Genomic DNA, 72,089 nt, shown 5'->3' on the forward strand with positions numbered 1-72,089 from the left:
ATCTGGTCCAAAGAGTACAGGTTTAAAACCTTTAGAGAGATTTGATACATAGGGTAAAGAGCACACATTCTGTCCATATGTTAACTATGATAACCATAACAACACCAAAATAAAAGTAGTAAAATTTATAATTTTGTTTTATTTTTTAATGAATGTAGGATGAAAAACCTGGGTGAGAGCGAAAGAGGAGAGAGAAAAGAACAGCAGGCACAAAACAACAACAACAAGCAGGAAGAACATTGGGCAGGTCAACTGGATTCTGGAGATGTACAGCTCCAGGTCGAGGATACCTGCAGAAAAGTACAGAGAGAGGGAGACAGAGGAGGAAACACACCTACAGGAGAGAGAAGACACAAAGTTAATGACATGCAATGGTTGTTTGTTTGTTTGTTGAGGTGTGTGTCCGAGGAGGGTTGGTGGGGGTAGTGTGGATTCTTTCAGGGGATTACACTATGACACTGCACGGCTGCAACTCATAGTTTTCATCATCCTGGAGAAGAACCCCCTGATCCTCTTCAGTATCGCCCTCCGAGTTTTGACTGTTACAAAACACGGGCTTCCTCCACTGCTGCCGGAGATGAACTCATTTGGTTTATCAGGAGCAGAGTCTGATGAAGCAGCATCATGTGTCCAAGTCAATCCTTCTTCATCAGCTGTGGCTGGTGGTCCATCATCAATAGCAGAATCCATGGCAGGTGATGGGGAATCTGTGGTATCTGTGCTAGCGGTGGATTCTCTGCCATGTGAAACTTCACTGGAGGTTACGAAGCAGCTGATTTCATCTGTTGGGTCCTGCGATGGGCACGCTTTCATGTTCTCATAAGATAATGTCACATAAGGGTCTGATTCAGGCTCTTTGGAAAGGTGTCTCATGGTAATGAAGCGGTGCCCCAGAGCCTCAGTGGGTGTGAGTCTCTTGATAGAGTCCACAGCCAGCATCCGTTTGAGGAGGCTCAAAAAGGCCCTCGTGTCCTGACTCTCTGTGTCGGTTTTCGGCTCTGGGTGGTTCTGTGTCATGTCATCCACACAAGTGTATTTGTTGCTAATGGCCATGCTTTGCTGGGCCTTTCGGCCTGTTGCAAGCAAGTATTCGGTCTGTGTGTTCAGCCTCCATCCCTGGTCTTTGTTCTTGTTGAAAAACTTATTCGTGTGGATCCCGTCATCCAGTAGGAGGTCACTGGGCTGGCCCCGAATCTGCACAATGTTTCGAATGACTTCATATTCACACCTGAGGGGAAACAAGTGTCGGTTCAGGTAGAAAAACGCCATTACACAGCCAAGAGACCACATATCTGCAGCTTCGTCTATTGGGAGGCCCAAGATGACCTCTGGAGCCCTGTAGGCAAGGGCCTGAATAACGGTGCCACGCTTTAGTGTGGAAACTGGACGTGTCAAACCGAAATCGATCAGTTTGACCCTGTAGGGCTGCAAATAATGATTAACCAACATTATGTTGTCTGGTTTGATGTCGCCATGCACCACATCTATGCTTTTGAGAGCTTTAAGAGCCACCAGAACCTGATGTGTGATCACTCGAATCTCAGACACACACAGGGGTGTACCTTTCCTCTCTTTCATAAAGTCGTGCAGACTCTGCTGCAGCTTTTCCACAACTATACACACATGACCTTTGTGCATGAAGGATTCAAAAAATGTCACCAAGTTGCTCTTGTTCAGGTCAAGAATGCTGACTTCTTGTAAAGCACGTACCTCTTTTTTACCGGCGCAGGTGAACTCTTTCCTCACAATCTTAACTGCTACGTTTTCCATGGTGTCAAGTCTTAGACACCGGGCCACTTGTCCAAAGGTGCCCTCTCCCATCAAGTTCCGCACCAGGTATTTACATGATTTCCCTGACAGGACTTCATTTTCATGTATCTGGAGATCGTCTTTATCAGTGTCTGACGACAAAGACGACAAAGACGACATTTTCAAAAGTCCAAACTTTTCCAAAATTCGAGTAGGGATTAATGTGTGAACTTCTGTCTGTCTGATCTAGTGACTGGCTGTAAGCACCAGGCTTAGAATACAAGTGACGTCATCAGTGGTTTAGATTGTTTATTGACAATTTTAAAGATCAAAGACAATTTTAAAAACAAACATTTTTGTTTGGTTTCTATGGTAACAAAAGACATGATTCTCATATGAGCATTCCAGATTACTGCTAGACATCCTGCATGTTCAATGTATTACCTACTGTAGACTTATGAACACAGATGTTAGCCAGTTCTAGTGATGCCTTCAAATCTTTGGCTGTTACCCAGGATTGCTTCTTTACCTCATAAAACAGGCGTCAGTTTGATTGGCCGCCCACTTCTTGGTAGAGTAGCTACAGTCCCAAAGTGTCTCCATTTGTAGATTTTTTTCCTGACTGGTGAATTTCTAAAGTTTTTGACATCACTAATCCTTTATAGCTTTATGTAAATCAACAATTCATGATGCTGAAAGCTCCTTTTGGCGAGGCATGCCTCACATAAGCATATTCTTCCTGTGGTGAGAGGTGACTGAGATGCGTTTAGTGTTAGACTTGTATTTATTATAGAACCATACAAAGTGAATATTAGTATTAAACTTGCTCCTCTGCTGCTATGTCCCCATACATGTTTTAAAGCCTGATGAAAGACTTGATTTATTTAAAAACATTTTATTAAAATGACATGATGCACAAATAGGACAGGTCTCACAGGTGGTATATGTTTTAGGCAAAACATCATAAATCATCATCACTGACATTATTGTTATTGTGCACAAAACAAAAAGTTGACATCACAACACACACACACAACAATCAAACAAAAAAAGTTCAAGCATAATGTACAAATTTCATACACACACTAAAATACTGCATTATAATTCCGAATATCAAAAAGCAATTGTTCTGAATCACAAAACACAATGAAGAACTGTTCAATTCAGATATAATGTAATGAATAAAGTTAAAGTCAGAGTAGTTCAATAACATAAAGGAAATTATACACTTTGACATAGCTTAACCATTCGACTTTAATACTGATGTGACATTTGTAGTGCAATTAGAATTTTACATCTTTAAGTGTTATTTAATTTACATTTCAAATATAGTTTTGTGAAAAACAACTAGATTTTATATGCACATACCTTTTGTTTTTAAAAAAATATTACTTAGTGTACATACAATGTGTTACACAAAGTGTAAGTAACCTTATGGAAGTTGAGCAGTACTGTTGGCAGATGTAAAATTAGGAATCTCACCATGTGAATAATAGAACAACAACAATAATAGTAAATTTGTCTGGAGACGAGCACCATTGAAATTCTTTTATACGGCACATCTGCTCTGAACTTTGCACACACAGCTGTTTTGTCTTTGGTCACGATGATCTCGCGGTAAACAGCCAAAATACAGAGATTGCGTTACAGAATAACCCAGTAGGAATGTGTGCATGCAACTACATCACTGGCCAATGCAACACCTTTATGGGCCGGTAAAATATATGAAATTAAACCAAATGTTCAGTTTAAGGGCCATAACAGCTAGTGTCAACGTAGCTTTCAGTGAGAGCTACGACTTGTGCAGATCAGTGGAACAGAGACGATCAAATCTCTTTCTAATACCACGTCCATCCACCACGGTGAAACAGATCAGTACGATTCATGTCAGCAGAGCAACAGAGATCAGATCTCGCTCTCGTACGTGTGCATGTATGTCTTGAGTGAGAGGATCTCAGGGTAACTTCGGTTGGTTCTGCGGTACAGGTCCAGGCCTGTGAGGATCTCCACATCTCTGACCCGAGCTGTGTGCATCTTCATCAGGTCCTCCACCCAGCGGGACTCCTCCTCTGAGCTCTGCAGGGAAGTAGTGAGGAGGACACAGTTATTAGCATCTGGGAGTCTTCCTCTCACTGGAGGCTGTGGTTCAGGACCTATTGTTCTATTGTTAATTTGTTGTTCATATCATTGTCATGGTTACCAATTTAGAAGAATTTGATATTTATAGAGAATTTTATAAGAATTTCTTAATGAAAATTAACAAAGCATATTAAAAAAATCTACCTTACTTATCAAACCTCACTGATACATGTACTATTAGCATTTTGTAGTTACCTATATAATATAAGGGCTAACTCCTTTAACTAGTTATGTGCCAGTTAGCTGGCAGCATACTAACTGTCACCTTCCATAATCTACATCAGCCTGTAGGAAAATGCGATGGTGCATTTAAAGACCTAATGTTGCTTACATTGCAGGTCTCGTCATTGTTGGGTCTGTGTGGGAGGATGAATGCAGCGCTGCTGAGGGGTCCGCTGCATGAGTCTGCAGCCTGCGTGAAGTCTAAACAGCTGGTCAGGACCACATAGTAGTGTGTGGGAATGGGTGCTGTCCCGCTAACATTCCTGCAATAAAGACCAAATACAAGACTCAACTTCCATTTCAGGGCCCAACAGCATTAATGTGATTTCATCAGTTTGCAAGCATAATGAATCTTCTCACTCTTTTATCTTCTCTGCTGAGTCCTTTACACCATTGTAGTCAGAGTCAAATATGGGTCCAGTGAGAATATTGACTCCATTTCGCTCAGTGGCATATTTCTTCACCAGTGTCCTCTGGAAGTAGCTCCAGATTCCTGAGACAGATGCAAATAGAGAGATGTGGGGATGGGAGGAGATAAACGAGAAAAAGTGCAAGGGATACACCACATGACAGAATCAGAAGCAAATAGTCTTGATCATAAAACTCAGTAAAAATCTAAAGTAAGGTTTAAAGAAACTTTAAAGACTCCACTCACATGCCTCAGAAACACTGACTGACTTACTTTTGAAAGCAGGATACATGGGCACAGTGTTGGTGATGAGGATGGCATCATATTTTTTGTCTGTGGTCAATGATAATTCTGTCAGTAAAGAAGAGAAAAAGAGAATTTCAGATGCAGGATGGTTCTTGTACCTAAGCAATGAATCTATTCAGGATTGAAATTAATAGCACCTTAAAATAAGATCTCAAATGAATAGGGTGCCTGGTTGTATACGTACGTGGTGGGTACAGGAAGGCGAAGCTGATCTGTTTGTCTGCTCTGTAGTTGGTACAAGACTGGCTATAGGCTAGAGGGACTCTGGTATCAGGTCTCACACAGTTGGACAGAGCTTCAGGCAGAGAAGATACTTCCACCTGGAGACCACACACACACACACACACACACACACACAAACACAAACAGAAGATATAAAGGCAAGGCAGAGGTGATGTTGGTGGTGAAATATCTGTATAAAATACAATAACAATATCAGATATTAAAACAGTAAAGTAATGAAACAGAAAAACAGAAACAAAAAATATTAGACACAAAAATAACTTGAATGTAGTACTCAAGTCATATTTACACTTACTGCTACGTAATGATTTAATTTAAGATTCAAGATTCAAAAAACGTTATAAAGAGGGAAGTTTTATTTGAAAGATGACAAGATTAGTGTGGGTTCCTTTAAGTGCGCTTCTGGAACCACAGTAACCAAGAGGAAGTACGTGAGGCTGTATGTTGCTCATCTATTAACAATATAGTAGAATATGAATCTGTTTCTTACTGGTGTATTATACTATATGTGATGATACTAACAGTTTACAGTACCGTCAAGTAAGAGTGTCCTTAAACTGAGGAACATTTGTTGATTTCTCATTGACAATTTAACAAGTACAATAACACTGACAGTGACCTCCAACAGGTGAAAGAGCTCAGGAGGTACATCACCTGTCTGCTGACGGTGTATGATGTCCAGAGAGGCATAGACAGAACCTCGCTGTAGCCACTGATGTAGTCACTGTGGTGAAGGATGGTGTATTTGGTACGGAAAAGCACAGCAGGGCGACCATAAGGCAGGTTCCTGCTGTCTGAGAGGGGAGAAGAGAGGAGAGGACAGTGCACTTTACACTTACCACATTAATAACACTTCATCAAACACAAACATAGAAGAGATGGATGTCAATCTGTCCAGTCTCTTTGTTATCAAACAACTGACTGGGTTTACTGTGTATTATAATGGATGGAAGAAATATCCAACTAAAATGTAAATTTGTTTAAACCACACTAACTCCAGAGGTGACTGTGTAAATACTGTGTATTAACTGGACACACTCCTGTAGCACCAATGAAAGACTGACCATCGATAGCTTGCCTCAGTCGTTGGTTTAGCTCCTCCACTTTGTTCTGTAAGAGACAGAGCCACAGTGACTCCAGGTTATAGCCTCGTACAAGGGTCACTTTCAAAGCTCTCTGGCCCCTACTTTTTACACGCAACTGCAAAAAGACCGGAGATTGAAACAATCTCTTGCCAGAGATCTAAACAGGAATCAAAAACACAGCAGAGATCAAGTGAAACAGTGCAGAGGAGGGCTGGGTCCACTTCACGTCAATCCATCCACTTCACGGGCTTTAGAAGATGAATCCAAAACTTTAGATCAGAAATGAATGAATGGAAGTGGAGGTGAAGTGAGTCCAGCTCTGCAGCAGAAAGCAAAGAGGCAACCAGCTCATATCAGACTCAGCAAAGCAGCCACATCAGTGGAGCAACGCTTACAATCACTGCATGTCCATAATATTGATATACAGTTGATGTACAGTCACTTTGGAAAATATTCACATCTACTGACTATTTGCACATTTTACTGCTGTGCAAATAAAATATGAAAATGAACAAATTGAAAATGTTCCCATCAATCTAAACCTAACAGCAATGTGAAAAAAATTTGCAAATGTACTGACATCATTTAGAAAGACGCACACCTGTATATAAAAGGTCTTATTATTCTTAATTCCTATTATTCTTATTCTTAATATTGGTGCGAGGGTTCACTTTTCAGTGTGACCCTGATCCTAAGCATGTATTTGAGTAAATTCTGAGGGATCCAACCAAAGCCCAGACTTAAACCCGCAAAAACACCTGTGGAGAGATCTGAAGGGGACCGCTCACGGGCACTTCACATCTAATGTGATGGAGCTTGTGAGGATCTGTCAGGAAGAATTAGATAAACAACTGTCTCCATCCAGGTGTGAAAAGTCTGTCGAGACTTAACGAGGAAGATCTGTGCTGTAATTACTGTCAAAGAGGCATCTGTAAGGCAACAGTGCTAACCACTACACCATGCCACTAATTTCATATTAAATTCACAGTCACAGTAAAATGTGCACAAACACGATTGTGAATATTTCCCTGAAGCCACTGTATCATCCACACAATGATTCATTTTACAAATGTGTTAAATCAAATGATAAGTTTAACTGCACTGCAAAATCAGGGAAAAGTTAATAAGTTCATAATAAAAAGACAACAGCAGTAAACGTTAATTCTATTGCTCACATTTACATAAAGCATGATCTAACAAAAGCTGCTGCAGGAGACTGTACAGAGCAGCAGTGACTGCAGCAGGTTGACGGCTCATAAATCAAGTTTCTCATGTTACAGTTGAACTCTCTCAATCTAAAAAGCCAAATCCACTGAGCAGAGAGATGATCTTCTCCCTCACATCTGGAATGTAATAATAATACTAATAATTATTAATCCCCTTGGGGAGATTCTTTGTGGACAGGCTGCCCCCTTGAGGCGCAAAGGGTTCCAGGTTTACTGTAACTTGTGGCCAGGAAGAGTCTAATTTGAACTGGGACCATCAATCATCATCTAACTCTTACTGGACTGTGATTACACAGGTGCAACCCCATAAGCCATAACACATTTATGATTAACATATACCACACTAAAGAGTTGGCTGGTCCATCATTTCAAGCATCTCTAGTAGGCTACTGTTCCATGTTAACAGTCATGTTTTGGTCACGTTATGTTTATTATAGTTTTCAATGAGATGTGTTTTTCACTGTTTGCTGCTAAAACTAAAAATACTAAAAACTCCTGTTTTTTAGATTTGCTGAGCACAAGAAATGTCTCTAGCCAGACTAACTAGGTAAGGTGTGGTTTAATGACTGCAACTTAGCTCTTTTGCCACCGGGGTAAAATAGGCACTAATTTTAAAGGCTAATTTGAAAAGACTCAGCAGTTCATTTGATCAGTATATGAATGGAGCCAACGGTCAGTTTATGAAAAAACTGTAGTTGTTAAAATGCACAAGCAGGGCTACAGAATTTTTAATGGCATGGCCACAAGGGGGCACTCACTAAAAGAAGGTGACACATTTGGTAGATGAAAAATAAAATGTATAAGAAAGATACAAAAAAAACAAAAAACAAATATGAATACAATTAAGGTAAAGATGAATCCCTCTTGTGAGTCTTGTAATTGCTACAAAATACTTAAATACAGAATATATATAGATTAAAATATAATACACCTTAAATGTATACAAAAATATAACTTATTTTATTGATTTATTATTAAATCAATGTATCTAACCTTCAAATGCTGACAGTTGTACATTCAGTTTTAATCTTAAAACTGAATCATCCCAGGCTGCCACACACCTGTTACTTAGTAAGTTAGTGAGTTATTCCCACATTTGAATGTGTTAGCATGGAGAACCATGGCAGATGATTCTGGTGTCATAATTGTTATCAGTAATGTAATTTAAAAGACAGACCAATCTCCTAACAACAGCATTTCTTTCAGCAGTCCACGGGACGCTGGTCCCAGGTCTGCCACTGCTGACCTTTTCATCACAGCTGCAGCCCAGGTCATCTGTTCCTGCAGGACCAAGACCAGAGGCTGTTGGCCTGGAAACCTCCTCTGGCATAGTGGGTCGGTAGGGGGGGCTTCTCAGTAGGTGGTTCAGACTGCCGTGAGTTCCGTTATTAGGGGCAGGTTTCAACCCCAGCAGATCTGAGAGTGAGAGAATTCACACACGAAAAACATTCCTTTAATAATCGGATTCATTTACACAAAAACACACATGCAGACACACTAGAGAACCCAACATATGCCTTACCACACATGATGTTATAAAGCTCAATGTTTTCAAAGACTGGAACTTTGGTCTTGAATTTAAACGTAGGTCCATACCCCAAGAAAATAGTCTGGAGATTAAAACACAAAAACTATTCAATATTACAATTGCTGCAAAATAAAGCCTGAAGTCTTCTCTGTGCAGACAGTCAGGAGTACCTGCATGCTGTTGATCTTGTTGTCATATCCATGGTCACCAGAGAAACCACAGTGCCTCTTGCCTTCAGGAACTTTCCTGGAATAAATAAATCACTTATCAGTATGTTGGTTGATGTAATTCAGTGACATTAGATTTGTTTAAATGCTTCATGTTTGGCAGATAAAGTACTTTATTGATATAAAGCAAATGTGTGGGGAAAAAAGTATCTTCATCTCAATCCAAGACAGAGGTTTTGGTCTTCCAAGCCATTTAACACACCATTAAGATCTGCATTGATCTGCTATAACTCTGTGAGTCACTATTGATGACCTGTTTTTTGTTTTTCTACACCTACTCCATCTTCTACTACAGAAAGGTTCAGTCCTAGCTGTGCTAACACGTCATCTTTTGTCTTTACTACTTCAGTGTGTGTCATCAAACCTCTCCAGATGTTTCAAAAAGGACACACCACTGTTCATATTTCTGTACAATTTCCTACCCACTGTGCTCCAAAAATGCCTGACCATCCTCACAGCACAGAAAACGCCAAAGTAAAGCTCAGAGTTTGCACAGTGATCGAACTACCAAACTCTCAAAGCCTCACTTCTAATATTCTAAACAAAGTCAAAGCACTTTAAAAAACATTCTCTAATTTAAACTTACATCAAATGAAACTAAAGCACTTCCTCTCATGGCACTTTGCTTTGAATGTCTTCTCCCTGATTAGGTATCTAACTGTGGATAAATGTCTGCAAATCTGCAAATGGTTAGATGTAAATTTAATTACAAATATGTTTCAGTTTCCTTAAAAACATATATTATACATGTTCTCATAGTTGAAAATGTGTCTATCACAGTATAGTGTCTTCTAGAGTTTCATTGAATATGCCAGAGGTACAATTTGTGATGAGAGTGACAAATCAAACTAAATAACCACTTTATTTTTATAAATCTCAAATATCTACATGGTTTTTAAAGACCAGATAGTGTTTCCCATCAGAACTGTATGTAGTCAGTATTCACCTACTTCAGCCCTCAGACCAGGACAACCACTCCTTGATACAACTCTAGCCGCAGTCCTCTAATTGAAACACACAGTTTCTGTTATTAAGTGACCATTAAAACAGTACTGCCAGTTATACTGTATAATATGTGTGTGCGTGGGGGGGGGGGTGGTCCATGTCTAGGGAGTGAAGCCACAAGCATGTAGAAAATGTAAAATGTAAATGACTAGATGATGGGAAATGAGAAAAACTCAGCGTTACATTAGGAGTGAACTGTTAGCTGGTTTGAGATTTTACATAGACATAGACTGGTTTATATACAGTGTGTGTGTGTGTGTGTGTGTGTGAGAGAGAGAGACTCGCCCATGAATCACCAACCAAAACATGCAGCTCCTGACCAGATGACCTCATGGTTTACTTTGTCACTGTGAGATCCATCGTTTGTCAGACTTCATTTTAACACGTGGTTCATATTTCAGCAGCTGCACTTTTCACAGAAAGGTGTTTTTCTTTTAAGCTCAGCAGGTATAAAAAAGTCAGCTCATCTTCAAACCATTTAGATGTGATAATGATGCTGTGACAGCACTGGGTGTGCTCAATACCACACAGCTACAAATGAAGACATTGGTGATGAACTCCTCCTTGAAGATCATCGCTTTGAACCCGACAACCAGCTGGGGGTTTCTGAGTTGTCCCCATTTTTACATGGGTTTTGGGTGTTCTACACCAATGAAGGCTGGGATCGACCTAAGTCACTGATCTAAAACTCAATCTAAAAGTTAATAAAGGAGACAGTGAATCTCTCGTTAGATTAGTTGTTTGATTGATAGATGATTTGGTTTAACAGCCTCCAACAGCAGCACACTGGTTTAAAATCAGTAGAAATACAGCGTATTTTGCGTATTTTGTCATCGTCAGGCAAGACAAACATTAAAAATATGTTGTCCATGTTACAAAGTAATCTACGAGAACTGTGTGCTTGCATGTAAGTAGCTGGGTGATGTGTCACTTTGCATTGCCTTTCAAACACCTTTCCTGTCTACTACACAGTCCGTTTCCCGGCATCACTAATGCACAATTTAAACTGAAGCCCTGAGTTGCCCTGGAGGTGGATCTGTGGTGGATTTGTCACTAAGCTGACAACTAAAGTTGTCATTGTTCTGTTGGTACAAATGTACACATGAAGGGATCACTGTGTGTGACACACGATCCTTTTTATAGTTTATAGTCATAGTTTATAGTTTACCAGACATAGTCTATATTTAGGGCTAACGCCTGCAGGAAAATATAAAAAAACTATTTTCCTGCAGTTTTTATGCCACGTTCAGTGAGACTGGGAAAAATTCCACACAATCTGATCAAGAGCTCAGTTCAACTATTCTCATGACAACTTGTAGAATCTTTTTAGCAATGGATTCTCTCACATGTACCTTCACTGGAGGTTAGAGCTGTGTACCACTGTGTCCTTATGCATCTTTCTGTACAGCACCACAATAAACATTTTCATGTGCAGTCTGATGGACTCACTAAGCTCCGAGCTGACTTCAGTCACTAATGTGTTGACTCATCAAATGCTCTTTAACAAAGAAAGCTTTCAGTTGAAGCTGAACCTGTGCTGGCCAAAGGCAAAGCCACATTCCCAAATCACTGCAGAGGAGCTGCAGGATGGTGCTGCTGACACATCAGTTTGCTGTCTAGCATTGATACACAAGCAGGTTTTAGTTTTAATCCATGTAGCAGTACATGGAAGAGTCTTCAGGAGGAAGCCTGAAGCATGCAAAGCAACAGCTGGATGTGCCAAAGGTGAGAACTGAGGGGAAAATTAAGCAATTCGGTCGCAATGACCAGATGGTGATTGGACTGTTGGGTGAAAAATAGGTGCAGCCTTTTATGTTACAGTTTAGTTTAGCTTCTAAACAGTGAAGTCTTTTTTACTGTAGATCAGTACCAGAGTCCTGCACCTGCATGTCAGGTACCTACAGGTAACTAAAGAATATGTAACGGATAAAAATAATATTTATATCAAATCACCTGTGCGAGCATGGTTAAAAAAATGACTAAATGCAGGTCGGTGGATGGTGAAAGCAGAAGTGAAAGACATCTTTCTTTAACTAGCTCAAATACATGATGTGGAATTATCATTCTATAAGTGACAGCATATGAAATTGATCCTTGTCATTTTGCATTACATAAGCAACTGAAGCTGTGTGAGTGTTTGGCACAGGCAAGACATCCTATATCGCCTACAGTCTACAACCTGGATGACTTTTACAATGAGCGTCTACACTCATCAGCCATAACAACAACAACACAGTACATCACAGCCTGCTGGAAATGAGGCTGCATAGCCTCAGAGTGCTCAGTGTGTCTATGCTGACCTCTATCCAGCACAACATTTAAACCACCAGCTGAAGGAGGTGTATGTGTTTAACCAGGCTACGGTTTCTGGTACGATCACAGGTCTTATGTAAGTCACCGGTCTTACAGAAATGACATAAATGGGTTGGGTGCAGATTTCATTAGAGAAAAGTGCAGGTAATGGGTCGGCTCTGGTACCAAGCTTTGCAGGCGCAGGCTTGTAAAACTGGACCCGTGCAAGATTTTGATGCGCACTTCCTGTTGCGCTGATACCTGGCAACGTGCCACTTCCTCTCCACCAGCAGATGAATGTCTTCAATGCGTCGATTGTTGGCATAGTGCAGTCTCTTTGGCAGGTGCTGCTTCAAGTATGGCTTAAAGTGCTGTTCTGCTTTCTTACACTGAAAAGAAAGAACAGTAGCATTTGCACATTAGTCAGCATCATGTTTAACCTTAATACGAACACTACAAATCCTCCTGTTTTTTAATTTGACAAACTTCTCCATCAGTATTTATAAAGTTCACACTTTCTCACATTGTCCATGCAAGCCTCACACTTACTGTTAAGTTTGCAACTACAGCCTTAGGGTCATCTGCAAAAAGAACATTGGTCAGAAAGCTGCTGCCAAACATTTGAATTGCACAAAACAACAAGTGTTGTGTACTTTTTAAGACAAGCACTTTAAACTATCAACCATTATTCACACATTACATACTTTGATTTACAGGATCACTTTAGCTATGCTATACTACTACACTATGTACAGGTATCTGCTATACCATAATATACTATATCATACTACTGTTGTCAGCTGCCCCCAGCAGCTCTACCTACTAAATACTGCTCCAAGGTAGTTGGACCCCCCAATTCTTTTTTGCAAGTCCTTCTGTTAGACTAGGTACAGTTTTGTGCATTGCTGTCTCCCACTGGTGTGTTGCTGCCATTGCCTGCTTTCTTCCTACTTGATTGTTTTATGTTAGCTTCATTTAAAAATACTTAGTAGCTTGCATTTTGCTACTGTGCATATACAGACAGATTTGTTGTTATTTATCTGAGCATATCTGAGGATTTATAGCAGAAATGATGTATTAGACTATATGTAGGCAACTCTAGTCCTAGACAGCTGCAGCCCCGCTTGTTTCCCATCCATCCCTCTACTGACAGCTTCTGATTGGCTGAACACGCCTGAACCAGGTATTCAAGAGTGGGAAGGACAGAGATAGTTGGAAAACAAGCAGGTTTGTCCACCCCTGTAATGAATATGTTAAATTTACACTCATGTTCCTATTAAACTGACAATTGAGAATCAGTTCAACCACCTATTTAACAAGAACAAAACAAGTTTAAGTTGTAACACCCTCCTTTGGTCTCACACAGCACACCTATAACAAACATTGTTCATTCCTGTCCACAAATCACTGGTTGAGGGTCTGCTCAGAATACTGTGAAGCTGTCTGAATGTGCATGTGGGCAAAAGCTCAGAACACTCATGAAAAACTTATGCAAAACCAAACAGCAAAAGATGCATTAAGAAAAACACACACGCTGTACTAAACTGTAAATGGGTAATGTTTTCTTAAAACCAAAGCAGACGAAATGCCTTAAAATAAAAGAAACATCTCCTGGACTCTCTCACATTTAGGGTTGTTGGGGTATCTGGAACGTATTCTGCCCAAGGACCCAGGTATGAGAATGATGTCATCAACGTTGGTCATGTAGGTACTGAGGAATTCAGTGCGATCACAGTGGGCCTCTTCCATACCTGCGAACACACAAGAAGACCTCATTTCTACTATGCTGATTTAGTGGATCTGCTCTGTGTTGGTGTGAACCATGCACGTAACTGCTCCTCTTACCTCTCATGTAAAGCTTTATAGTGTGTGTGTGTGTGTGCTGGTGTGTGTGTGTCTGTACCATGATCCCCCACCAGGATGATGTTGACACAGCGATGTAGCTTCATCTGTTTGAGTCCGTCCATCAGTTGGCCAACGATCCTGTCAATCATCCTCAGAGGGTTGTTCAACTGAAATGCACAAAAGGAGCCACCATCCAGTGAGTGTGTGTTTTAACGACACAATACACACAGAGGTTTTTTTCCACTTTTGTGTGCTCCTTATGTTTAGTGCCTTAAACGTTTGCATTTACAGTGTAACTTCACACATGCACATACTTACTTCTGTGCTCATGGGCCCCATTCTGTGTCCAAGGGTGTCGGGCTGCTCAGAGTGCATGGCGTAAACATAAGGTCTGAAATAATGGAGACATGTTTGTTAGTGTAGTGGTATTTGTAGCAGTAATTAAGTATGGTGGTGATTATGTCAAATCTACTGCAGCAAATAAACAAATTATCAAATGTTACATGGTCTCAAGCAGGTAAAAAAGTGCAATATGATAAATACTAGGATGTTCTGTGCTAATAAAAGGATATGACTGGAAGCCCGTACAAGGAGTGGTAGTTCATTTCATAGTGAAGAGGTGGGAATAACAGCAGCAGTGTAACAGGAGTAACAGTAAGTGACAGTAGAATCACTTAAGTGATGCACACAAAAACATGTAAAACTGACTTCACCTCTCTCCGTCAGGGAGGTGGAGCCACTGCAGCATGGTCAGTATCCTCCTCTCTAATGGGATGGCACTGGAAAACATACAAACGTGTTCTATGTCAGGAAGAGTTGGTTAAGATCCGAAGGAAACCACAGCTAACTGTGACAAACAAGACAAAGACGGATGCTGGTCCCCCGCTGATCCCTCTGAACCGTTAAATCATTAAACTCCTTTAACTGCTCCTTTAACCCTCATAAAGCCTCATAAACTTGAGGGTTTACTGTTTAGTCAAAGGCTGCCTGTATGCTGCCAGTGTAGTGATGAGGCCACCAACCACGCTGCTGGCTGTCGTACAGTCCACAGCTGTCAACCATCAAGCCCGGGACGAGGCCCTGAACGGGGCTCGATGTATGAGGCAGTGGGGGGTGGCACAGAGTAAGAAGGTGTGGTTTCACTGTGGTAACCTCTCTCTCCACGGCTGCTCTGCTTCTGTACTTTTGTCTAAGTTTACACTTTCAACTGCTCTTTCCCTCTTCTATGTGTTTCATATACGCTTCCTTTCTCCCCCCTTCTTTCTATGGTCCCTTGTTCTCTGCTTGTGCTTTTTGGGGGCTCCGAGAAAGCTGAGCCCTACACATGCTTTTAACCACAGCAACAACCCCAGGTCCCCCCATTACCATGCCAATTCCCACATTGGTACTAGAACAGTGAACTATGTAAAGTGTTGTGTGAGAAGTCCATGCAGACGTCCACTCTCCGCGCCTCCACATCGTGCACGCGCTCCCATCTCTTTGTTTTCTCACACACCTGTGTCAGTGCCAAGTGCAAGAAAACACTGCGATCTCAACCCTGGCCCCCGCGGTCCTGTGGAGTGGCACATCTGCAACCCCGCTTCACAGAGGAATCCTGCGTAGTGTAAATGGGCCCATTTGCACAAATTACTGTAAAAACAGGCCGACGGTATCCCTCTGCTGAGACGTGCCTCATGCTCCATCAAAGCCTGCCCTGTGCTGATAAATGTGGGCTCCTTTGTGTTTGGCAAGCTATAAGACATGAACTGGCATGTTCTGATGGCTGGGAGAACTTCCACCACCGAACTATTTACTCAGAGCGTCTGCAGTTTTGAAGGCACATTAACACCAGGAATATTTATTTAAACTGTAAAGAGTTTGCCCTGTGTTTGGGCAGGTGAGAACAAAGTCAAATAAGCTCCTGCATCAGATCTCAGTCCGTGTCAATGTAAAATAAATGACAGCTCAATTCCATTTAGCTTCTCTAGTTTCAGGCTCCTGGTATTGTTCATGTTTCTTATTTTCAAGTCCACAATTGCATGTCATTAACTTTGTGTCTTCTCTCTCCTGTAGTTGTGTTTCCTCCTCTCTGTCTCCCTCTCTCTGTACTTTTCTGCAGGTATCCTCGGCCTGGAGCTGTACATCTCCAGAATCCAGTTGATCTGCCCAATGTTCTTGCTGCTCGTTGTTGTTGTTGTGCCTGCTGTTCTTTTCTCTCTTCTCTTTCCACTCACCCCAACTGGAGGCAGATGGCCGCCCACTATGAGCCTGGTTGTGCCTAAAGTTTGCTCAAATGGGATTGTTGGGTTTTCTATGTAATTTTATCTACAATTATACTGTAAGGTCTTAAATCTGACACAGTAAAGTGCCTTCAGATGACTTCTGTTGCGATTTGGTGCTATACAAATAAAACTGAATTGGACTGGTTGTTCATTTTCTGATGCATTCATGTGAACATATCTCAAGAACACTTTCAAATATGGCACAAATGTCCACTTGGATTCATGGATGAACTGTTTGCATGTGTCTGTGTGTGTTTGTGTGTGGGGTGGTGTGTGTGTCTTACACAGGCCAGAAGAAGGTGGCAGCTTTCACTCCCTGTTTGAGTGCTGTGATCCAGATCTAGGAGTGAAACAGTACAATCTCATTATTATATCAGACTAGGTTCTTAATGTCTTCCCATAGCTGTAAGTGACCCCAGCCCAGCTTTTACTAATCCCATATTACAGTCTGTAAATAATCTGTAATTCTCCTCACTGTACTCGCTAATGAGAGAAGAAGAGAAGAGAAGAGAAGAGAAGAGAAGAGAAGAGAAGAGAGAAGAGAGAGGAGAGGAGAGGAGAGGAGAGGAGAGGAGAGGAGAGGAGAGGAGAGGAGAGGAGAGGAGAGGAGAGGAGAGGAGAGGAGAGGAGAGGAGAGGAGAGGAGAGAGGAGAGGAGAGAAGAGAAGAGAAGAGAAGAGAAGAGAGGAGAGGAGAGGAGAGAAGAGAAGAGAAGAGAAGAGAAGAGAAGAGAAGAGAAGAGGAGAGGAGAGGAGACTTACCGGCTGTCCTCCCCACCAGCGATGATTGAGTTTCTCTCTGCTTCTCAAAGTGAAGGTGGCATCAAACACTGGGTCGTACATGGAGTTTCCAACGATCCCGTGAGATTCTGGGTAGAGACCCTGAGAAAGAGTGAATAATCATATTATTGCTTATAAGCCAATGATTTTACTAGTGTGGTCTTCTCTTGTGTACCGACAAATGTTGCTCAACAGCATTTTAACAACGTAACTGGAGTAAGACGGCTAAACATGACGACATCATACCGTAGCCAGTGAGTAGAGGTTGGGAAAGGTTTTGGATGGATAAACAGGTCTCATGTACGGAGCATGGGTTCCACATGTTCCTGAGAAGTAGAACAGAACAGAACAAACAGCTATAAGAGCCCCTAGCACCCACTGCATCAGCTGGTGACGCATCACCTCCACACCGACTCTCAGCTCAAACCAATCAACGTCATAATCTCCTTCAAGGCCTTACTGAGTTTCTCAATGTTGGGTATGATGGTGTTTCCTCTCTTCATGTAAGACGCTCGAAATCCATCCACCGACAGCATGATGAGAGGTGGACGCACAAACCTGCACCATCACAAATCAGAGGAGGAGAGAAGTGCTGCTAATCAGGGTCAAGAGGAAACACAATGCACCACCCTGCTAACATTTATTCAAAGAAGAAGGTCTGTTGGTCTCGGTATCATTTGATCCTGCTCTACTGCTCAGTTGAAAACATACCCCGCTGGACATTCAGGGTTCTTGATCTCCTCACACTCGTCTTGCAGCCATGAAGTGTCTCCTGTAAGAATACATCCACATGTTAATACTTCTAGTGGTGACAGAATGGCTGTCCAGGGTGAGCTCTGCCTTTCACTCTGGATAATCAGATGAGATAATAGATGTGTGAATATTAAAGCCTTTAACCTTTACACAGCGTCTTGTAGTTCGTACAACAGTCTCCTCTGGCCAGACAGTCATCAGAACAGTGGCAGGCGTGCTGCTCATTTCGAGCCTCACCGCACCGATCCTTGCTGCACTCATATCCCCCCTCTGGGACGAACACGGGAAGACGTTCAGTTCAAGGAATGAAAGATATTTATGTGAGTGAGGAAACGGCCACTGTTGTCAGGGACACAACACACATGCACAACTAATGTGAAGCACTAGTGCTGAAGCTGATGGGCAGGTTTGGCTGTGCATTGAGAATCCAGGAGCCCTGAATGAGAGTTGTAGCTCACAGTAGGACCTGACACTGTCAGAGTAAAGACCCGAGAACAACCACATAAACAGTATATCATCAATTTCTGGCACAGGGGAGAAAACAGCGGTAGCGCAGTGGGAAGCCAAAACCACCCGGCTGAGGGAGGGATTGTAAAGTCAGACCACCAGCACTGAGAGTAGCAACGAGGAAATGCTGACACACCAGCACAGTCACAGAGACACATACACAAGGGGGAAGGCTAGGAAGTGGCTTCAACAACAAGTACATTACTTATTATGTTGCTAGTGATTAGAATATGAAATGTGACTGTCATAGCCTCTCTGACCTACACCTCACCTTCAACAGTCCCTCTGAATTAAAACACACCACAAATCTGGGACACGTCTGTTTGTCTGATCACATCGGCTTTAGTCAGATCTCTAGTCAAACACTTCAGGTCAGTTTAAATGATCATTTAATTTCTTCAATTCTACATGTTACAGTTTGATGTCTAAGGTCTAGTTTTATCTGCGTGTTCTGGAATATAAGTACAAAGACAGAGAAGACGATCATCAACTACCTGTCCTGAGGCAGAGCTGGTCGAAGTCAGAGCAGCAGCTGTTGTACGTCTTACACAAGTTGTCACAGCGACAGTTCGGTGGTTCCAGCTCGTCCAGCTCGAAACACCGGTTCTTGCAGGAGCCAGAGGTCGGGACATACTGAGGCACAGAGCGAGCTGAGGACACGAGGAAAACAGGTTTTTGGTCAGGTTGTTGTTGTGTTTGAATCATATTTTGCATTCTGGAAATTGGGTTGTTATATTGTATGATGCTCACTCAACACATAAATAAAACAGTAGAGATCAGAGAGGAGCTACAATCCTAGAACTGTGCTCAGATGTTTCTTTAGGTCACTGGGTGCAATAAGAAAATCATTTCAGTTATTGTGCTCAGTGAAGAGCTGCACTGTTGTTGAAATGAAAACCTCACCGTGAGTCATAAATACAGTGGAATGAAACACATGTGGCTGGAAAACTAACAAATAACGACTACAAGGTGACTTAATATTTACTACTACTAATAATAATAATACCTGGAGCTGTGTTACACTACTACTGCACTTTTTGACCTTACTATGAGAACACTTCACTTCACATTTCATGATGTATCTATGTAGAAAACTGGGTAACTACTTTTTAGAGAAAGTGAGGTGAGGTTCCAAAGTTACCAGTGAGCACTGCATTGCAAACAGATTCGTATGGCTCTGAATTTGTGGTGAGCCTGCAGCAGAGTGAAGCAAACCTCCACCTTCCTATGCTGACAGGATTTGAGGATGTGGAACAGAAAATGAGCTCTAACGCTAAATTAATATTGACTCAAGGTAGAGCAACACAAACACGCTCCCTCACCTCAGAAAAAGAAGAAAACAAAAACAAAACAAACAAAAAAAAACACATGCAGACTCCAAACAGACCTCGCAGGGTCACAGTGATCCGTTGTCCGACCCCCGTCCACCACCTCACACACACACACACACACACACACACACACACAGTCGCCATACACACCACACACTCTCTGCTCGCTCATTTCATATGCACTGGCAGACGTCTCATCTAGAAAATAACCCAGCAAATAAACAGAGCCGGAGACATTCCTGCTGCTCTGGAAACTCGCCTCTCGCACATTGTTCAAAGATTTATTTTCAAACCCCAAAGTTGTTTCCTGCGTGTGTGCTGGACTTGCAGCGTAGCTTTAGGCATGTCCCACCTACACTTGGCCAAGATACATTAACACGTGTCCAAAACTCACTTCACACTGCTTGTGCTTAACCACTCTGGCACCTCGATTAAAGAGTGCGACTGTTTGCTGAACATGCGTGTTGTTAGTGTGCGGAGAACAGTACTGTACTACTGTACGTACTGTAAACGTAGTGCTCCCTAAAAACCATGTGCACTGCAGAGTTAGACTGAACCACGGACAGGAAGAAACTGTTTTTTAAATTGCTGATTCATCAGTGTGATTTCTCCATATTATTATTTAGTGTTTAGCTTTAGATGTAGCTCTACTACAAAAGGGGAAGCTGTGGATCAAGTGATGTAAAGTCAGCGATTCAATCCCCAGTCTATCTTCCCACAGACAAGACACTGAACCCCTCATCTGTAAAAATACATTTCTAGTGGGATCAACGCAGTACGTCTTAATAGAGGAAACGAAGGGTCAGGATTGAAACCACATTCTCCTTATGTTTTCACCCTTCTGTGTTAAATGCTAGAAGGTTACAGTGTGTTAGGGGAACATGTAGTCCTGCAGCTCATGACCTGATAGGACTTGTCCACATGTCCTCCTCCTTGACGAGAGGAGGAGGAGTGAAAAGGCTCCTAGGTAAACCTCTGACAGCTGACTCAGTGATTCTTTGTTCTGAGATGAGCTCAGGGCTCTGTGTCAGCTACAGAACAGCCGCTCTGAGGCTGGGACGGGTTCTGGTTCCCAGTTCAAGGACCAGTGTACTCACTTTCTGTCTTGGCTGCTGTCCCGTCCTCTCTTGAGCGTCTGGGTCGATCGTAGACAAACGCAAAACACAGATGAGAGCCACACAGGACTGACAGGATCCAAACGAACTGGGAACAGATAAGACCAGGAACAACAGATCAGAGAGTAGACATGGCACCAGTGGACCTGCTGCGTCCTTTCGGCACTTGTTTTTACTCTTATACAACTCAAAGATTAAAGGTCTTCTAACACATCATGTGTAACACAGGTTAGGCTCCCCGCTTCTTCTCGATGAGCTGTCAGGACTGGCGCGGTGCTAAGTTCAAAGCGAACGGGGACCACCCGCATCCGCGCAACAATCGCCTTTGATAGTTTGAAACATTCGCCACTTGGAAATGGAAGAGCAGCATTTCACAAGTGGTCTGCAAATGCTTAACAGCAGGAAGGATACTGAGGGGGGGGGGGGGGGGGGGGGGGGGGGGGAGAAGCTAAGAAGAACAGGAAAACGTCCTTTCGACCACAAACACACTGTCTAACTGTCTAACTGTGCCGACTAATGCGTCACAGCGCACGGTTTTACGCACGGCGGTGGCTGCAGCTAAAACCTGTAGACGTGGACTCTTACCGTACCAGAGTCTGCAGCAACATGGTCCTCTGTCGGTCTGAGTGCTGGAGACGGACTGATGCTAAGTTTGAAATGGAAGGACCACCGAAGAGGAGGACCATTGTCGGGAGCAGGGAAGTGAGGGGAGCGAGGGGGGAGGGTTACTGGAACCAGCGGACCAGATTCTCATTGGCATGGCGCTGGAGGAGGGTTTATGATGAGACTGTCTGCATCGGCAGCAGAACTCAGCCACCTCTCCTGGCATCCAGAAATATAGTTATAGTCAGTGCAGTTTCACTTCCCCTTCCTAAATGTCAATGAATGAATGAATAATATCCTTTGGGTAAATATTAATAATGCTTTTATTCCTTCTGTTAACGTTCTTGTTTGTGCTGCTGTCACTGACATGTCCAGCCCTCAGTAACCACATGTCCGTCTTTGGGACCTTGGCTGTGGTCCATTCTGCAGACACGTCTGAAAGTGCTGCACTGACTGATTTGATTCCAGATCTGCGTTTCTCTAAAGCCGTCACTCACTGACATCATCATCACTGGTTTCTCTTCTAATGTGCATTTCCAGGTTTTTACTGCAGCCTCCTTTAACCTCCTCTTCAGCAGGTCGCTTGCATGTTCAACTGTTCTATTCTGGAGTATAATGAGGGGTATGCATCTCTTGTACTCACTAAGTCTTGTTTAAACGGTGGATGGTGAGAGTCCTGCTCTGTGGAAGCTGTTGGTGATGTCACTGGCTGTTGCTGCTCTGTACACCAGTGGTTTCTCTTTTCTTAGAACGTCATTATATCGACTATGATTCATATTTGTTTTCCCCTCTCTTCTCACATAAACAGATCTCTGGTTGTCATGTTGATTTATCTCTTTCAACTAGACTATTAAAGGTCTTTTTCACTGTCAGTCACAGGTTCACAAACTAAAGTTTGGGTCACCTGACGCACAAGCTGCTGTCGTCTGTGTTGTTTATCAGTCTCCTTTTCTTTTAAATGATAGAGTAGAAGGAATTAGCCTCGTTATTTCTACACATTGGGACTGTAGGACTAGAAGTTTCATGATGAGAGCTGAATGTTCATCACATATAGGTCCATCTAGTGGAAGTAACCAGGCCTGAATCAATACATTTGTCTTATGCACAGATATGTAAAAAATGAATTGATTCCCTTTATTTTAAAAACAAGACATCTTTAACAAAGATCACAGTGTAGAAAGTATAAGGCACACGTTGATAAGTTACAGTGCCCACGTAGATTGTCTCGGTTTCCTCTACTGTGACTAATGGCTTTCACTATGTTATTTTTCTCATTGATAGACTTTGTATCTCGTGAGCCATCAGATTTGAAGCAGTTTAGATAGTGGATGAAATATCAACATGGAAAAACAACCACCCTCACAAGGACTGAGTGGGAAACTAAGCAGTGGCATTAAACTTTTATTGTCTTATTGAAAAAGCATTGTTAATTATGACAAGTGAAAAGTATTTTAAAAACACACTAGTTCTACTTTTAGATTCTGTTGCTCAGTACAGCTTCATCTGTTTGTAAAGGAGGAAATGTTACGACAGCAGAGGCCTGATCCACACAGAATCAATAATGATGCCAACTCACTGAATGTCGGGATTGAGCTGTGGGGATGAGGTGTACCAGAGAGGTGTCTCAGCAGGGAACAGAGTGTGAGGTGGGCTGAGACTGTGTTTGGCTGTTTGAGGAGAGTGGTGTGTGTGGTTGCATGCCCCAGACGGCCTGGAAAGTGTGTTAATAGTCCACAAACTCCTGAGGCTCTCTGTGTGTGTGTGTGTGTGTGTGTGTGTGTGGACCTGAGGACACCTCTGGGGGTTACAACACTTGAACAGCAAACTTTCTGATAACATTCTGTCTTTATACTTCTACTAACTAATGAATATTTAGATCACCTGTGTTGATACACTACATGTTCTTCCAGTGGGTGTCCCTGTACTCACAGGAATCCAAGCCTGCTATTCTAAGATTGATGAATCCAGTTAACCCTGACTGAAGCACAAGCAGACATCTAGTCCGACAGAGATGGTGAGCGGAGGGATCTGCCGCTGGCCGGGCTGTTGCTGTAGGCATGAGAGTTGTCTCTCTCTCTGTCCTTTTCCTTGTCCTTGCTCTCGTGTTTGTGCTTGTGCTTGTGTTTGTGCTTGTGCTTGTGCTTCTTCTTCTTCTTGTGCTCGTGGTGGTGGTGGTGATGGTGGTGGCTGTGCTCGCCGCCGTGCTTGGAGGAGGATGACATGATCTCTTTGGGGAAAGGTGGGACTGGCGTGGCGGGCATGGAGAGTATGGACTGTTCCACCGATGGCGGCTCCTTACCTGAAGAGAGGAGGAGGATGAGTTTGTCCTGTCAAGGCTTTATTGGAAATATGATGAACATGCGTTGTGTGTGTGTGTGTTTACCTGGTGTAGAGGGTCTCTCTAACAGATTGAGGTGATGGTGAATGAAGGCCTGACTATCATGAACAGTCTCCATATCGATATCTTCATCTTCCATTGTGTTAAACTATGACAGATCAGAACTGCATATTAATACAATACTGACACACACTGACTGCTACACATGGGAACATGGAAAAGACAATGTTACAACACTTTTATGTCACTGTGAGTCTGTGGAGCAGAGATTTGATGGTAGCAGAACATAATAGATGACAGTAAAACTAAATTTCATAAATAATTTGCTAAATTTTCAAACCAGAGCAGAGTTGATGGAAACACAAAGTTCAAGTCCTTTACCCTGATCTTGTAGCGCCCTGCTCCTCTTCCATCATCATCTGGCGGCTGAAGGACCTGTCCTGGCTCTGGAGGGGAGCCCAGAAGAGTCTCAGCCTTCCTCTTCAGGCCCTGAGGGGGCTGGCCCACCCCACACACCCCTAATGATATAGGATCTGGCTCTTCATCCACCTGGCAGACACAAATAAAGTGTGTTTGCTATTTAAAAGACATCTTTAAAAAATATTTAACTTGTTTTTATCGTTATGGTTGTACTTTAGACTTTGCATATATGAATAGTATTAAACGTCCCGCTGCCTTCTCTATGTTAAAATATATTCTCTCCAGAAAGAAGTTGAATACCGTTTGTGTACATGTACTCACCAAATCATAGGAAGCAAGTTAGGAGTTGTTGAAGTTGCCCTTTAATGATTTAACATAAATGAAACTATGAGTGAATCTACAGGACATTCAGAAACCAAGGGCCTTTATTTCTGAGCAGAATAAAGTAGAGTTTTAACATTTTACTCTGTATAATACTGTAATTAGTTGTTAGACAGATCAAATCTGCCAAAATGGAGCCTATTACAGAGATTGTGGGCACTATAGTGATGCAATGGGAATGAGGTAGAGCTAAATAGTGTTGGCTCTACAATACTGCAGCTCACATAATTACATAGGTCCAAGCTAGGATAACAGTTTTATGTTGTGGTAGATATCTGTGTGCCATCTGAAAATTATAACATAGCACTACTAAATCAGTGATTCAAACAGCGGGAAATGAAGACCACCAAGCAGCTTGTAGATTACGCCACCACTGGTAGAGAAAGCAGTGAAACTTGAGTTGTTGTATTACGGTCTCTAGCAGAAACTACACAATTTACAGCCAAACTATTAATAAAACCTGAGAAGTTCAAATGTGTCAATAGCAGCTAACATGCGTTTTCCATTAATACTTAACCAACTGTCCTGACATCACTTACAGTCGTGTAGCTCATGCCAACACCGTGGATGCCAATACTGGCAGGCGTGTCCATGACAGTGCCAACCCCCATCTCAGGCTTGATTGTTGGGTTGAGCACGGCTTTCTTCTCCTTCAGGTTCAGCACAAGGCCCAGTTCTGGCAGTGGCAGGCAGGAGGGCCGAGTGAGACCGAACAGTGTGTAGTACAGGTTCATTGCATCGCAGCGTAGCCGCCAGTCGTGGGAGGTACCTGAGAAAAAAAAAAGGTGAGAAGGAGACAACAAATGAAATAGTGATGGAACAGTACCGGCACCCCCAGAAGGCTCAATACTGCACTGTCCTAGTTTTTGTTTCTAATGTGGATATGCCAGAAAGGAAACCTGCTGGAGCTGGAGCATAAATTTCCAGAGGCAGCATTAATCCTGAGCAGAGTTAGGCACTACATATTTCACTGGACATCCCCACAGAGACAATTACGAGCACAACTAAATACCAGATAATCAGCTCTCAGTTACAAGGGTGCAAATGAATCATCATATGAGTCGCTTGAGCAGCAGTGTGTTTAGAGTTGGAATAAATAAAACACGAAATATTGCAGAAGCTGACGACGCAGAGGCCAAGGTGTCTGGCACTGAGGGGGTGGGGGGGTTGGAGAAATGAGTCTAACAGCAGCACTCTAGGTTGTATTCTCACAGCACTGACCTTCAGCCAGGGAACCACCATCCTGTGCGAGCGTAGTGTTTAACACACGGGGGGCTGTGGGTTATGGAGGAGAGGCAAAAAACGATGTACCAAACAGTATTTAAAGTTCCCACACTGGTCAGTATGTATTTAAATTGGCACGATCAAGCTGTCCAACAGCCACCCACACTGACTGACGGACAAACAACAGTTCACTAGAAATAATAATCAGCAATATTTTTCTGTGTGTAGGTCAATAAATTCAACAGTGCACTAACTGCATAATGGTCTGCAGAAATATGGAATTGTGAGTGTATCCTTATGTCTGGGGTTTGAGTTGGTGTGTATTTGGATTGGCACACTGGAGGTTATGGCCTGGTTAGTTAGCTCAAACACACAGAAACCAATGGAAGAGAAAGAAACAGTGAAACCTGAGGACACAATAGAAGGTAGAACTATGTGAGTGTATGGTGGAAGCACTGCACCAAGAAGTAGCCCTTAACCTTTTTTAGTTCATGGCCAGAAGGAACAATCTTATAATTAAAGAAAAAGAGGGAGCCAAATATTTAATGTAAGAAACACAGTCAGCCATTGAGGTCTCATAGCACCTAGTAAGAAAATGTTTGACACGCATAATATTAAAGAATGAGGACAATGTCACCACCAAACTGCTAAATCGATAACATGGTGTCTAATTTGGTCACAGTCACGTTGACTTTTGACCACCATTTGGTCGCAAAAATCTCATTAGTTCATCCTTGAGTTCAGTCAGTGATGAGGTTCTTTATCAAAGGAAGACACCAGATGTGTTCTGGTTGCACCTTCTCAAATGTGTGGATTTTCTGTTTCAGTCTGTTTAATAGCAGTACAAATGCTTTTTCTTGGTTTTCTGGACATCAGTATGTTCTATATTTTATAGAATAAGAAATTGACAGCTTAATCCATTCATTAGCTGCAGCCCTATTAGAGATTCAACAAGTTCTGTAGAGCATGTTTTGTGCAATAGAACAGAACATACTGCCCCACTCTATCACACGTACACAACAATAGTTGTACACTCACACTATGTGAACATGTGCACAAGTAATGAAGTGCAAATGGAAATAAAGCAAAACTACCTTACTACTAACAGTTCCACTAAGAAACAGGGGAAGTATGCAGCGATATCTTGATGCTCAAATGTTTTACTCCTGTTTAGCTGCTGGTTAGTATGAGCTCAAAGCCTTGCCTTTCTTTCCTTCTGTTTCAACTAAGAGGAGCAAAGTCTGGAAACCAGTCGACAAGGACACATTCATTGAATGAGATAATGGTATATAACAAATTATATTAATGATACAAACATGTCAACTGGTGGATGCGTTTTATCTAACCATCTTGTTTTCCATTTTTTCTCCATCAATGGAAAACAACATGTCGGGTTCTTGGTCACTTCACTAACCGACTTTACTGTTGGGTTCAGCAGTTTATGAAGTATCCCCAGTGGTTTCAAATGTTCACATGACAGTAATGCTGCTAGGAAGTTTTAATGCTTTACAAGTTCAGAAATATTACTTTAAATCAAGTCCATAATACGAGAAAAGCTGTAATAGTTTTACTACTTTCTGTGGCTGCTACAGTTTTTTAAAACCAACTGGCAGCTGGCTTTACAGACAGTAAGAAAATGTCAAACACTGGAGTGAAATACAGCAAACATATGCAGATTTCTGAAGTGTTATGCTCTCTTCTACAGGGACAAAGCTTTTTAGCTGAAATGGATTTACAGCACTTAAACGTTGTGCCAGATTAAAGAAAAGAAAATGTTTTCTCCGTCTTGCTGATGGAGTAATGTGAGTGCACTTTGTCCAAGAAAAACTAAACTCTCATCAGTATAATTTCCCCTACTTGGGGTTGGATCAACCCATTTTAGTTATAAGAGCAGTGGGAAATGTCAAGCTGTCATTTGTTCCTTAGTGAAAAAGCCAAAAGCTATTGACTCTTTAATGCATTGTGAATGCAAAACTGTACATCATTACACTTAATGAGGCAGCTGGGGGACCTTAGGGAAGAGACACAGGTCGACTGTTGGCTATGTCTGAGCCTCATGTTGCATCACGTCATCTCAGTCTTGGCCAAAAAGTGACACTTGAACACACCAACAATACTACAGCCAGTGGTCAACTGGCATGTACAGTCTTTGTCTGCATAAAGAGAAACAATACTTCCTTACCAGCAGGTAGTGGTAGTCTGTAGAGGTGTGTATACAAACTGTAAACATAGCAGTGTTTGCTTTCCGTTTTTACACCATTCTCACTCACTACACTTTCACTTCCTTCCTTCGCTTGCTTTCATCACTCCTGTTTACCTTGTGCATTTTCCATCATCTCAGCTCTTTAATACATATATCTGGTCAACAGTGACATGAGAGATTTAAAATAGATAGCTTCAGTTCAAGCTCTGCAACCCCGACTAACACACCCCACTTACAAAACTACAGTGACTATGCTGATTTTCACAAAGTCTAATGTCAGGCCTGGTAGGGGTGGGGGGTGAGGTAGCTTGACTGACTCAGTGATAAGATGTCACCAGGAATTAATATTTGTCTTTTCATAAAGAGTGCGAGTGTGTGTCTCACCTGAGTTCATGAGTTTCCAGAGTTGGTCGACCAAACCTTCGTTACACAGAGCAGAGTCTGATGTCTTGGTGAAAGGTGGATTCTTACACAGCATACCCAGGATTTTATGTCTGATTGGACACGAAGAAACACAAACAAACAGCTGCTGTCAACAACATGTTGAGGTAAACATTAACAGTCAATAAAGCAGTATTGTTCTACCACAGACAAAACTGACGACACATTTGGGAAAATGAAACGTCACAACACCCTCACCTTCAGGAGAAAGGACATGTAATGTACAAAATGTGTGTGCTGAATGTGTGTATATACATCAGCTGACCTGACGTAATGAACTGAATCATTCTGGACCATGGTGAGCAGCCACTGAAGCTCTGCTGCACTTCTTTCAACTGGGGGACAAAAAAATGCAAACATATGAAACCTGAATACAAGAACATGAAAATATGAAAATAATTACAAAATAGTCCCAATTCTAAACTTTTTAATTTTTCATATTAATAGGGGACTTGGCTGCATGTCAGCAAACATGTCACCTTCGTGTGCTGTTTTTTAAACCCTGGGTTAAAATCAGTTGAAATTGATACACAATTACTTGTGTCTATTCACGGTTCATGTCTGTTCATGACTGTTCAGGTCTAATTTCTACTGTGGCTACTAGAAATTCTGGATCCATTTTGATCAAAATGTGTGAATTGACTTTAGACTGTGATGGTTTAACGTACTAATGCAGACCTCCAGAGACCTGGGAGCTGTCACAGTGACCTTCATAACAATGCTAATAATAAAAACAATTATAGTAAAGACATTAATAACATTAAAGCAAACACACTCGTATTACTGTACGTCATACCTCTTGTATAGTCCACCAGAGCCTCCAGTGCAGCGACACGAACGTCTACAAAGTGTCCATATTCAGCGTAGGACTTGAAGAGAGATGGGTCACTGGGGATGTGACCATTCTTCTGAAGCTGACGAATCGCTCTCAGACAACTAGAGAGAGGAAACATATTAGATATAGATATATATATATATATATATAATATTGAACATATTAATCAAACTGTGCAAGAAGAATTCAGAAAGGTGACATATAGAGACACAATGTGCTTATTTTGTATCTAACTAATAATAACTCCAATTTCCTATGGCTGCAACTTTTCCACCAAATGTATAAACCTGGCGCAGGCAAAACAGGTTCTGATGGTTGGAGATAAATTCACCATGTGAGCAAGATCAGACTAGGTAAAAACTAGATAGTTGATATATTTCATAATTCTCTACCTGACAGTGATGGTGTGTCTAAAGCTGGGCAGCAATTTCTCCATGTTGAGGAACCGTGTAATCTCCTCCAAGATTAGCCGGACATCAGAGTTTAAATTGTCCACTGTCCGCACCTCATTGTTGATGCTGATAGCTGGGGTCAGCGAGTTGGTCAGTGCTTCGATCAGATCTGCACGGTAGTAGTTGTCTGAGAACTGAAATTCAAAACCCTCTTTGAATGGTATCTGTGAAATAACATTTAAACAAACTGCAACTTTGAATATGCATTCTGGTTCATGATTTGTGCCTTTACTTTGTTTTTTCTGTTGTCGTTATACTTGATGAGGTCAAGTATAAAGTTGAGGACATCTTTGGGACAGAGGTTCTGGACGTCTCTGAGCAACGCCATGGCAACAGGCATCGTCTGGCATGGAAAACAAAGAGGAAACATCAATCACGGAAAAACAACATTTATATCTAACCAAGACTGGAACTTTGATGCTTCCAGCTATTTCTGAGAATTTTGAAAACAGTGACATATTATCCATACTGGCTTTTAACATTTACATTCATAACTAAACTTTTCTGATAGGATGTTGTATTTATGATTACTTGCCAGCCAATACTGCTAATGGTATGTGAACCCTTTGAAATGACATGGTTGCTGCTTTAATTAGTGAGAAAATGTGATCAGATTTTAACAAGACAGTTTTAAGCTGTAATTCATGGCTCACAAAAGTCACAGATGCGTCTACGAAAGAGGGGGAAGGGAGGTGGTGCAAAACCAGTCACTTTTGAGAGGATCTGTTTGTGCACATTTTCAAATTCAACTGCTCATTATAATCTACACAGCTATTTAGCATAGCAGTGTACAGGAACACTTTAGGGATTTCAGGTACCTGTTTTTTAATCTTCAAAATGGAATAATATGGGCACTTTAAAACTAATTTAATTTATTTAATTTTAAAGGTTCACAAAAAAATCAGCCAGTCGGACATTTGTACCTGTTGGGCTCTACTTGTATAGAAAAGTAAGCTTGTTTCAGCAGCCTGTTGAGAGCAGGCTGGCACTTAGTGACGCTCTGTTTGGCTGTGACATACCTTTTGGAGGAAGTAACTCTGGAAGTTGATGAAGTTGTTGGTCTTGACAATGTTGGGGCAGCTTTTACAGCAGAACATTCTGGTAAACAGAGATTTCATGGCTGGCGGGCCCTGCCAAGTGCTCACCATGGAATTGGCTATCTGGAGGTTTTAGAGAAGATGAACACGATTCAAACAGTCAGTTCCTTCAAGTCAGTTTTTTTTTAAGTTTCTCCACTTGGAAGACCGTGTCTGTCAGCTGTCCTCCATCTGCTGCCATTACAGTAAAATAATGACATTGACAAACAATCAAAAATATTTCTGCAAATGTAAATGAAATGTGAAATGTAAACACTCGTACAAGTTCCAGTAGTTATTTAAGAAATGCTGAAGGCATGCAAAAGACAAGTGATATATGTTGTGGCTTGTGTAACAATGTCCTTCTTGGTTTTTGTGGTAAGAGCTAAACTACAAAATAAGAAGCAAATGTGCACATGAGCAGCATATGATGTTAGGTATGAAGACCAGTGGCTCCAGTGGTCTTTACATTTAAACAGGATATTGGAGGATTTATGTTAATGTGGTAAAAAGGGGCTAGGGGTCACTGACACAGGATGTCATTTGGTTAGATAAATAGAAACGGGGCACACACAGTAGAATGTTTTTGTATGTGTGTATGCACGTATTCATGAACACATCTGTACCGTTTGTTTCAAAGTGTTCTTAATGTCAGCTTTTATGTGCCCCACCCCCCACGTTTCTGCCCCCCAGGCTGTTTCTTATTCCTTTCCACATTCTCTACCAATAACAAGCAAGTAAATGTTTTTCCAACCAATCATCATGCAGACAAGTCCATCAGAGAGGGAAAGTTAGCCATATTTTTACTTTGTGGTGATCGTGGGTATGGAGGAATGTTTATGTGCATGTCAGAGCGTGTATATGTCTGTGTGTCTGTGTGTGTGTGTGTGTGCGCGTAGTAGTAAGCCATTACAATGCAGCTTAATGAAAAAAGTGAAGTGTAGCCATTTAAACCTCCACTCCGTTTATCATGTGAAAATATTGGTTCAGGTGGAAGTGGAATGGCGGAAATCCAGTGGGGGTTAAAGTTGCCAAATCCAGAGCACAGAGAATTTCTTGTAGCCACAGAGTAGGATTATTCCATTAATTGAGCATAAGAGCAGTGAGTATTAAATGGTATTGCTGGCTCAGACGTTCTATATTGTTCTTATATCGTTGCCTTTGTAACAATAGTATTTGCACTAAAGATCGGATGAAAATGTGGATTTTTACCCCTACTACATGAGTACATGATGTTAAGACACTGTCATCTACCATTAGAAATGAAAGCAAGTTCTGTCTCTAATTTTTGACACAAATTCAAAACAGAGGTGAGTCATGCTGCTTTCAGTGACCCACTGTGCAGCTACAAACTGAACTGCTTTGTTTCTCTCCTTTTCCGTCCAGACCTCACAAGCATTCACTCATCTGACTGGACTTTCTAATCTATTCACATTACCTATACCAACAGCCCTTAGACGATTTCACCCATCATACAGGAATGATAGATTCTGTTTCCTCAGTTGTATGGACATATCATAAAAAGGTTGTTCAGGAGAGTTTTCTTCTTTAGTGATGAACTCCATATATTATTATAGATTTATCTGTTTATCTGTTCTTAATATTTTCCTTGCTAATTAGGGACAATTAGGAACATCCCAATATCTGTTGAGGCATCCTGCAAATGGGTGGGGACTCATTTGTTTTTTACTGTGTGAACATACGTTTTTGTTTTGTACCAACACAGAGTTACCCCTTTAACAATACAAAGGAGTATTGCATTTACAGACTAGTAGCTGCCTTTACAGTGACAAGAAAAAGTATGTGAACATTTGGAAATTGTATGATATTCTGCATTAATTTTTCATAAAATATAATCTGATCTTCAGTAATTCAGTATGATACATTAATTCAGAGTATTAACAAATATAATGCCTAAAATAATACCACAAAAGAAATTCTGATCTTCCATGTATTTATTGATAACAACCATGAAAGCCTCAAAAACGCTAATTGGAGTCAGGTGTTGGCATAAGTTAAGGATATTAGTTTAGACTAGAGCTACTTCAACTTACAAAAAACACTCAAACTTTTTAAGTTTGCTCCTCAGAAGAAGAATATGCTTATTGGGGCCATGCCTTACCAAAAGTAGCTTTCAGAGGATCTACGATCAAGAATTGTTGATTGAAGCTGGAAAGGGTTACAAAGTGATGGTAAAAACTTTAAAAATCCACCAGTCTACAGTTAGGCAAACAAGCTCTCTGGCAATCTCTAACAATAAGTGGGCAACCAGTCAAAATGACCCCAAGATCACAACAAACACTCAATAATGAGGTAAAGAAGCAACCGCGAGTGGCAGCCACAGATTTGAAGGCATTATTGGAACTGACTAACATTTGTGTTCATGAGTCTACAGTACCTAAAGCAGGGTGTCTATGGCAGGACGCCACAAAGGAAGCTGCTGCTTATTAAAAAAAACATTGCTGCACATCTGAAGTTTACCAAAGAGCACATTGACACTCCACAGTAGTATTGGCAAAATGTTTTGTGGACTGACGAAACTATGTTGAACTATTTAGAAAGAACCCACAACACTAGATCTGACATAAAAAGGGCACAGCACATGATCATGAAAACATCATCCCAACCGTAAAGTATGGTGGAGGAAACATCATGATCAGGGCCTGGCCAGCTTGCAGTGATTGGATAAGAAAATTCTGAAGTGTATCAGAATTTATCTTCAGCACAACATAAGAATGTCTGTACATCAGCTTGAAACTCAACCAGTAATTAATTCAAAGGCTTCACATAATTTTTCCACTTTCGCTCTGAGGTTTTTATGGCTGTTCTCAATAAAGACATTAAGGATCAGATCAGTTATGTTATTATTTTAGGCACATTATATTTTATACATTTGACTTAGATAAAGATCAGATCAGTTATGACAAATTAATGCAGAAAACTATAAAATTCCAAAATGTTCACATACCTTTTCTTGCCACTGTATAGCACTAGGCAGTAATTTCCAATACGATACATTTATGTGAGATGGCCACATCAGCCACTGTCTTCCTTTTTTACCTTCCCTCTACTATTCTATTATACACCAACACCTACCCTGGCCAAACAGAAGCAGGCCTGCATGCGGACTTTGTAGAAACACTGTTCTTGTTCTAGAATGTCGGTCAGAGCCAGTCTGGAGGCAGGAGTTGGGAACTTTTCCAGTGCTGAGATAGCCTCTTCCTAGAAGAAATGAGGTACACATTCAACTGATGAACATCACGTCAGAAGCTGGGGATGAGCTTTAATAACATTTTATTTACCTTTCAAAATTATATAGAAACTAGAGGCTAATTCCTCTCAGTCTAACTTTTCTGAGCAGATTTTTTCGGCTGATGTGTGCATATGAAAATGTTGTAAAGTAACACTGAACTCCTGTCAAGAACCCACCTGTGCAACTACATCCCTCTCATAGCGCAGCTGGTACTGCCACATAAAGTCAGCCTGCTCGAACTCCACCTTCCTTAGAATGGACATGTCTGGGTCAATCCGGATCCAGAGGAGAGGAGAGTCGGCACTGAGGAAAGAAGATAGAGACAGGGACACACTGAGCACAGGTACCTCAACCCAACATGTACCTCCAGGAACATTAACACATCTAATCTTAACAAGGTCTGTTTGTGGACGTTATTGCCAAAAAGGTAAAGACACAGACACTCTTCATTTAATCTAGAATAGACGCAACAATTTTAAAAAGTGCATTACAGGTAGTAAACATTAACATCATGTCTTACTCCATGGCTGATAAATCCATGTCAACTTCCTCTCCATTCATCAGAGGGATTTTCTTTTTCTTGTTTCTGGAAAATGAAATCAAACATTAGTCAAAACCTAAAGACAAAAGACTAGCACAGGGGACATTTATATCAAAATGCAGTTGTCATTTTTGATAAACCTCAATAGACATGAGGGAAACAATGAGAGAAACAGCTTAGATGGAATAGAGACTAACAATGTGAACATATTAGGACAAACCACAGAGCCAGAGAGACGATAGTCAACTTGGATAAATACTCACACTCAGCTGCCCCACTATCAATTTACAAAAACTTGCTGAAATCGTAACCCTTAAGGAGCTTTCTTTGCACGTTTATATAAAAAAAAATAAAATAAATGAAACTCGCATTATGAAGCTCTTCTCCTTGGCTTAAATACACTGCCTTTCCAAAAGAACAAAGTCACACACTCTAATATCAAGTTGGAACCCCTTTATCTTTGATTACGGCACACATTCAAAGTTGCATTAATTTTTCACTAAGGTCTTGTATTGACGATGGGAGAGTCGGCCCGCTGCGCAAAGTCTTCTCATAGCTTCTCATAAACATAGCTGTGAAGTCTACTGTTGTTTTTCTACGATTTGATTCCAACAAACGTTTAAGTTAGAGTTAAATAACTTGTTGCCAGCTGAAACATAATGATCCATGCAATAACTATCCAATTGGAGGCTTTTACCTATTTGCTTAGTTAAGTCCAGGTAGTGACTTCTCTTTCGGACAGGCAGTGTATTTAGCCTGCTTAGCACCTCACTTGTAAGTTCCTTTGGATAAAAGCATCTGCCAAATAACTAAATGTAAATGTAATAAAAACTACTTGACTAATAATACAGTGTTACAGCAATAATGTAACCACAGCAAATATGATGATCTCCCATTGCTTAGCATTACAAATCTTTCCTTTATGAGAGGCTCTTTTTTTCTAATTTTGACAGGGAGTTTGGGCAAGAGTCTATAACCGTGAAGTCAGGACAAATAAGAGGTAAATGTAGTTTGCAAGTCAAACAAAACACCAGACAGAGTAGTTAGTGTTTGCAGAAGTCTGACCCAGTTGACCCAGTCAACCACTGGCAGGCATTCAGAGACAGTGTACAGTGTGCAACAGGGAATCTAGACCTGATAGCATTTTGCTTTAGTACGTACCGCCTGCTTTTAGAGTGGCAGGGAATATCATGTTTGAGGCTGTTCTCCTCTATCTGAAGTGTGTGGTTAAAGGACCCATCCAGCTCTTGCACTGTCACCTTGATGGGACCCTGCAGAGGAATGTACAGTACATACGATCATTTAACATATCTTTGTTTGGTGAGCCAATAACAAGACAAGTTGCTTCGATCATGAATGAATAGATCCATTTTGATTATACATGTAAGATCTCTTTTAGCTACTTTCAGCTATGGAATGTGCCACAGTCAATGCATCTGCTAAAGGTTTGGCTTCTGCTGTAGAATAGAGACAAACAAGTCATACTCATACTGTATCTTAACGCTCACCACATATTTCTGAGTTCCAGATGATGTGTAGTCCTGACGGATCTCCAACTCCAGGACGTTCCTCTTCCTGTTGAAGGCAAAACTGCCGAAGAATTTCACCACGGAACTCTGGTCTCTGAACAGCACAAGTTAAGACTACAAACACAGGTACGTGTAAGAACATATTCAGTGGAAAGAGCTAAATTTGGCATACAGCTGTCTGACAGCTTACCTTCACTAATAATTTGATTATATTTCATAATGATGTGGTATGTTACTCTTCAATTTTGGAGTAAATGATGACATGGTGAAGGCTCTACCTACAGTCAGGTCCCTAAATATTTGTGACAATTGTTCTCATTTTGCTCACTCCTGCTGTTGATTTCTGTCTGTATATGAGTGTATATCAATGTACAGTGGGAAAACCGACATCAAACATCATCAGTTCCACCAGCGTAACTGGATGCACCCTAGTGGTTTTGTCTCGGTACAGGACAAAATAATATATAGTTGTCGGTGTATCTTGGGCCAGCACAGGTGAGGTGGTGCATGAAGCTGTGTTCACAAATGCAGAGTGCCATTTGCAATGTAGGTGTGGTGTAGATTAACCTGTTTTTAACTAGATAAAAACAAGTATAAAACCCCGAATAATGGGGCAAAAGGTGGGAAGTATTGTAACATCTTTGGGGTTTCTATAAAGAAGTGGAGTGTTTTGCCATCGCCAAGTGAGCAATCAGATCTGAATCTAACCAAGCAGCGTTTCACTTGCTGAAGGGAAAGCTAAAGCCCGAACACCCCAAGACCAAGCAGAAAGTGGAGACAGTTGTAGGAAAGGACTGGCAGAAGATCACCAGAGAAGAAATCCAGCATCCGTATATGTTGTAATATCTCCAATATTCCAGTATTCTTGATAAAACCTTTAAATTAAAACTGACAGTCTAAACATGAAACACATGCTTATTTTCTGCTGAATGTGGCTAGTATAGTGTATTCAGGTGTCAATCTGGGCTCTGTTACATCTCATTCAGGTGTTTCCGTTTCTTATGCCATAAGTTGAAGCAGTTACCATGTGTTTGGAAACGGGTTACAAGGCTGCACAAAGTCCTGCAAATAGCCTTACTTATCATTTAAGCCTGTGTCAAGTGCAAACAGTTCATTAAGCATCACTATGTTTTTAAACAGAGATCCAACACAGATAAAAGATACACCCATTGTTTGATGAGCGGGCCGATATCTTTGCCAGAGACATTGGAGATGGATTTGAGAAAAGCGTGAGTAGACAGCAGCATCTGGCTCCACATGTGACTCTGGTACTTTTGGGATGAGGCTGTACTGGCCAGACTCAGAAGTTTGTTGAACACCTAAAGCAGGTCCAGCAGCAGAGAAAGAAACAAAGACTAAGATTTTTTTTTCTTAAGAAGTTGACTTAAATTAAAAATAAATAGTGGAAAGTTGAGATCATGCTGGTTGTTTCTGACCTGCAACATGAACTCCATGCTGATCCTGTTTTCTATCAACCTCATCACCAGGTGGGCCTTACACTGGAACATCTTGTAGTACTCCCAGGACAATGTGTGAGAGTGTTTGATAGAGAAGTGAAGGTGGGGAGTTGGACTGGAGAGAAAAACATTTGGTCAGTCTGTGACATGTTTATGGCCAAAGGAATTACTTGTTACACTGTTCAATTGTTACATTGGTCAAACATCACTACTAAATGACGGGAGCTGGTGCATAGTGGTTCAAACTGAAATGAGATCTTATACTTGTCCTTCTCTTTGCCACCACTGAAGGTGGGGTGCAGTAGAACCCCTCCCATCTTCAGTTCATATTCAACAATCTTGTCCAGCTCCTGTTAACCAACACAATCAAAACTCAGTAAAACCTTTCTAAACGTTACAAGACATTAGTAGATGTTAATAAAACAACGGTTAGGGGTATATTTGACACGTATATATAGGTAATAAAGTTCACATCGTTTCTTTTATACTTTGTGTATGTCTGGAGGATTTAAAGGTTTAGATGTGTACTTTTTCGATACTGCGGTTTTTGTGGTGATTTAAATCTAAAATCTAAAAACTTTTAAATCTAAGTTTGTCTCATACTGCCCCCACTGGTACACAGGATTGCATTATGCACATGCAGCATAGCTACTGGCTACTGCGTAGTTAACAGCAAGTATGCCCCTTGCAAAAGGATGTATTTTATAAATGATGTATTTTAATGAAAATCTGTATTAAGTGACATCTAACTGACAACAAGATGAGATAAGATCAGTACAGATACACCGGCAGAAAGTTTAATTTACTTCAAATCAGAAGAACATCATGGTGTCAGAAAAAAAGAAAATCTTCTGAGATTTACTGTAGAAAGTAGAGAAATATAATGGGGAAAATGTAATCACTGCAGTAATTGGGGTACTGCTCACCTGTTTCCTGGGGGGACCCTGTGTTATGACTGAATAAACTGAGGCTGAACATCTGAAAACTGTTACCTCTTTGATCCAGTGCCGATACTCATTGACTCCAAAAGTTTTCTTCAGGTAGAGGCCGTAGATGTAACCCGAGATTCCCTTCAGCACCCACTCATCAGCCCTTTACAAACAACATATCATGTCACTGCAATGCAAGCTCACGAAACACAAAGCTTTACAAAATATCAAGGTTTACATTCCCTTCAAGGTTTTAGAGATCTGTCCAAATGTTCCAAGAATCATTCAAAATGAATGCTAGCAAATTAACTGCAGCTTAACTTAATGACATTTATTAGTGTGAAGGTACTTCAGACTTCAGTGTGAAGCTACTAAACAATCAGGCTAAAATGAATGGCTTACTTACAAGAAGCAATCACTTCAAAACAGTATTTGAGGACAAAATAACTTGTTTGCCCTTTTCAATTATTCTGCCCACACTGTTTTCAAGCCTGGATTTAATGGCTTGTAAAAAACAAAAGAGAGACGTAATGCTGCATGCTGATTCAACCTTGGTGGCTTGAATTGAATCCAGTCTGGCTTATGTTATAAAGTTGGTTTCATTTGTGCATAATCAACATTATGTTGAATTTCCTTTAAATAGCCTCTGAAGGGTTTTATGGTTGATAATTAAGAACTGAAGCTGTTTCTTAATCTCAACCTCAGACATAAAACTCAAATCCCTGTTGAAAGTGAACCAAGCATATGAGGCATACTGTAGGTAAAACAGTATCCGAGCTCTTGTTTTTCCAAAGCTCAGATCTAATTTCACTTTTTGTCAATATAGTTTCACAGAGACAGAAAAGAGTGGTCTCGCTTTTCTCATGTGCCTGACAGCCTACTGAGTACAGCCTGTTTTCAATTACAGCCCCCACTCTGTTTAATTGCTAGCAGGCAGTGCCACGCTTTGCTAAAATCAAAGCGATGTGACAGACTTTCCTGACATCTTTTCTTACACAACATCAGCCAGCTCAACAACATAAGCAGACAGAGATCTCACGTGTGATGTGGGGTCAGAGGGGAGCGCGAGCAGAGCATGAGAGGGGGTAAACGAAGGACACCCAAGAATTCCTCATCTGCAGTACCAGCAGCATGAGACGGTTCAAGTCCTACTGATGGACCCCATCAGACCCCTAAAGCATTCCCTCAGCCTCTGACACAGACACACAGTTCAACCACACTGGCCAAGCAGAAACACAGTGATCCATCATACTGTGAACAGTCACTGAGGCCAGTGCTGGAACGACTTCTGACTCCTAGTGATGACAGAAAAGCTCAGTTCTGTAGCAAATCTCTCATCACCAGACCTTTAATGAAAAGGTCTGAGTGCTAAACGTTACCACACTTCTCAAAAAGACCTAAATACAACAGAAAGCAGGGCTGAGAGCCTGGACTGCACTGAAAGTGGTTTTTGTAAGTATGCTTCCAAACAATACTGACAGCACTTTTCCATTACATGCACATCTGGCTTCTGGGGCTAATTGTAAGCTCTCCATCCCCGTGATACTCAATGTCAGTGAACGCTTCAAACTGGAGGTGTAAGAAAATATTGACACACTCGCACGCAGGATACACAAGTTAGCAATGGTGCAAACATAAACTCATAGATAAAAGCAATAATATCCTTGAGGGGCTAGACAGAATACAACAAAGGGCAGCAAAGCAGAGAGAGGGAGTGCTGAGCGGTGTCTTACCCTACCACTAGCTTGACTCACAAAGTTGTACACTGTAGCATTGAAGCATCTCCCAGTGATTAAAATGTTCTTGCTGTAGCAAGCTTTATGTTTTGGTTGCTGCTTTGTTTTATTTCACAGGTACAGAAAAATGGACCCACATACTGTAACGTACGCTTTGAATATATTAAGGCTCTAAACAGTGACACCTCTTTGCTTCGCTACAGTGTCAAAACTTAACTCTCACCATGACATCCTGGAGATGAAACAGCCAAAGAACTGCTGAGCCAAGGCCTGGGCCAGACAGCGGCGAGTCTGTGGGGTCTGGTCAATGATGGTAGCACTGTGGAGCAGGTTGGTGCTGAAAGACAAAGGCGAGTGTCTTTCAAAATTCCAAGTAAATGTGAATGTAGTATACATCCACAACAATGTATTATAAATAATCCTACCCTTGGAATATACTGTAAGTTTCTATAGTTGACTTTTAAACATCAGAACAGTACAGAAATCAACTGAACCTTACCTGAAGATGCTCATGGAGGCATAAGAGGAAACCTGTACATAGGCCTCGTCCACAAACACAGTCTTAAAGCAGGAATATGGGTAGCGGCATGTCAGTATCTCTTCATAAAACTCAAAAATTTCATGCAGGTAAGACATGGAGTGTTTGAGCAGCGGCAGCAGCTGCGGCAGGCAGAAATGGGTCACCTGAGAGGGGACATGATCAAACTCAATGTTATAATTAGTAACAAAGAACAGCAGCTTCAAAAACAAAACTTAGATAATGGTGCCAATAGCATTAAGGCTACAATAAATTATTATCTTTGTTCAATCTGTAAATGGCAGGAAATAAAGGTGAAAATCCCATTAATTGGTTTGATAAAGTAACTGACTACAATGTAGGAACTTCAACACCTTATGTTTATGGACACCTAGTGGTCATTATTAGAAAGTTTAACATTATATTACATTACAACGGAATTTAATTTTCTACAAACAATATTTCCAGAAAACAGGAAAATGCACTAAAAACTAAAATGTGCAATTCATTCATTTCCAGTGTTTTCAAGATCAGTGTTTGCTTCCTGAAGCACACTCAGAAAAAGCTGGCACAGAGGCAGATCTCAGTATTATTCTAAAAAAGTAATAATAAGTAACATTATTCTGGATAATTCCAAAATTGGCAGGTGAATTTGTGACAGGTGAACCTGCAGTTCATAGTGTAGCAGCGAAAAGATACAGGGACTCGGGGAAAATCTTAGTGCTTGAAGGTCAGAGGCAGAAATGACTGCTGAATGTGTCTGACCTTCTAGTAAGCAGGCAGCTACTGTGATGAATATTGACACAACAGCACAGTTATCATAGAGGCATCAAACTCTGCTTATATTTACAAAATAACATTAAGTTAGTCTCAGATAAATAAAGGTTCAAGCTAATTAACAAATTACAGATTACATTTTTTATTGAATATTAGAAAAAGTCCCAATTTGTTAGCATTTGTACTAAAATGTCCAACCTTCTTAAAAATCAGCACCGTTTGCTTGATTTAACAGACTAAAAGTCCCATTTTTCAGGTAATATTGGAACTTTTAAAATTTCATGTCAAATGTTAATCAAGCCATGTTGTTGAGTACTTTGCATGCTGCGAGTTGCTTGCTCCTCTGACTTGTTCTTTATGTTGTTAAGTACAGCTCTGCCTCAGTGTACACAAAAAGCAGTAAAAAAATTTTGTGAGATGCTTGACATTATACAGCAGCATCATCACTTTAACCCACCTCATGCATGTAGGGGTCTACGAGGACCTCGAAGGGCCCCACAGCTAGGGAAATGTTGGGAGCCGCTGTGGGGATGGCAAGGACATAATGGAAAGTCTTCTTCCTCATGTCATGGGTGTAGATGGTCTCTACCAGATCCCCACAGGACACTGCAACCATGGAAGCATCCACAGTGAACTCTAGCTTCCACGTACACAGCTCTGAGTAAGAGTCCACGCAGGGAAACCAGAACCTAAGCAAAAAGACAATCTTATGAGCTGCAAGCACAGGCAATAAGCAAGAATAAGCACAATGACTTATGCTGTTGTGGTCTGTGGAACTTATACACCTACAGCAGACTTGGAGAGTCAGCTGTCACCTGTATGTCAGTAAAACAAGGCAATAATACACAACACATTGTTAATACCTGGAGTTCTGGTAACCAAAGGAGAACACATGAGCTCCTCTCTCTGCCATGCTGCCCTCCATATCAGGAACAACAAAGTGGAGACCCCCCTTTGGCTGGTCCAAGGAAAATTCTATGTAAACCTTTAAGACTTTCAAATCTGGAGACAGAAAACACAAGAGTATTAGTGAACTTATGCTTTAGATTAGACAGTCACAGTTTGAACCACATTTCAGTTTTTCTACTCTATTCTCTTACCATCTCCTTGTTTCCAGAGCTCAGAGGGAACTTTGATGACTAGCTCCCCATGTCCTGCATCAGGGTCCACAGCACTCACCGCTGCTGTATAGGCACTAGAGAAATAGCTGAGGTTCCTCCTATGTAGACATACATGAAACATTTACTCAAAGTGATCCTAACAATGCCACACAGTTCTTCTTAAAGTACACAGATGTTGCTATGTGAGTAAAACTCTCTATAATTCTTTTTCAAATAACAAATAAATAATAATTTTGTCAAACCTAACGTGGCAAAGTGAAGACACATGAATATAGGACACTGATAAACTCACTGCTTGGACTCATGGTGGCACACTTCCAGGGTGGGGTCATTGTAAAGGAACGGGGCTTCAAGGTCATTGACTCGGACCCTGTAAATGCGGCACTGTTTGCTGTTAAGCTTGATCCTGTTCAAGTTAACCACTGTGGGGAAAATGGTCAGCTCAACAAAGCCCTTAGGGATGAGAAAGGAAGAGAAAGATATTACTGAAAATAAACTATAAGTGTCATCCTTAGCTCAAGTCATTTTCATTGTCTGGATCAGAACCACAAAGTGAGCTGTAATATAACAATTTGCTCACCCTAAAATGTAACGTAGCTATGGCTTTACCATCAGTCTTTTCATAAGGGGTCTCACAAAAGTGTAGCGTCATATCGATACACACATTGGAGACACTCATAAATAATGGAAACAAACTAAGATAATTATGTAAATGGCAGGACTGCATTTAATACTTGGATGAAAATCCATGCAGTCAATCACTGCCTAAAGTCTGAAATTAATGGAGATGAGAAAATGCTGAGCTTCCTCCCTGAAGATTCTTTGAAAGCATTTTACTGCAGTTGTATTCAGCTGCTGCTTATTTGTAGGTCTTTATGCCAAAAACCTTGTCTTCACTAAGTGAAAAGCATGCTCTGTTGGTTTAGGTGACTAACTTGACCAGGAAATCCCATTTGTATGCTTGAGAAACTCTTGTGTAGCTTGTACTAAATGTTTTAAAACATTTTCCATCTTTAGCACGAAGCAACACCCATTAGTTTTCCAACATTTGGCTGAATCTGAGCAGAGTGTAACGTAACCCTTACACTTCAGAATTCACCCTGATAATTTTATCAGCAGTCAGGTCAATAATGAATAACAGTGACATGGTTCCACTGGCAGCCATACATGCCCATGACATAACGGTGTCTCCAAAATGTATGACACATCCTCCATGTCTGACAGATGATGTGGTAGCTTTAAATCATGAGCTGTTTCTTTCTATTTACTTTTCATTTCCCGTAATTCTTGTACAAGTTTCATCAGCCCAGAGAATCTTATTCTAAAACTGGTGTTTTTAGATGTGTTCTGGCAAAGTTTAATTTGGCCTGTCTGTTCTTGAGCATTACAAGTACAGGTGACACCCCACCTCCTCCACCGTATTCTTGACTTGGCAAGATTATGTGAAAGGTTTTTTCTTCACCATGGACAGGATTCTGTGGTCATCAACATTAGTCTTTTGCTGTTGCTGGGCTGCCAGTTAATTCCTTTTTTTAGGAATGTTACAAAGGGATGTATTGGCCACTCCCAATGTTTTAGCTGGGGGTTGTATATATGTACTGTAAATGGCTGTAATTCCTGAATGATTAATGTCACAATTGACATTAATCAATCAAAATTAAAGCTAAAAACTTTCATTTCCCTCACACCTTAAATGTTTAATTTCAAATTCAACAGGGTGGTGTAGAGAGGACAAATACCAAAAAAATGTCATTCCAGTCTGGGGTCATGGTTCTCAACCACAAAAAGGTGGCTTGCCTTCTCCAGGTTGGAGGAGAGATTCTGCGTCAAGTGGGGGAGTTTAAGTATCTTGTTATCTTGTATCTTGTTGTTCACGAGTGAGGGAGGGAGGGAGGGATGGAGTGTAAAATTGCCAGACAGATGAGTGCATCGGCAGCAGTAATGTGGTCTATGTACAAGTCTGTCGTGGTGTAGAAGCAGCTGAGCCAAAAGGCAAAGCTCTCAATTTACAGGTCAATCTATGTTCCTACCCTCACCTATGGTCATGAACTCTAGCTAATGACTGAAAGCATGAGGTCCTGGATACAAGCGGCAAAATGGGTTTCCTCCATAGGGTGGCTGGGCGCACCCTCCGAGATAGGGTAGGGAGCTCGGTCACCCAGGAGGAGCTCGAAGACACTGTTCCTCCACATCGAGAGGAGTCAGCTGAGGTGGCTTGGGGTATCTGTTTCAGATGCCCCTGGGACGCCTCCCCGGGAAGTTGTTCTGGACATGTCCTTCCGGGAGGAGGCCCCGAGGAAAACCCAGGACATGTTTGAGAGACAATGTTTCTCAGCTGGCCTGGGAATGCCTCAGCACCTCAGCAGGTCTGGGGAGAGGGAAGTGTGGGCATACCTGCTTAGGCTGTTGCCCCCTTGACCTGGCCCCGGATAAGCATAATAAGATGGATAGATAGATGGATTGCAGAAATAAATAAAGCAACCCTTCTGTCTCTCCTGTAATATTGTATAGCTACAATATTTAAAAGAATGCAGAGGTGCAGTATGTAACATCATTTTGTAGTTTATTTTATACTTAGTACTGTAAATAGAGTTACTCACAATGACGGACTTCCTCTGGAAGCTGATGTTGTTGATGCACACCACCTGGTGGGTCGTAAAAGCAATGACACAATAACAATGTCAGTCTATGTGATGTTAATCTCCAGTATGAATTTAGCTAGTTTTTAGCTAATCTAGATAGCTAACCATATGTAACGTTAGCTGTTACTTTGCAACTGTGACGTTACTGTCTTAACGATAACTTCGACATCAGGCACGACTGCAACCATTTGATTCACGTCAACGCTAACAATGGTGAAATTATACAAAAAGTACTTATAATTTAAAAGGACGCGGGCTCTCAAATCCTTTATCCTTCTTCCTGTTCATCTTGATTTGTTGTTCTTCTGTCTGGAGTGAAATTTCCACATGCCGTAACGTTAACGATGCTGTTCCGTGATGTTTTCTTCTTCTTTCTCCCTAGCGTCACATTTAGAAACATTTGCCAGACTGCAAAAAGTAAAAGATGTGTTTTTATTTGTAACAGAATAACCAGTTCCAGAGGGATTCAAGGAAATCGGCACTGTTTTAGCCAGTGTTGAGTGCTATATCCTCGATTTGTATCTCTGGAGACGGCTGCACAGTAATTTTTATCCAACTACAACAAAAGTATCCATTAAAATAGCTCTGCCATAAGTCCAGGAATAAAAGACAACAGGTCCACAGTAAGACTGCAGCAGTCCAAGTATCCAAACAACTAGCTAAACTAACTACCTGCCCGGGTGCTCATGGTATTGTGATCCCAACTCCAGCGTATTCAGCCATTTTGTTAGTAACCTTTGACCTCCCGCGTAAAAAACAAAACAAAAACTATTTATTTATACGGCAAGATTACAATCCAAAATATATCGTGGCTAACAAACAATAAAAAATCTTGTTTGTAAAAGTAATAATAAATAATACGTTATTTAAAAAAAAAAATAGAGAGCAGTGAGCTTTGTAGCGTCACAGTGGGCGGAGACTCCCTGTCTGTAAGGAAGTGCATGAGGTCGGCGGGAGCGCGCGCAGGAACAACGCAGTCTTTGATGTAGTGTTACACTATTACCGTACCGCCTGCACTCATTTGTACTTATTTTGGATTGAGAGAGATATATACATATTAAGGTGTGTTTCAAACAGGTATAAAAACCGGACAAGCGTTAAGACGTGCCAGGCATGGCTGCTTCCGCGGTTGCGCGCGCAGCCCGTCAAGGCTGCATTGCCCAGTTTATGTATGTATCCGTGATGAGAACGTCATTGAGCGTGTGCTCCCCAGGGATGGTAGCGTCAAGGTAGTGACGAATCCTTCGCATTATAGACTGGAATATGACCAGTTACAGAGAGGCTATACATGTCTGTGAGATCTTTACCTGTAACAAATGTTGATCTGATCAAGTATCCAAAGTATTGGAATGGAAAGGCCAATTCGTTTGTGTTTGCTGTGCACTGAAGACATCTGGGTTAAAAATCAAAAGATGCACATGAACAGGCACTTCAGAATTTCAGCTGTCATTTCTAGACATACCACCTTTTGTATTAGATCACGGTCTGTTACAGATCTTTCATATTATTTAAGGTACCAAATACAGTTGTTACAGAGTCCCTTTAATTATTAAAATATTTTCAACGGCTGATAAAAGAATAAATGTTTTAAAATCGTATTTTTCTTACAACAAAACAACATCAGATAGAACAACAGTCCATGTTACACATGTTCATAAAATGAATCACAAAAATTACCTACAGCATTAACAACGAAGATTGTGTGACTGTGCTGGTGGGCATGTCCCACACATCACATAATCATAAAGACCTCCTGGACTTTTGTTTAAATAAAAAGACAACTAATATTTTCTTATGAGAAAAGGAAAACCTCAGTCAAGAGGTTAAATAAATGGTGATAGATGCCAAGTCAGTTGGAGACCATAGTTCTTAATTAATGTAATCAAGGTCCCCTCACAGAAATATCTCGGTTTGCACACTGGGATCTTACTTGGCACACTTAAGTTGCAAGTGTCTGTGCTAGAATCTATCATCAACTTCATGCATGTTCTTCCAGTGTGTGTGATTGTGTAGATTCCCTCTGGTTTTCTCCTGCCTGCAAAACATGCAGCATGGGTTCACTGGTCCTTCTACATTGTGGAAATGTTTGTTTGTCTCTGTGTTTGTTTCATTCAACCAGGTTTTCCATTCTTTAACAAGTAAAAAATGCTTGCTATTAAAAGGGTTAGTTACTACAATCTGTGCTGTGTTTGGATTCCTCCAGGATGTTGTGCAGGTCTAATCCACAGCCACAGGAAGAACTTGCTTGAGGCTTCTGCTGCCAAAGATGATTTTAACCAGTAAAAACTATTTCACTTCACTCCATCACCACTATGTTTACTGTGTGTGTTTAATAAAGACATGAGAGATCGTGAGTGTTTGTGTTTTATCATCTTAGAAATACTGTGTTTGTGGAGCAGTTTATAAAGTGCCATTGCTTTTTCTTGTGATTGTATCTAGAGACAAGTATTGTGACTTGTTTAGTTCAAATAGACTGCTGGAAAAATGGTTTAATATTTTAGTTCAGGTCTGCCTAAGATGGAAAACTACTACTACTGAAATAGAATGTAATGTTATTTTGATTTGCCTGTATTTTACCATGTTGAGTTCATTTGGTTTTGTCTTTATCTTCATGTTTGAGATTTGAAAAGAAAGAAGGAAAGATGAGGTAAACTTCTATATTGATCTCAATTGATATTTTATTCAACAGTCAACAATGACAATAACAATAATATAGATGATTGTCTTAGTAGTAAAAGTAATTGGTGTGATGGATAAAGTGATTTTAATTACTGCATCAGTAAATCAAAGAGGTCAAGTGTATATACTTCACAACATTTTACTGGCACAATAGTAGGATGTGTAATATATCAGTACATAAAATACCAATAGTATTTGTTGCTGTACAATTGTTAAGCTACACAACCAATCCAAACATGCTGACTGTATTGTCTTGTTGTGAGGTGACATTTTTTCAGTCCAGGATCAGACAATACACGTCAGTAACAATTTTTTATTTGGAGAGCACTGAACCTTGAAATCTGCTCGTGTCGAATGAAAACATTTAACATAGAAAAAATGGGTGCAAATTCAGCACATCCCATCAAAGACAAAAGAGATTTCCTGATAAATAACAGGAAGGTTTTGGGAAAGGGTCCCAGAACATAAAGTTAGACCCCACAGAGAATATTTGGCTGTGAAGATTGTGAGGAAGGAAATGGCCTGGGCTGGTAAAAGAGAGGTCGCCATGCTCAAAATAACAGGAAGCTGGACCAAGAGAACCTGGTCAGGCTTACTGAGCATTTTAAGCACAGAGGATATGTTTGTTTGGCATTTGAAATGCTGGACATGAGTATCTATTACTTCATGAAAACGAGGCATCTCGAGCCACTGAACTACTCTGAGATTCTAGTCATCACACAGCAGTTGCTGGTGGCTCTGAATGTTCAGAGCTGAATGAGCATAGCTTTTGTGCATGCTAACAATAAACCAGACAATTTAATGTTGGTTATTTACCAAATGCATCCTTAAGGTGGAGGTTTGGGGTGTGGCAATACATCGCATTGAATACATTCATGCAAGTTAACCAGCCTTGATGACATAGTGAAGACTCACCTGGATGTGACAGATGCTTTCAAGTCTGAGGACACACAAGACTTTTTAAGCATCCTCAAACGCATGCTGCAGGTGGATGCTAAAAGGCGGAATCCCCCACAGGCAAGCTCTGGGGCGCCATTTCATTACCATGAAGGGAGAGAGGGATGCCAACCCCCAGCCCGTATGTGTCATCAGCTTGTTTGATGGCAAAACAAAGCCAACTGGAGGAGTCATCAGCTGAACGCTTCGTAACTGAGGACCATGTCAATCGTAAGTCTTCAGGTATCATATTTTATTAATACAAGTAATAAAACCCCTAATAAAAAGAATGTCTCTTCATATCTTAATTAGTGTTTTTCTTATGTTTTCATGTTTCTTTAAGTTTAGGTTGCCTCTCTATCTCATCATGATGAATATGATATCTCAGGACTTGAAGATAAACTGGTTTGATTGTGGTGGTCAAAGGTCAAAGTTCCTGTGACTTCACATCCGTCCCATTCTCATCAATGCTTTATGTCATAAAGGTAAGAGATAAACCTTTATTTGTCCCACGGTGGGGAAATTTCAATAAAGCAATGACCCCGATGTGATTTGAACACGCAACTTTCTGATCTGGAGTCAGACACGCTACCGTTGCGCTACAAGGTCTGAGAAGCTTGTTGGATCTGGCACCATTTTTATGAATGTTACTGGTTAGCAAAGACAAAAACCACAATGCAGTAAATACTATTTTTTTCATGAAGTGCAAAATACAGAAGAGAACAGTAAAATACTACTGTGTCCTTAATATCCTAGTAATTTCCATTGTTATGTAAAAAGAATACTGTAAATAGAATATTTGTTATTAACATTGTAATGTCTGCAACTTCAGTCTGAAGCTTTTTTAACAGATCATCTCCACCTGAGGAGCTGTTAGTGTTTTCATTCTGAACTGCCCTGATAACTGTTGCATCACAATTCATTCAAGGCCCCAGATCCAGAAAAAGTGAAACTCAAACACATGCACACAGGTAGACAGCTCCAGTTCAACTTGTATTTTCATGTGAGTGTGACAAATTCCCAGGCTCCTGTCCTGTCTTACACTGCAAGACACAGAAAGAGACAGGAAGTTTTACCAACCACAATTTACCCAATGACCATGAAGAAGTGATGGGATTATATAATTTCAGACAGTCAGTATTAGGGTAATCATCTATTATGGCAGCCTGTCAACTAAGAATGCTGCCAAGCTTAAAGTCAGCACAATGGGACACCAGTCTAATATGGAACAAGAAAACCTGCTCTACTTTTGTGTGACTGGGGGTTTGCTTAGAGATTCCGAAACACAAACAGCAGGAACCTGTTGGTATCACCATGCTGCTTTTGTTCCTGCTGAACCCTCGTGTGCACCCTTGGAGGGGGGATCAATAGATAGAGTGTAATTCTTGTGCTTGTCAGCAAGAAATTTTTAATTTGTCAGCTGTCTTGGCACTGTGTCAGGAAATATTTGACTCTCTGACCCCAGGGCTCAGTAGGAGTGTGACATGAAGGGAGGATATATAAATGTTCGAGCAACAACACAGCGCCACAGTCTGCCTGCTTGAAGAGACTGTCACACTCCAACAGCGGACGAAAGGTAGGTTTGGTTTTAAAAATGAGTGGAATAACTGTAACTTAATGTGTAAATCTGTAGGATTTAGGAAACTTGAGGGAGATTGAAGTTCACAAAATGCACAAATGTGGATTTTTACATCAGATTTTGTGAAATGACAATAATATTACTTTTTTTAACTTTTAAAACAGCACTTTGAGTTGAAACAATTAGTCAATGGAAAGAAAAATAATTTGCTAATAATTTGCTAACATATAACTATTTTGATCATCGTTTATTTTATGTTGGAGTTCCAGGCTCTCAGTTCAGTTGTTGGTTTGATCACATGTCAATATGTCATTTCAAGGTCCATATCTTTAAGAGTGCAGGTCTAATGAAAAAGACATTTTAGGTAGCTTTATGAACAGTTGGTTGCACTCCTAGTTCATGCTATTATTTATGGCTGAAAATACTTAAAGTTAAAATTCATGGGAAGACTTTTTGTTTTTGCTGACTAATGATTTCTTCCATGGCTGGAATCTGAACTCATGATTACAGGAGTTTTCCGTTCAGTCAGAAATCCTCTGTTGAAGCTATCTGCACCATCAATAGTTCAGTTTCTGACTCTGTCAACAGATGAACCTCCAAGTTCTTCCCTCCATCCTGCTGATTATTTCCACTGTCCACGCTTTCGAGTACACAAAGCTGGTGCAGCATGTTGATGGCCATCAAGACCAATATGTAGAGGTACATTGCAATTATTCTTCCTCCATTACAACTTTTAGGAGTGCAGTGCTTGGACTCTGAACAGAGTTGAATCCATGTATTAAGCATGCTGAATACCGAACACCGAACACCTTACACATTCACATGGCTGCAAGATGTTGCAGGAGCAGGACCTAAAGGTGGGTATCTACTGTAAGAATTATGTTTTTAAAGGAGCCAAATTATAATGCCAGACAATTAAAATATAAAACAAGGTTTAATGTAAAAACAGGAATGGAGTACAAAGGAGTATACAAAGTAGTAACTAAATTTGCAGCAGGAAAACAAGGCTGGGAACTATTATTGAAGCAGCATGAAAATCTGGCAACATGGTGTTGAGTGAAGGGAGCTCATAAGGGGAGGGGAGGCTGGTGCAGAGGTGAACGCGACCTCATCATTAAGGTGAATAAGCAGAGGGAGAACACAGGTGGAGCTGAAGTGGAGAGAGTCAAGAGTCAATCAGTCCATACATGGACACAACAGGAAGTGGCTGGGAAACAGAGCTACAGGAGTGTGGCCAGGTGAGTATGAGAGACAGCAGGGACAGGATCATGACAACATACTATGTGGTTTTGGACTGTCCCGGATGAAGGATTAACAAACACGGTGATGTATTTGGTCATGGCTCCAAAACAGTGGTTTTATGTTGTGGCACTTTGAGAAAGGTTTCAAAAGGCAGAGTGGTGACCAAAGATAACTTGGCTGAAAAAATTCAGCCAGTTTGCTAAATATACTTTCCTCAAACTCAAAACTGACATTACAAGTTGGCCTCTTTCTCAACATTCTCCTTCTCTTCCTTCTCTTCGGATTTTTTTCTCATACTGATAAATACCACTGTTGCAAGGGCTCAGTTTTTGCTTACATTTGGCTTCATTGTTTACAACTGTAGCACCGGTGATACTTGACACATGCTGACTTCATCGTCACATTACTACTGTACAGCCTACACACAACGCATCTGGTTTTGACAGAACAATGTTTCATAGTGGGGCTGTAAAAAATTGCCTTAAAATCTCAAAAGATGTTTCTGTAAATGAACAACAATACAAATCATTTTGAGTAACCATTTTTGGAAACTACTGCTGAGTTTTGCTTTTTAGCCTTTAATTCTTCTACAAACAAAGTTAACAAAATCCTTTAAAAGTGCATATTGCATGAGTGGATTTGGTTCATTACAGCTGGTATTTAATGGTGTTGCTCAGATAATGTTGAAGGCAAAGACATGCTCTAACTAAAACAACAGTATAGCATAGTATAATCTTATCTTTAATCTGCATTGATCTTATATGTGCATTCTGAATTTTGTAAATACAGTATATGGTGCTCACAATGATTTGCCAAACATACTTCCTACAAGAGCTAGTAGATAATTTTCTTATCTCCATTGCTCAGGCATACAAGTCCATCTCTTAGCCAAAAGAAGGCAATGTAACAAACAACTTTGTATGAAGAACCAAGAAAGCCATCTTGTTTTTTTCCCGTAGATTCCTTGATTTAAAATGAATGGAGTGCATCATTTGGTCGTAGGACATTAGAAATAGTGGTATTGTATTTTACATTGTGACAAAACGATTATATGACGGTGCTGCTGTTTTAAATGTGTGTGCTTTAGGCTCTGCGAGACTGGGTTGAAGTCGAAAGCGACTCCAGCAACATCCTGAAGAGACCAGATCTCCACCGCATGATGGAGATGGTGGCTCAGAAGCTGAGGCTGATGGGAGGGACTGTGGAGCTGGTGGACATCGGAGAACAAGAAGTCAGTGTCCAGGCTGTGAAACTGAGCCCCCCTCTCACCTTTCATGACACTGATACCTGAGATACTAAAGATCTGCACATGATCAGCAGCACAGTAGCATCTCAGTTTGATTATATTTCAAATGGAGAGGATCATCAGGGAGGGGGACAGTGGCGAATCAGCTACATCCACCTTCCTCATTCCAGAAGGAGACACAGCTGCTTCCCAAACTCATTAAATATAGAGATATATTATCAGTAATTAGGAGCAACATCGTCTCAACTGTTGTTAACTGTCAATAGCTGATGACAGTATGGCATATAGAGCTTTCTGTACCTCTGCCCCCTTTTAAGCTGGTTACAGAATTGCATGTAAATGCACTGTTACACAGTGGATTATTGGAATTGCCTTTGTTAACTTTCCTTTAATGTCTTCAGCTTCCTGACGGGCAGACGTTAGCATTGCCCAAAGTGGTGACTGCTAAGTTTGGCACTGACACCAACAAACACACAGTTTGTGTGTACGGCCATGTAGACGTTCAGCCGGCGAAGCTGGAAGACGGCTGGGCAACAGATCCCTACAACCTGACTGACATCAACGGTAACAGCCTTCAAACTCTCAGTCATAGTAGAGTAGTACAGTAGAGATTGATGATGTGCAGCCAAACATTACTGAAGCCAACAGAACTTCATTTAAAAACCTAGGGTTGGGTTAGATAAGGGAAAGATTGTTGTTTTACACATGTGAAAAAACGATTATTATCATAGAAATATAATATATTTAGTACAAAAAATATAGAATACATTAAAAAGAAAGGAAGACAGATGTGACAGATACCTGCCCATTGTTTGAATCCAGAAATTACCTTATGCCTTTTTGCAGGTACATACAGTTGATAAATAAAAATAAAAATGATGATGATGATAATAATGATGATGATTATTATTATAAGCACTCTTCAAAAACAGATTGCAATGTGCCTTGCAAAAGACATAAGGCCATTTATATGATAAATAAATATGATTGATTGTCTGTCTGTGCCCTCAGGTAACCTGTATGGAAGAGGAGCATCAGATAACAAGGCTCCGGTTTTAGCCTGGATCCATGCTGTGGAGGCTTATCAGACCCTCAATATGGTGAGACAAGCATCCCAGTACTACTGTTTGATTATACTGTTATGAATACATGTAATTCTTCAAACTACAGATAATTAAAATCTAATGTGTGAGGCAGTGGGAGCTGGTGAGACCAGGTTAGAGCACGTTTCAAACCGTCTTTTTTCTCCCAAAAACACTTTCAATGTAAAAATACACCTCAGGCAAGATAGAGCCAAAAGATAACTGCCATCTATTGGGGCAGACTGTATTAGTCAAATAAAATCCTCTACACATTTAACAGGAACAAACTGCAAACCCTGGGGCTACTGAAGGCAAGAGCTGAGCTACAGTCAAACTAAATTGCAAAGTCACTGCTGTTTCTGCAAAGTCACTGCAGCAGTCTGTTCCTGCCATCCTCGACACCAGTTTGTCTGGAGAGAAAACATGTAGCTCGATATGCACATCAAAAGGTCTCAGCTGCATGCTGGATGCATTGAGGGGAGAAAATTATGTGGGCGGTGATAAGGGTAGTTTCAAAAAAAGCTAATGGCAAATTTCAAATAAGCACATTTGTCATCCAAAAATAAGTTGTTATTCCACCCAATTCTTCTCCAACACCTCATTTTCCTGACATCTCACAGAATCATACTGTTTTTGTCCACCAGGAGCTGCCAGTGAATGTAAAGTTTGTCATCGAAGGCATGGAGGAGACAGGTTCGAATGGCCTGGATGCCATGATCCTGGCCCAGAGAGACACCTTCTTCTCTGATGTGGATTACATTATCATCTCAGACTGCGGCTGGCTCAGCAGACGACCCTGCCCTCACCTACGGCACCAGAGGAAACTGCTACTTCTATGCTGAGGTTGTACATCACAATCATCTAGCTGTGCAAGTGTGTAAGATTTTGTGACATCTAGCAGTGAGGAGTACCCCCAACCCACTGACCCTCCCTTTCCAAGTGTGGGAGAGCCTACGGTGACATCATCAGTGAGCAAGCTTAGTAGATAGTCTGGAGTTATGTAGTACTTTTCTACCTTACACTACTTGCCTCTAAATGCAAACTGGGCCTACATCTCAGCTCAGAGCCATGTTCTGCATCTGTGTGGTGCTAGCTGATGATGTTTTTTAGTAAAGGTTTCCTCTGATATGTTTTAGGTTGAAGGACCTAAACAGGACTTACATTCTGGTGTGTACGGAGGCACTGTGATCGAACCAATGACTGATCTTATAGGCATTCTTGGTGAGTGTATTTAGTACACATGAATTCTTGAATGAAGTAGGTACCCTCAAAAGAAACTTTTCATTCCAGTTTTATTTACACTGTATCTGTTCCAGTATGCACACAGCTATACCTCTTATTTGTCTACTGCTTCTTTGCCTGATGTGCTCCTGCAAACATTGCTTGTGTCTGCTGATGTTGCATTGGTACAGTGTTAAAAGAAAAAGAATAACAGTAACAGTATATACAATAAGGTGCTAACCTGGTAGTACAACGAAATAAAAGGCCTAACTTAGATTTATTTGTGTCATGAATTTGTAGTTCATGTAGTTTCTCAGTGGAACCAGATTCAAACAAACTGTTAATACTTTTAATAGTTCCTTCAAAATTAACTACATTGATAGTAGTAGTGGACTTATTGGACTTCCCTTGTCAACAGTTTGTCGGCATGTCTGCAGGTTTCCTGACTGAGTGGGAGAACACAGCGGTGTCTCCACACCATAACTGACTTGAAGAGTTTTCCCACTCGGCTGCTCCTTATTACAGTTTGGAGATTATGATTTAAATGCAGCATGAGACTGCAGCCATGTGGGGGTTTGTCAAGGATCAGTAGGACACAGTTAATGAGGCCATCCTGTAACTAGGTCAAATACAGTAGATGACTGTATCCAGCACAAATGTTTTGTTGGTTTTACGACAGACAGCATAAACTGTTCCATCAGTTCATCAAAGATTCGTGTTTGATTGTTGAGACCCAGTCTAACAGGTGACTTGCCTTCTTGCATACTGATGTACTGACACTCTGGGTCCCTGATTGACATGTCAAAGTTAATTAGTCAGTTTTCAATCTCCTTATTTTCTAAGTTGCATATTGTAGCTTTAAGCTTCTTATTGCATTTCTTAAGCATGACATAATATTGATATTCAAACTATCACCAACCAGGTGACACGTGGCAAATGAAATGAAAAAAAGAAAAGAAAAAGGAAAAAAAAAGTTTTTTCTTACATTTATTTTGAATGTTGAATCAGAGCCCATAAAAGGGCTCGAGACCGCAGAACCGTGTGCACGCACAGGAATCCCACACAGAATTCAAAAAGGAAAGGTGAACATGGTGGAGCACACCTCTCTAAACAGAGGGAAATCTTCAGTGGTTCTGAAGCAGAGTCACTGCTGCCAGAAGTGATCAACCTCACATTTACTAGGGTCAGTAGTGGATACAAAATAACACACACACACACTGGCTTGTCAGAGCTATCTGAGTTGAGTACATCTGCTGTCTGGTGCCAGGAGTGGGTCAGGATGCACATCTTTTGGTTGTACTATAATCATCCTATAATATCACCCTATAATATAGCACAAAACTAACGCTGAGTCCTCCAGTCTCCAGCATACACTTCATAAAGTGTGAGATGAACAGCCATTTTGTTATCCATCTACTCATCAGACACACTGATCAGCCCCAGTGGTAAGATCCTGGTTCCTGGGATCAGGGAGGCTGTGGCCCCACTCACTGATGAGGAATGGAAACTGTACCAAGACATCCAGTTTGACATGGACAACTACAAGAACAAGATTGGGGTCAGCCAGCTCATGTACAGCAACAAGGTGAGAACACTGAAATAGAAAAGGTGATCCATGTTTTACAAGTCATTGAAGCACGACATGAGATTTATTCGTTTTGTGTTTTTCATAGGTGGATTTATTGGCCCACATGTGGCGCTACCCCACTGTCTCTATACATGGCATTGAGGGGGCTTTCTCTGACCCTGGCACAAAGACTGTAATCCCTGCTAAGGTTACTGCAAAGTTCTCCATTAGACAAGTTCCCAACATGGACCCTGCCATGGTCAAAAAACAGGTAAAACAGGAAGGGAAAAGAACCAAATAATATAAAAGAAGAATTTCTTCCAATCATCTATCCCCACTCTGTATCTTCTGGACTCTATCCTTTAGGTAACAGACTACCTTCAGTCTGTGTTTGCCAAGAGGAAGTCTCCTAACAAGCTGAAAGTCACCATGGTAATTGGAGCAAAGCCTTGGCTGGCTGACCCTCAGCATCCTCTTTATGAGGCCGGGAAGGCTGCTGTGAAGAGAGGTGAAGAGAGTACATTCCTCACCCTACACGGAACAACCACCACTGCATCAAAACTCTTCACACAGATAGTAAAGTTGTAGCAATCTGTCTGTTTACAAAGACACAGACTGTACTGACTGGGTTGTGGGACTAACATGGTTTTCACATGAGGTTTAACAGGTTCAACACATGTAAGTTAATACATGGCTTTTATTCAGGGAAGTGGGAAGGTTGAGAATTTAAAAACACAAGCCCTTTAAAAAGTCTTCTTTCTAATGGGTCTCCAAATTCTAATGCACAGCACAGTCTGAGGCCAGAGATCGGCATAATCAGGTTTGATCTACTACAAATATATAAAATTAGGTCAGACTCTGCATGTATGAAGCTGTGTCAGTGACCTTTTAACCCCCAAATAGCACTAAAGACTATTGAAAGGTAATTGACCAGTTCTTGGCCATGGCGGCTGTGAGGTTTGAAAGCACCTGTCTGCAAAGCTTAAAAGTCTGTATGTCACATTTTGGTCTCTTACACTTACATTTTATATTTTCTTTTTTATAACCTTTTCTTTTTTGTTGCTGTGTAAGTTGTAATTGTATTTGAAATGTTCATGGTCACCCACATCAGAATGCCTTAGCAAACTTTTTTCAAATCCACAGTAAGGAACTTTTTATTTTTTTGGAAAAATATGCTCCAAAACATATTGTATTGTGGAGAGGTGCTGTCAAAGCGTCCTGTGAAGTCAGACTTCTTTTGCAGCTTCTTATAAATGTGATGGAAATCAGAGTGGACTGATCTCGTGTCTAGTCTTAGCATAAGCTGCTCTTTGTGTGTTTATGTGGCTGAGAAGTCATTTATTACCACCATTCCACTGCTCTCAAATAGAAAATCTTTGCTCTTGCAGTTTTTGACGTGGATCCTGATCTCATCCGTGAGGGCGGAACCATCCCCATCGCCAAAACCTTCGAGGATGTGACAGGAAAAAGCATTATCATGATGCCCATTGGAGGCTTTGATGATGGGTTGCACTCCCAGAATGAGAAAATTAGCAGGTTTGACTCCACAGCTCCTTTCTTCCTAATTAATTTCACAGAAAGGTTTAAATGAAGCCTTTATTAGTTAGGAACCCCTTATTGCAATCCCAGTATTTACCTCTTGTAATCATCCATAGCCTTGAATAGAAGAATCCTTTCACATCATATTCACCATTAACAGTATAATCTATGGGGTTTACCTGACAACAACTTCTGCAGAAGCAGCTGTAAATACTGAAAACAAAAGCAGAATACACAGGGTCAAGAGGCACGTTGGATTTTGCACCTTACAGGCAGATGGCAACATAACAGACACCTAAAAAGCTATACAAGCTCACAGTAGAGTTTGAAGACTGTGAAATAAAAATACAGTATGCAGAGGGCTGCAAGTCATGATAGCTTATTGCTGGTACCAGATGTTTTACCCAGTCTTTTCTCCATGTCCCAGGTACAACTATATTGAGGGAACCAAGTTATTCATCGCCTACCTGTATGAAGTTTCCCAGATTAAGAAGACTACAGTGTAATGTGTTGCAGTTTGACCTCTTGTCAGCTTCCTGCTACAATGAGCTCCCTCTGACACACGTTTGATTTGATATGTTTCCTCTGCCTTTATCTCTCTGTTCTGTTCTGTGTCAACCCATGTTTTTATCTATCTATCTATCTATCTATCTATCTATCTATCTATCTATCTATCTATCTATCTATCTATCTATCTATCTATCTATCTATCTATCTATCTATCTATCCTCACTCTGCGTAAGTGCCATTTGTTTATGCTCCTCATGTCAGACAGTGCTGTAAGTGTGTGTGTTTTACATAGTAAAGGCTGTACAATGCAACAATGTGTGCATCTTTTCTAATGTAACAAAGTAAATGAAAGTTCTTTGAGTGTTAGTAATGAAACACACGCAGCTCTAGTCATGAGAGGTTTATTTACCAGGTGAATATCTACTGAAGACTGCAGACTTTTTTTACAAGTTCTTCTTGCAAAATAAAGAGGAGATTAAGACTATGCATGATTAAAAGTATGCATTTTCAAATATTTCAGAACTTTGCAGGCCACAGTGCTCAGCCTGACTTTCCTCTGCAGCTTTATTAAGCTAGAACATATTTGCAATGTTGATATGTTGATGTCCAGTATGTCTGCAGCGACATCACAGTGTATGTATCACAGTACCCCAAGTGTCATGTATCCCAGCAGGAAGTGGTAGGGAGGAACCCTGGTGTTGTGAAGAAGCCGTGTCTGTCACTTCAGCGGCCTGATTCACAACACCAGCTGACCCTCCCCACCCCCACGCGCGCACACGGCACCACAATACTACAGTACAGAGGCACTGTGAAGGCCGCAGTCAGGAGTTTATCTTTGGTGGCTCAGTTACAGAAACAAGCCTCTGACAAGTCACCAGCAACGGTTACAGTTATTTTATTGTTCTCAGATGGCAGCAGACACTGTGGAGCCATAGAAAGAAAGAAATCTACCCATCATGTAGATCCAGACTGTCAGACTTCCTTATTAGCATTCAAAGTAGTGGACTGAGAGCACTCACCTTTCCTCTGCCATGCTCTTCGCCTACTACTGTACAATTAACTGCAGTGAAGGTGCTTAACAATAAGAAACAGTGACTGCAGGAGGCTAAACTGGGACAGAGCAACATGAGAGCAGTACACTCTGTCTCCACTGGGGGGAAGCCTGCATTCACCACCTTTCTTCTTCTGCTCAATTATCCCACAGCCTGATGATGTGCCGAGCTGGTCTCGCAAAACATCTTAACCTGCAGCAAATGACACAGAAGAAAGAGCATTTATTTAAATGTGGAAAATAATTTTTTAAGAAAGTACAGTGTTCGTAATTGAAGGTTTATAAACAGCAATAGTGACGAAGCTGTGAAATCCCATTAAACTCACTATCACTGCTGTAAAGTACTTACATGATCAAAAACACACTTAGCGATTGCTTTAAGGAAACCTCTCTCAATAACTCAGTGTGTGTGACTGCACAAGACAGCTCTCAGATACAGTTCCGGTTACAGTGCTCTACTTGGTTGTCTCTTTATATAGTGCCTTGGTATTGAGGACAGGGCCCCGATGGTGCTGAGAATAACTTTGGTTTCACAGCAGCAAGCTTTAATCTACGCTGAAGCAGCCCGCTGGATGTAAAAGCTCAAACCACGTGAACAGTGAAGTAGGTTTATAGTAAAATGATCATCAAGCAGTGTTTTAGTAGAACACGTCAAATTAGCAAGATTTATTAGTTCATGAAGTTATTACGATAAAGAATCCATGTCCTCATCACACTAAATAAAGTTACTAATTTGTAAGTAAAAGTGCACAATTTAATGTGCAATTATTATATATTATAATAATTATTAAACTAAATGTTAAACCCACCCCCACTGAAAGCTTCTTTAACTTCTCTAACTGTATATACTGACTGTATATACATGTACACACAGTCCATGGTCTGAATAAAGAAGCTGTCTGACCATGTAAATGTCTCATCTTTCAGCGAGCTGGACTGTGTAACCTTTCCTTTGTTTGATATTTAAGAATGCATTTTTATTTTTAATAGCTTTGTGATTTATTGCTGCATAAATAGGGTTTCTGTAGTACTTAAGCCATTGTTTGTTTAGTAGGTTTTGGAAATCATTTAGTTTTAAGTTAAAATATCTAAGGTCAATTATTAATTTACTGTGGTAAAGAACTAGATTGTCTAGAGTCATCTCTTAAATTGATTGTTTTCTCCTGTTGTCAGACAAACCAATTCAAAACATCACAAGAATGAAAGGGAAACCACTGGCCTCATTAATCCTCACAGAAAAGCCACTGAGGTCATTGATACTCCTGCAGCCATGCTATGCTTAGGACAGCTAGTATTCAACCTGAATATCTTACATTGGGGGTTATGGGGAGAGACAGCCAAGTGCAATTGCTTTACTTTCACCTCCCAGATTTATCTAGTCAGTCTGGGCAATATTTCCAGCTACTGTAACTGTCAAATAACTATAGAGTGCAAATTACAGTAGCTGCTGCTTTAGTGGAGTAAATAAAAATGTTAAGTAAAAGCGAAATGAAAGAAAACCAAGTATTAACAGCATTAACTGATATAGTGTAACAAATCAAACAATCAGACATGTGGTTAATATAAAATTATAACAGAACACTTTGATTATGCTGAGGCCAGAGCCCTAGAGAGAGTAAAGTTGTGAGGGGTCAAAAAGGACAGCGGGCCATGTGATTCATATAGTTCCAACAGGACGATTGATTGGTGAAAAGCAGGATTTACCAGCAAAAATAACTTTTGAGAACCTATACATCATTATAACTAACTCTACTCTATGTGTTGTAAATCCGTGATCGATTATATAGAATTAGGAATGCCCTTCCTCTGCTGTTATTACAGTGTGGATGACATCCAACCAGTCAACAACAGAACTGGATAACTATTAGTCTAAATATCTAAAGACATTTTTCTGCCAAGCAATTCATGAATACTGTTTAATATAGCTCATTAACTCGACTGCTAGATGCTAATGAGCTAAAATACTCTAAATCATAATGTTAATATCCTGCACTAGTCGTTGCTAAGTCAAAAATTGTAACAGACGTCATTTTGCCAGCTGATTTCAAATTATTACTTAGATAAAATGGGTTGAAAACATCTATCTTAACAGACTAATACTAGTCTCTATGGTCCATCATTGTTTGAAAAATAAAAGAAAAAATTGTCCTTATAGAGTCAATAGATATGTCGTCACTTTCTTTCTAAATGAAATAACCTGGTTAGGTTTATTTCAAATATTCTGGTTTGGTTTAAAGTACATCCTTTTTTATCCCAGAGCTCATGTCATCATGTAATGACAGTAACAAATGTGAGTAACATTTTACAATCATTATGGATCACGCTGCATCCTGGATGAAAAAAAAAGGTACCACAAGGCTAATAAAGTGTCCTTTGATGAGCTAGGAAGTGTTGTAATGTCATTCTGTGGGATGAGCACATAGTGCAGTTTGTTACTGTTGGTCATAATAACAATAACGGCATCTGGACTTATTTAAAGTCAGGGTGAACTAATTGACACAATGTGTAAACCATGAAGAAGGTCATTCAGGTAAAGATCACTAACCAAAGAAGCTCAAAACGCCCAACATGTATGATATTTCTGGTTGGCCCAGGCACACGACTTGGCTCGGCTGGGGGAACTCTGCTCATTGTGGGCCACTTCACATAATGAAGTGTGAGCATGGTGTTGAACTAGCTGTGTGAGGTAGTTTACAGTAGCACTTGTGTTGCTAGGTGGAACCAATGTTCACAGCTTTTGTTGTGAGACAGAGCTTTAAGTGTAGCCTTTGACAGCTCCATTAGTCCATGGTTTGTCCTTCTGCCTGACAAAATTCAGGACGGGTCCAGCCTTTACTAATTCCTGCACAAGCTGCCGTGTCACACTCAAAATAATATCCTAGCAATGCGTTTCTCCTAATCCCTTTTTATCAGGTTCGCTGGCCTTTCTAGTCAATTTAATTGCGACAAAGCCCACATAAGGGCTTTTGTGCCAAAAGAAAGTTCTTTTACGGTTTCAATTAAACGGCTGGGCCGGCCCAGCGGAAGCTCTTGGCTAAGCGCCAGTGTCCTTCAGACAATGAATGTCACTGGGCATAAAGGATGGAAACACTTCAGCGAGGGAGAAGGAAAAAAGGTGCAGTGTGGGGGAGAGTAAAAAACACCAAGATGCTTACATCTTCAGAACCAAAGCTTTTGGATTTTCCTTTTTAGAGTGAGTAAGGGAGAGAGAGGGTGGGGTGAGGAGGCGGGGGTGGCACAAAGATTTAGTAACAATCAAAACTAGCCCGAGGATTATAGAGTAGAGAGGGGCTCAGTTAAAGTGACTTATTTGAAGAAGTGAATCAGAGTTGTAGAAAGTGTCAACAAAGTTTAGGCTTGAAACTTGAAGATTTGGGGAAACAGCACTTGATGTTACAACAAGTCTGAAAAAAAAGGTCTGTCCATGTCTTCAGCTGCTCACTTTAAATCTGCTTTGGGTATATTTACATCAAAGGCTTCACATTATAATAAGTCAATAGGTTAATTTCAGTTTTTTGTTGTTTTCTTCTTGGAAGTCTGATTGAATTCTTCCATCACTTGCTGAAAGTACTCCAATAAATCCCCCCGTCCAGCCTCCCTCACAGCTCATCCATACTAATATATCCAACAACATCACTCCAGAGCTCCCGTGTTTCCCTTACCTTGCTCTAAATGTCAGAATTGATCTAAAGATTTTCCTCCTGGTCTACTAATCTCTCAGTAACCTCAACATACTGAACCAGTGAGTCAGGTGGATCTCTGTATTTATCTCTGCGTGCTTATTGGTGCTCACGTTGTCGGCTCGGCAGGGGATTTCCTACAGCACCAACAGCTAGACTTGTGCTAAAAGATCAGTATGTCTAGCAACAGTGCAGAAAGTGGCGCATGCATTATTTAACGAAGCAGAAAGTAGGAGTGTGGAGGTCAGAGTGGGAGGCAGGAATGTTCACAAATACACAGATTTGTATCCTCCAAGAGTATCTATAGCTGTTGAACCATACTTGTGGTGAAAGGTCAGCCATTTTGCAGAGGGACGAAATGCTGTAATCCTTTTGACCTGGGGAAACAATGCCAATTTTCTGAAAGGCAGTGAGCATGTGTGTGGAGTTTCTCTGTCATCCAGGTTATAACAAGGCTGCAGTGAATGAAAGTGAAAGCAGTGTGGTAAACCACCTCATCTGTGAACTGATGGCTGTTCCAGTTGTTAAAGGTGACCTCCTTTAGTAATCTTTTAACCCGAGTAGTTGGGTGTTTCAGAAAACCTGCTGATTTCTTCATACCACCACATCTGGTCACCACTGCACAAAGAGCACTTGCTGGTGCAAAAAAAGACTAATAATGGTCACAGCCTTGACATTTTCAGTATTGGAAATGTGTGAGGACACAAACCTGCTCTCTCAGAATTCTCTGTGGACCGACAAACATGCTGAAAATGAAATGCTACAGTTTAGAACTGCATCAAATATGCTGGGAACTGATTATTGGATTGGTTGAGCTGCTGCATGCTGTCTTCTGGAAAACTTTTTTTTTTTTGTCCATATTGTCCTAACCTATTCCATCCTCATCTTATCCTGCCTCTCTGACTGTGCTGCATGGAACCAAGTGTATGTCTGTCTGAGATGGCCCCTGATTGAATCACGTCTGGGGGAAAATCCGCTTAGCATCTGGCAGCGCTTGTGCCTCTCTCTGACAGGCCTGACAGCTCACCTGCGGGTTTCATCTACATTCCATTCATCACAGCATTTTGCTTAGCAGACACCTTTGGAATGATAACTCTCCCAGAAAGACAATATAGGCATATACACTGGCTAAGTTCATTCAACGGAGGAACTGAAGAACAATGTATTCTCAAGGTGAGGATGATGATTATCTTATATATTCACTGCAAAAAGGTGACGCACAGATTTTCTTTCTTTCATAGTTAGATCGTATCCTATTTAAAACTCCTGTGTAAGGATAAACGTAAATACAGTAAGATAATAATACACACAAGAGTTAATGACCATGGATTACGCCAATCGGAAGTTACTAAAATAGTGGGGAATAGTGTTTAAGTTTGTAAAAATGATGCAGTTTTCTCTGGACCCCTTCCCAATCTGACCAGTGACAACATGTTTAACTGATGATGTCATTTAACCACTGGCTGTCTAAGTGGTGTCCCGCTAACAACGTGGGCTACATAGACAATCAGAAAACTTTTTGGAGAAAACCTGGGCTGATTAGAAGAGACGGCATCCATCCCACTTTAGATGGTGCGTCTCAACTCTCTAGAAATATGGCAGAGTTTATTAGACGACCTAAACCCTGACATCTCAGAGTGGAGCCCAGGACGCAGAGACGCAGTCTTACACACCTCTCTGCAGCTTCCTTACAGCCGTCACCCTCCAAAAACTACCATAACCACATAGAGACAGTGTCTGCTCCCCGAGTACCTAAATTATTTAAATCAAAAACCAACACAAGAGGAGTGATTCATAAGAACCTAATAAAAATAAAGACGACTTCTCTCTCAGAACAAAATAAAAAGAAAACAATCAAATGTGGACTTTTAAATATCAGATCTCTCTTGTCTAAATCCCTTGTAATAATTTTTTTTACTACTTTACTTTTTTTTTGTACTGAACTTTACTTGACCTAAGAAAAAATCACTACAGTAGAAAATTAAGGAGCTGATTCCATTTTTTATTCCAGAGACATGTACCAACACATAAGAGGGCAGTCAGCTTAACTTTATTCCCATGCAAGTTAATTATCCTGTTGATAATACTGCAGCCTCACTGAACAATACTCAATACTTTTGTTTCAGCACTGTCGCCAGGCTGACAAAGAGTCATACCTCTGCTGAGGTCAGTATCCCCATAACTCTCAGTAGTAATGACTTCATGAATTTCTTTCCTAACAAAAACAGAACTAGAGACATTTAATCAGATCCTCCCTGCAACGGGCATGGATGAACTCAATGAACAGTTCTAGATTAATTTGTGAGACCTCACTTATAGTTACTTAATTTATCTACACACCATCAACATGTCTCTTAGAGCAATTATATGACCACCTGTGCATGAATAACCTGTATTAAGATTTGCAGTCAGGATTTCCAGTACATCATAGCACAGAAACGGCACTATTGAAGGTCACTAACAATCTTCTCTCAGCATCAGACAATGGTTTACTCTGCATACTCGTCTTGTTAGATCTTAGTGCTGCATTCAACACTATAGATCACAACATTTTATTACACAGACTGGAACATGTCATTGGGATTAAAGGAACAACAGCAGGCTGGTTGAGGCTTAGTATTTATCAGATATATTCCAGTATGTGCATGTTAATGGTCAGTCCTCCACTGTCTCCCTCTCTCTGTACTTTTCTGCAGGTATCCTTGGCCTTGGAGCTGTATATCTCCAGAGTCCAGAGGCCCTACAGACCTGTCCAATGTTCATTTACATTTAGTCATTTAGCAGACACTTTTATCCAAAGCAACTTACAAGTGAAGACAGGAGCCACGTTAATTGCTTTATAAGCCACAGAGATACAGTATCTATAAATTCCTTCTACCAGGAGTGGGGTTCGAACCCACGAGGACTATTGTCCATTGGATCTTAAGTCCAACGCCTTAACCACTCGGCCATCCTGGTCACAATGTTCTTGCTGCTTGTTGTTGTTTTTAGTTGCCTGCTTATCTTTTCTCTCTCCTCTTTTCACTTACCCCAACCGGTCGAGGCAGATGGCCGCCCACCATGAGCCTGGTTCTGCTGGAGGTTTCTTCCTCTAAAGGGAGTTTTTCCTCTCCACTGTTGCCTAATGCCTGCTCAAATGGGATTGTTGGGTTTCATATATAATTCTTTAGCTTGAGAAATGTCATATCTAAGGTTTTAAACCTTAAACACTGTAAAGTGCCTTGGGGTGCCTCCTGTTGTAATTTGGCGCTATACAAATAAAATTAATCAATTTAATTTAATTGAACTGTAAATTATGGTGGCAGAAACATCATGATTTGGACCTGTTTTGCTGCATTAGGGCCTGGCCAGCTTCATCAGAATAATATGAGAATATCAGCTAAAACTATAATGTATTTTTTTAAAGCAAAGCAGTTTTTGTGTTTTGTACCACATTTACAGATTTCAGATGTTGTAGGAATTTCTGTCCGGCCTTTAAACTTGTAACTTCAAATTACATTTTTGAGTAAGTAAATTATTTAAATACTATACATTCTGCATTATTTAAACCTTCCACCCTTGTATTAAGTAGTCACTAAATACAAATATAAGATTTATTAGTTATCTCATCTCTAAGTTTTCAATTATTAGACTGTTTCACTCAAGTATTATACTTGGAATAAATTTGTAGAAAATATATTACCAGATTATAACAATATGATACTTAGTATTGCCCTGTGTGAACTTCGATAGGGTTTTGACTTCATGGCCTTGAGCCAGATGCTCATTGGCAGCACTGCAGCTTGGCCACAGCTTCCCTCTGTGTAGCCATGCCACACCCAGTTAACACTGCTCTCCCATGGGCCCATGTTGCTCAACCTCTCCCCTGCTCCTGCTGGAGCTGTCCATCCTTCATGCTGCTTTCAGACAGCTGTGCTTACTCTGCTCTACACACACATACTGGGAAAGAAAGAGACCGGGAGTGAAATAGAGTCCGCCTGATGCTAACTAAAAGCAAGCTTTGTGTTTCCTAATGGAGCCCTGCCTATTTTATTTAAATCAGTCATTCAGATTGTGCCTGACTTTGGCATCATTGATTTAACATCATTCATTTTGTAAGAAGGACGAGGAAAATGAGGAGATGAAAGTGGCTGACATTGTGAAACGAGGAGCACATAGGGATGCTGAGTTCAGTCAGTCATTCATGAAGTCCCATTCTGTTTCATAAATATATAAAATAAATATACAATCTTTATAATGTCAGTCTTTTAGCTTAGGTTTACCATTATTTTGAAGTTCATTTTATGGTTTGAGCAGATGTTGCTGTTGTAGTTTGCCTGTTTAAAGTATTATGACACGTCTTCTGTCATACACAGATCATTCTGTGGCTCTGGTGACTGAAACATTGTTATAAAACTATTTCACAGCCACAGAGTAAGTATTCTGACTGACAGCAAGGAATACAGGCTGGAGTTTGAGAGGAGACAGAGAGGCTGAACGATCAACGGATGGCCAGATTGAGTCCGGTATTTTCAGGCCCAGAATAAACTCTAGTCTTATCACAGGAGGAGCAGCTGGCTGCAGAGCAGGACAGGTGACAGAGATGATGCAGACAGTAGCCCTCCCTGCCAATCCAACATCTCTCTGGATTGCCAGAGCGGGAGGGAAGAGAGACCTCGACTGATAGACATTTTAAAGGAGCTGTATAGTGAAATGTAGCGGTCACTGTAAAGTCACAGCTATAAAACCTGAGCAGGCTGGTTTAGAGTTTCATTTGTTTTACATGGTGAAGATTCTGATGGGAATGATGGAATATGATCTTTTTATTTTGTTAGATATGACATTCATTCATTTGGCAGATGTTTTTATCCAAAGCGATCTACATGCGATTATATGGCAAAATTATTATTCTCATGATTTAATAAATGTATCTTATTTTTTTATTTTATTATAAAAAACATTTTCCTTTTTGAAAGTGGCCAGCATTGGATTCAATATTCCTTTCTTTCTGAAATGTGCTTATTTAACAAACATTTGCTAGTACAATTATCCTTTATAAATAGATTTTATAAAATAGAATTCAGATTTTTATGCTCACATTTTGAAAGTCAAGCAAACAACTGCTGCACACTGGTCAGTCTACAGACTGAATGTCTGTAAATCAGTATGGCAACAATCCCTACATCCTCTCCAAAGTGGAAATGACAGTTTCTCCAGGTCCATCAGAACCAGTCTGAACCCTTTCACAGACTGTATCCAGACACTAATGAAATACAGGGATGAGAAATCACGTATTATTTTTTTTCCCCTCTCCCAGTAGTTTTCTTTGAGTTCCATATAAATCTTGACTTTCTTGTCTAAGAAAGCAACTTTTAGTGCTTAATTAGCTCATAAAATCTTATAGGGTGTGCCAGCCCTGAAGCAGGGTCCCCACGGCAGACCAACAACAGTCTGCTCATTAGAAGAAGCCACTGGTCTGTGTCTGTCGCTCTGCATGGGCTGCTATCAAAGCCTCTGAGGCTTAGAAGCTACACATGCACTGATGAACACATGTGAGAGCTATAGGTACATTTACTGTAAGACACACACCAACAAATACCACCAGTGAATATCCCCTACGTTGTGTGTGTTCACAGTAACACTGACACATTCCTTTATTACAATGAACACATGCTGTAGTTTACTTTGACTTACTCCCCCAGACACGGTCCTTTTGTTGGATATACTCATTAGAGCTCCAAATGTGTATTAATCCACCACTGAAAATAGTCCCTTTTACAGCTGGCTAAAAACGACAATGCCTATTGATTACTGACTTTTTAAAAAGTCTCCCCCACCTGTGCCTGCAAGTCAGAGGCACAATATTCTGTAACAAAGTGGCGTGTCACTTAATGGCGAGGCGGGCCGGGGAGTTACTGGTAATTTCATGATGAGGAAGCTATTGTGTTGCAGCTGCAGAGAGGGGAAAAAAAAAAGAGAAAAGGGAAGCAGCGACTCTAGCCCGGTTCGCCCTTTTGACTGGATGTTTGGCAGGCGTGGCACACTGCAGCAGCACTGAACCAGCTGGCATCCACTGATAGACAGACAGACAGGAAGAGAGGAAGAGAGAGCAGGAGAAGGAAGGGAAAGACAGGGAGGATGGTAGAAGAAAGACAGCTTAGAGACAGATGAAGAGGTGGAAGGAGAACGTGGCAAGGTTAAGATGAATATGAGGATGCGTAGCAAGACAGGCAGTCTTTGCACACACACACACATAGAAGGCTTGGGAAATGTCATATCTAGCTCTGACTAACAGTACAAAACTTCTCTCTGCAAGGCGGCACCATCATCTGTCCTCCCGAGCAGGAGATGCTACTGAGCAGCCAATTTCTCTCAGTGTAAAGCACCAAATTGAGTTGTCACCAGCACCGAATTAGCAGCTCCTACATTGTTGCTTTTTCTAAGTAGTTTCCTTCCGTTATAAAAGTACCAAACTGTGTCACTTTTCTAATGCTTGGTGCAGAATCATTTACATGAGAAGTAATTACTTTTAGGCCACACTGTGTCTGGAGTCTTTACCAGCCTACATTAAATGATAGGATGTGTAATAAGACTGAAATACAGTTAAGTTGATTGAGCCAGGTGAGTGAGAGAGCTCTTGTTGTATTAATCCTAATGTGAAAATGATAGAAAAAATATCTAAAATAGCAATTAAATAATTAATCCCACAATGAGATGGATGTGCCAGTTTTGTAATTAAAATTATATTGATGTATTTATGCAATTGTGTAATTTTTAATCTCTACAAAGAGAATAAATGCAAAGTGAAAAAGGTAGAGAGTGGAATATCAGACTGAATCCAACCCACAACTTCAAACTTATGAAAACATTCTCAGACAAGACCTTTATGTCATAGTCTTTAGGAACAAGTGTGGTGTGAATTAAGAGGAGACTTTGCCAATACAATCTAAACTCTGAGGAATGAGAGTGAAAGTTCAGGATTATTTGCAGAAAAAGAAGAGGTCGGTGTTGACTTCTTAGAGAGCCGTAGAGTGTAGCCGACAGTGTGCTTTATCCCTCTAGTTAACTGAGTAGGATGTCTGCCAGGCTCCCGTGGGATGCCGCCTGTGTGTGTGTGTGTGTGTGTGTGTGTGTGTGTGTGTGTGTGTGTTGGCAAAAAGAAAGAGGTACTGTTGGATTTGCTGAGTGGACAGACTAACAGCCAGAGGACAGCCTGACACTCTGCACCTCAGCTGGCAAATTCAATTTCCATACCGACGTCTATAAGGAAGAGCTATATCTTCTAGAGCGGCCGCCAAGCTAAGCAGGTCACAATTCTAGGACAAAGCAGGTCTTCACCAACTCCACAGAGCAGTGGATTATGTGTGACATCCAGGCCATACAGGATGCTTATGATAAATAGAAAGGCAGCACTTTATATTCCAGCTCTGTGGTGACGAGGTGTAAAGAGTTCAGTAATAGAAAGGTGGTGGTGATAATTACATTAAGTAATAAGGTGGTAACAGTGGACATACAGTATATAGGTAATATTAGAGTAACATTCTTCCAACGCATGGTAATGAGCCAAAACCAAAATGTGGAATGATGTGAAAGAGATGTGAAGACAGGTCATTTAGCTTTGTCAAGATTGTTACACAGACATTAATAATAAATTATTTATTTACAAACAACAAATCAACAAATCACAGGTTTAAAAGGTACATTTTTATTTTGACTTTTATGGCTGCTCTTTTTTTATTTTTTAACCTTAAACACAGGGAATGTTTAAAGTATATATGAATTTTAATTTTCATATCTACACTAACTTTATGAATTGAAATTAAAGATATGAATGAACTGAAATGTGATCTGTAGATTTTATTCTAACATTTTAATATTACAGCACCTATAGGCATAAGAATCATTAACACCAAACTATTTCCTGTTTTAACTTGCTAATTATCACAATATAATTCTATTACATTGATTATATTTAATAAAACAGCTAACGTTGTGGTGTCTTATACAAACTGATGAGACATGAAGCATCTTTGTTTTAACTGACAGGGGTTCATTTGATATGCAGTCAGTGTAACCAGTGTTTGTGCTACACAGTTGAATATTACCCTCTCATTCTTTGGTGCTACATGCTGATGCTTACCTGCAATTTTCAGTTTGTGAGTTCAACTGCATATTAGCAAATTTGCTTCTTAAATCATCTACAATGAGAGTACTGAGCAACAGCACCAAAAGGAAACTTTCCCTAGGTCTTTCTATTTCTTAACCTAGGATAAGTAAATCAA

At 40.7% G+C, this 72,089-nt stretch overlaps 3 protein-coding genes and 1 non-coding gene across 6 annotated transcripts; 1 reads left to right on the plus strand and 3 right to left on the minus strand.

Annotated features, from left to right (window-relative positions):
- Positions 1-2,669: 2,669 nt before the first annotated feature.
- Positions 2,670-21,677, minus strand: enpp2 (ectonucleotide pyrophosphatase/phosphodiesterase 2). Of its 2 annotated transcripts, none has more exons than XM_026370209.1 (25): positions 21,612-21,677; positions 21,004-21,109; positions 19,070-19,225; positions 18,213-18,338; positions 18,027-18,087; positions 17,776-17,873; positions 17,562-17,641; positions 17,298-17,417; positions 16,822-16,877; positions 14,990-15,055; positions 14,595-14,667; positions 14,335-14,443; positions 14,057-14,182; positions 12,981-13,012; positions 12,693-12,820; positions 9,078-9,153; positions 8,902-8,989; positions 8,626-8,795; positions 6,133-6,178; positions 5,723-5,862; positions 5,010-5,145; positions 4,793-4,870; positions 4,471-4,603; positions 4,220-4,373; positions 2,670-3,825 (listed from the first exon to the last, which is right to left on the minus strand). In XM_026370209.1, exons 1-25 carry the CDS (start codon positions 21,627-21,629, stop codon positions 3,655-3,657), a joined length of 2,547 nt encoding a protein of 848 aa, XP_026225994.1. In that variant the 5' UTR covers positions 21,630-21,677; the 3' UTR covers positions 2,670-3,654. The 2 variants fall into 2 exon arrangements, with proteins under 2 accessions (XP_026225994.1, XP_026225993.1); XM_026370208.1 differs by having other exon boundaries at positions 6,133-6,268.
- A 1,056-nt stretch (positions 21,678-22,733) lies between these two features.
- taf2 (TAF2 RNA polymerase II, TATA box binding protein (TBP)-associated factor) lies at positions 22,734-46,249 on the minus strand. 2 transcript variants are annotated; one of them, XM_026371694.1, is made up of 28 exons: positions 46,169-46,249; positions 45,735-45,904; positions 45,455-45,509; positions 43,147-43,307; positions 42,834-42,952; positions 42,597-42,735; positions 42,191-42,422; positions 40,939-41,123; positions 40,663-40,776; positions 38,767-38,866; positions 38,039-38,124; positions 37,754-37,889; positions 37,482-37,636; positions 36,297-36,411; positions 35,950-36,059; positions 34,768-34,833; positions 34,424-34,550; positions 34,091-34,216; positions 30,938-31,078; positions 30,151-30,261; positions 29,859-30,052; positions 29,428-29,567; positions 28,897-28,966; positions 28,575-28,684; positions 25,303-25,532; positions 24,344-24,511; positions 24,008-24,110; positions 23,622-23,923 (listed from the first exon to the last, which is right to left on the minus strand). In XM_026371694.1, the coding sequence occupies exons 2-28, from the start codon at positions 45,782-45,784 to the stop codon at positions 23,622-23,624; spliced, it is 3,645 nt and encodes a 1,214-aa protein (XP_026227479.1). In that variant the 5' UTR covers positions 45,785-45,904; positions 46,169-46,249. The 2 variants fall into 2 exon arrangements, with proteins under 2 accessions (XP_026227480.1, XP_026227479.1); XM_026371695.1 differs by having other exon boundaries at positions 22,734-23,923; positions 45,735-46,219.
- Positions 46,250-50,591: 4,342 nt separating this feature from the next.
- zgc:114181 (M20_dipept_like_CNDP domain-containing protein) lies at positions 50,592-59,585 on the plus strand. Its single transcript, XM_026372986.2, is given in 13 exon segments — positions 50,592-50,687; positions 51,279-51,389; positions 53,020-53,163; positions 53,580-53,742; positions 54,190-54,278; positions 54,905-55,051; positions 55,053-55,103; positions 55,397-55,481; positions 56,906-57,066; positions 57,155-57,319; positions 57,415-57,556; positions 58,437-58,584; positions 59,015-59,585. Coding segments are annotated over 12 exon segments (1,485 nt in total). The 5' UTR covers positions 50,592-50,687; the 3' UTR covers positions 59,094-59,585.
- Positions 59,586-66,703: 7,118 nt separating this feature from the next.
- trnal-uaa lies at positions 66,704-66,786 on the minus strand. Its single transcript has one exon. It is a non-coding gene; the product is annotated as a tRNA-Leu (tRNA).
- Positions 66,787-72,089: the final 5,303 nt, after the last annotated feature.

This window comes from Anabas testudineus, chromosome 16 (genome assembly GCF_900324465.2).
Source record: "Anabas testudineus chromosome 16, fAnaTes1.2, whole genome shotgun sequence".
NCBI classification, from domain to species: Eukaryota; Metazoa; Chordata; class Actinopteri; order Anabantiformes; family Anabantidae; genus Anabas; species Anabas testudineus.

What these genes read in the sequence shown, in the direction of transcription:
- enpp2 (XM_026370208.1), bottom strand. An exon ending in GACAGCAGCCAAGACAGAAA is followed by an intron (nt 19,226 to 21,003) that starts GTGAGTACACTG and finishes TCGTGTCCTCAG; the next exon opens with CTCGCTCTGTGCCTCAGTAT. An exon ending in ACCTCTACTCACTGGCTACG is followed by an intron (nt 17,418 to 17,561) that starts GTATGATGTCGT and finishes ACTCTTTCTCAG; the next exon opens with GGTCTCTACCCAGAATCTCA.
- taf2 (XM_026371695.1), bottom strand. Translation starts at nt 45,784, where the DNA reads ATGAACAGGAAGAAGGATAAAGGATTTGAGAGCCCGCGTCCTTTTAAA. An exon ending in CCTGCTTCTGTTTGGCCAGG is followed by an intron (nt 31,079 to 34,090) that starts GTAGGTGTTGGT and finishes TAAAACCTCCAG; the next exon opens with ATAGCCAATTCCATGGTGAG. An exon ending in AGACACACCATCACTGTCAG is followed by an intron (nt 29,568 to 29,858) that starts GTAGAGAATTAT and finishes TCCTCTCTCTAG; the next exon opens with TTGTCTGAGAGCGATTCGTC.